At 36.2% G+C, this 72089-nt stretch overlaps 1 non-coding gene across 1 annotated transcript; it reads left to right on the top strand.

The window, feature by feature from the left end:
• Positions 1-45112: 45112 nt before the first annotated feature.
• LOC128592309 (U6 spliceosomal RNA) lies at positions 45113-45215 on the top strand. The gene has a single exon (XR_008381838.1). It is a non-coding gene; the product is annotated as a U6 spliceosomal RNA (small nuclear RNA).
• The last annotated feature ends 26874 nt before the right edge of the window (positions 45216-72089 follow it).

The raw sequence follows: 72089 nt of genomic DNA, 5'->3' as shown, positions 1-72089 counted from the left end.
AGAAAACTATGAAATCCTCAGAAAGGAAATAGCAGAGGATATTAACAAATGGAAGAACATACCATGCTCATGGATGGGAAGAATCAACATTGTTAAAATGTCTATACTTCCCAAAGTAATGTACCCATTGACCGCCATTCCTATCAAAGTACCAACATCGTATTTTCAAGAGTTGGAAAAAAATTATTCTGCGTTTTGTATGGAACTGGAATAAACCCCGTATAGCTAAGGCAGTTCTTAGTAATAAAAATAAAGCTGGGTGCCTCAGCATACTAGATTTTAGTCTGTACTACAAAGCCATAGTGCTCAAGACAGCATGGTACTGGCACAAAAACAGAGACATAGACACTTGGAATCGAATTGAAAACCAAGAAATGAAACTTACATCTTACAACCACCTAATCTTTGATAAACCAAACAAGAACATACCTTGGGGGAAAGACTCCCTATTCAATAAATGGTGTTGGGAGAACTGGATGTCTACATGTAAAAGACTGAAACTGGACCCACACCTTTCCCCACTTTCAAAAATTGATTCAAGATGGATAAAGGACTTAAATTTAAGGCATGAAACAATAAAAATCCTCCAAGAAAGCATAGGAAAAACACTGGAAGATATTGGCCTGGGGAAAGACTTCATGAAGAAGACTGCCATGGCAATTGCAACAACAACAAAAATAAACAAATGGGACTTCATTAAACTGAAAAGCTTCTGTACAGCTAAGGAGACAATAACTAAAGCAAAGAGACAACCTACACAATGGGAAAGGATATTTGCATATTTTCAATCAGACAAAAGCTTGATAACTAGGATCTATAGAGAACTCAAATTAATCCACATGAAGAAACCAACAATCCCATAGATCAATGGGCAAGAGACATGAATAGAACTTTCTCTAAAGATGACAGACGAATGGCTAACAAACACATGAAAAAATGTTCATCATCTCTATATATTAGAGAAATGCAAATCAAAACAACCCTGAGATATCATCTAACCCCAGTGAGAATGGCCCACATCACAAAATCTCAAAACTGCAGATGCTGGAGTGGATGTGGAGAGAAGGGAACCCTTTTACACTGCTGGTGGGACTGCAAACTAGTACAATCTTTCTGGAAGGAAGTATGGAGAAACCTCAAAGCACTCAAGTTAGACCTCCCATTTGATCCTGCAATCCCATTACTGGGCATCTACCCAGAAGGAAAAAAATCCTTTTGTCATAAGGACACTTGTACTAGACTGCTTATTGCAGCTCAATTTACAGTCGCCAAAATGTGGAAACAGCCTAAATGCCCACCAACCCAGGACTGGATTAACAAGCTGTGGTATATGTATACCATGGAATACTATTCAGCCATTGAAAAAAATGGAGACTTTACATCCTTCGTATTAACCTGGATGGAAGAGGAAGACATTATTCTTAGTAAAGCATCACAAGAATGGAGAAGCATGAACCCTATGTACTCAATTTTGATATGAGGACAGTTAGTGACAATTACGGTTATTGGGGGGAAGCAGAATGAGGGACGGATGGAGGGGGGTGGGGCCTTAATGTGTGTCACACTTTATGGGGGCAAGACATGATTGCAAGAGGGACTTCACCTAACAATTGCAATCAGTGTAACCTGGCTTATTGTACCCTCAATGAATCCCTAACAATAAAAAAAAAAAATGTGTAAGACATTGATCTGAGGTGCTAATGCCCATTTATTCTTAATTTGTTTTTAATGTTTTGAATACTAATTTAAATATAATTTTCTCTAGTTTTTTATGAATATAGTTGTAAATTAAAGCAAGAAAAACCACACAAAATCCCTGGAAGCAAATTGTGGTGATTGTAATGAGGAAATGTCTTAGGGACAGAGGAGAAGAAAAATTAAATTATGGAGAGAAGGTGAAAATGAGTATTAAAGTATTTTTTAAATTAGAATTTTATCATTTTGCTTTACTTTTGGGGTTATTGTGAGTATGGATAGAGACATATTAAAATATGCTATTACCCACTCAATAACAAAAACAAAAATAGCACACCTTTCTGCCCACCCTGTAGAATTCAAAATTCTGACCATTAGCATTACTCTATCTAATCTTAGAAAGAGTGTAATCTTGGGAAAGATTAACAACAGTTATTTTGTTCTCAAACTACTTTGTTGTCTATTAGGTGTCTCTAGGAGAAAGGATATTTGCTACTTAGGGTAAACATTTCTTTAGAATTTGTTCCCTGGAATATTTTAAGGCCAAGAAGTTTGATTAAAAGGAGGGAGGGACATGGAAGGTTGGATGGGATACCTAAAGCTGGGAATTGGCTGAGTTACTGACATTTGTTGGAGCCATGAAGATGAGGGATATAGGGAACAATTTTGTCGCAGTTCATTTATTCATTAATTTTTGCTCTTTTAGGAGATCTGACTATGCACAAACTCCTCCTAGAAAAAGTGCTGCATACCTCATTGCTGAATATCACTATGGTCACTGTGCAAATACTCCCCTTGGCCATCTAGTGACTATAGTGATAGTGATATTCAGAAATGAGATGTATAGCACTTTTTCTGGGGTGAGTTCACAAACTTAATTGTCAGATCTCACATGACAATAACTCTGATGGCTTTTCTAGAAAAAGAATGCCAGAGTTCCTTTGAAGGGTAAAATGAGGCACTGGCATTGGTGCATAGCTTCCCAAGTGGAGTACCTTGAAGGTGACCGTAGTGATATTCAGCAGTGAGGTATATAGCAGCACCAGGATGAGTTTGTGATCCTAATTGTCTGACCTTCTACATTTAATCTCTGTATCTTTGTTTGTAAGGTTTGCAAATCAACAAAGTATATGGTATTGATATGTGGGCAACAAATAAAAACATGGATTTCTTCAGTTTAAGAGGCTGCCTTTACAATTGAGAAGATAACATCTAGGAATAAAATGCTGGCAAGACATTGTCTTTTGGGAACATGGAGTGGTGCAGATAAACTACTGTAATGACTTCGGGAAGGAAGAAATCCTCTGGTGGATTAGGTAGAAGGGGAAGGAGTTCTGGGAAGGTCAGGACTGAATTTGCTTAAAATGTATTCCTGACAGTGTCAGGAATAAATGCTTCCATCTTATGAATGTACTGTTGCTCTTTTCTAAGATGCAGCTGTGTCACACCCCTTCTTCTTGACCAGATAACCTCTTTTGTCCTTAGAACAATTTTAACTAAAATCTCTTTTCAGATTTTATCTTTTCTGAGTGGAATTCAGTTTTAAAATAATTTGTAAGCCTCTTCATCTCTCCAATCACCGGTTGCCTTTTGTTAGACTTTCTCCCTATTGCTGTTTCTTGAAATATGGTCTCAACACAGGTGCCCAGTATTACATGGGTATGCACATGGGTATTTTTGTATAGGAGAGCATGAGGTTCCATTTCAAATAATCCATCCTGATTTTATCTTGAACTTTAATTTCCTTTTTTATAAAGAGAAGTATGGGTTTGATTTTGAGTTCTTTTTGTGTCTGAAAGTTTTATCTTAGAGTGTGCCATCTCTTAAATGTAGATTTAGCTCTTTTTTCTTCTAGATTTCAGAGTGTCTCCATGTCTTTTGAAATCTTAGAGATTTATCCTTGTAGAACCTACTCTTTATGCTTTCTGCTATCCAAAGAAACTCTGAAATCTTTAGCCAAAACAAGAAATGTAAAACTATATCTTCTAGTTACTTGTCTAGCAAGTTCCCTATCCATGACCAATCTGTCCTCCCCACCACCTTTCACTTCAAAATTAACATAAAAGTATCTTTGGTGTGGAACTGCATCAAAGGCATTTTAAAAATCAGCGTCCTACATAGTACATTGTATGTAAAGTTATGATAAAAATGAATATTACTTAAGCATGACAAGAGATAAGCATGACAAGAGAGATGTAGTTTGGAAGTTCTCAAGCTAAAGCGTCCTTTTCATTGAGAGGAGATCTTGGATAATGTCAAATAAGTCAATATTCTTTCCTGATACATCTATAAAACTTGACATATGAAGACATCTACATGCCATACTTATAATTGCAATGTAGAAAATTAAAGAGGAGTGCTGAAAAGGAAAAATATGAGCTAAGAAAGGTAGAAAGCTCTCAAACAGATAGAAAAGGGATACGTAAGTGAATAATTTATGCATATACTTTAAGTATAGGACTCAAGTTCCTAAAAGACAAAATTTACAGATATCCGGACTTCGTCTAATATCTTAATATTTACCTTCATTCTTATTTATCATTTGGCCAATTTTAGAGCCTGTAACTCTGTGTCAGTTTTTAAAAGGAATTATAATGACAATTGAAAATTCTTATTATATTGTGAATGTATTCCAAGTGAAAACACATGCATTTAGAGAAGAGTCTTTTTTTTTTTTTTTTTTTATTAATTGCGGTGCCACACTGGCGGCTACTCTTTTTTTTTTTTTTTTGGCCGGGGCTGGGTTTGAACCCACCACCTCTGGCATATGGGACCAGCGCCCTACTCCTTGAGCCACAGGCGCCACCCAGAGAAGAGTCTTTTTAACAAACATTGCTAGAACAACTGGAAATTCACATACAAAAAGATGAATTTTGACACAGACCTTATGCCAAGGTTTCAAAATAGATCACATACTTAAATGTAAAATGAAAAACTATAAAACTCCTAGAAGTCAGGCTAGGTGTGAGTGGCTCCTGCCTATAATCCCAGCATTTTGGGAGACTGAGGTGGGAGGATTGCTTAAGGCCAGGGATTCAAGATAAGCAGGGGCAACCTATATCAAAGGAAAAAAAGAAAAAATTGTTGGAAGATAACATAGGAGAAAGTCTAGATGACCTTGGCTTTGGTGATGACTTTTTAGATATGACATCAAAGACACGGTCCATGAAAGAGATAATTGATAGATTTTATTAAAATTAAACATTTCTTCTCTGTGAAGGACACTGTCAAAAGAATAAAAAGATAAACCACAGATTGGGAGAAAATATTCATATGAGACATGTCTGACAAAAGACTATTATCCAAATTATATAAAGAACTTTTATAATTCATCTAAAAGAAAACACCAATATTAAAAAATAAGCTAAAGATTTTAATAACTCACCAAAGAAGATGTACAAATGGCAAATTAGCAAGCATATGAAAAGATGCTGTATATCAGATGTCATCAAATTATACAAATTAAAGCAATAAAGACATACCACTTTACATCTATTTTTTCCTGAGTTTTATTAATTACCTTTATTCATAGGTTTTATATTTGGATATATGATACAATTTAGTGATTTTCATATAAAAGTTAGCTGAAAAGACAGGACAAAATATTTGTGATTGTGGGAAACAAATTTATTCTTCTTTTATATTTTTATTAAATCCTAGCTGTGCATAATAATGCATTTATGGGGTACAATGTCCTGGTTTTATATACAATTTGAAATACTTACAACAAACTTATAGCCTTCACCATACTTTCTTAATTACTGTGTTAAGACATTTATACTCTACACTTAGTAGATTTGACATGTACCCTTGTAAAATGCACTATAGGTATGGTTGCACAATTCCCTCCCTCCAGCCAACCTTCTTCCCTTCCCACCCCTCCCCCTCCTCTTTCCCCTTTATCTTGGGCTGTAGTTGGGTTGTAGCTTTTATATAGAAGTGTGGGTGATTATATATTAGTTTCATAGTAGAGCTGAGTACATTGGATATTTTTTCTTCCATTCTTGAGATACTTTACTAAGAAGGATATGTTCCAGCTCCATCCATTGTAAACATGAAAGAGGTAAAGTCTCCATCTTTTTTAGGGCTGTATAATATTCCACAGTGTACATTTACCACGATTTATTAATCCATTCATGGGTCAGTGGGCACTTGGGCTTCTTCCATGACTTAGCAATTATGAATTGGGCTGCAATAAACATTCTGGTACAAATATCTTTGTTGCAAAGTGATTTATGGTCTTCTGGATATACACCTAGTAGAGGAATTTCAGGATTGAATGGCAGGTCTATTTTTAGATCCCTATGTGATCTCCAAATTTCTTTCCAAACATCTATTAAAATGGCCAAAATTTAGAATAATGACAACACCAAATGCTGGCAAGTATGTGGAGCAGCAGGAACTTGCCTTCATTGCCAGTGAGATTGCACAATTATAATGCCACTTTGAAAGGTTTTGGATGTGTTTTACAAAACTACACATACTTTTATCATACAGCTCTGCAGTCACACTCATTAGTATTTACCCAAATGGATAGAAAACTTATGTCTACACAAAATCTTGCACACAGATGTTTATGGTAGCTTTACTTGCCAAAACTTGGAAGTGACTCTGATGTCCTTTAGTAGGTGAATGGATAAACTTGTACATCCAGACAATGGAATATTATTTGTTACTAAAAAGCATGGGCTAGCTTTTTAGCACCCAATAATATAAAAAGACATGAAGAAAACCGAAATGCATATTACTGAGTGAAAGAAGCCAATCTGAAAAGGCTACATATTGTATGATTCCAACTATATGACATTTTGGGAAAAGCAAAACTCTGGAGACCTTAAAAGGGATCAATGATTGAGCTGGGGATGGTAACTTGTGCTTGTAATCCCAGCAATTCAAGAGGTTGGGGTGGAAAGATTGCTTAAGGCCACAAGTTTGAGGTCGTGTGGGCAACTTAGACCCTCATCTCAATTAAAAACAAACAAAAAAAGAAAGAAAAGGAAGTATTAGCTGACTGTGGTGGTGCATGCCTATAGTCACAACTACTTGGGAGACTGAGGGAGGAAGATCTCTTGAGCCCAGGAGTTTGAGGCTGCAGTGAGCTAGAATTGCACCACTGCACGCCAGCCTGGGCAGCAGAGAGCGACCCCATCTCTAAAAAAAAAAGAAAAAAAGAAAGAAAAAAGAAAAAATAAGAAAAACTAGTTGCCAGAGGCTACCAGGGAGTAACAGATAAATAGGCAGAGCACAGAGGATTTATAGGGTGGTAAAAATACTCTATATGATACTATAATTGTGGATAACATGCCATTATATGTTTTGTCCAAAACCATGGAATACCCAATACTAAGAGTGAACCTTAGGTAAACTATGAACTTTGTGTGATGATGTGTCAATTTAAGTTGATCTACTGTGATAAACGACTCCTCTGGTGGGAAATGCTGATAATGGGGGAGGGTATGCATGTGGGGTAGTAGGGGTATATGGGCTATCTCTGCACCTTCCTTTCAATTTTGGTGTGGATTTAAAAATGCTCTAAAAATGGTCTTTAGTGGTAATTTTAAAGAAAGGAAAAATATAACCCAAACACTTGGCAACTTTTGTATAGCAGGGCCAGTACAAAGAATTAAATAGGAAGACTGAAGAATGGAGGGTAGGGTACTGAACTTGTACAGAAGGGCACTCAGTAGTTTTCTCTACTTGTTTGACCCTTTTCCATCTCACAGAATTGATGGTTCTGTCTTCACCACTTCTTTAAAAGTGCTCTTGCTATAGTGAAGAATGAACTTTCACTCTCTAAATCTAAAATGTATCTTATTCTCATTCTGTTTGCCCTTTCTGTAACCTGTGTTGATCCAGTGCAATATAGTTTAAGAGTAATATGGGCAATAGAATAATGTCAAAGTGGCAGTCACAAATTAGTATTTCTACCCACTTTTATAGAACCATAAAGCTTCTATAATTACATCAAAGTCACTCTCAGAGCATTGTTTTCTTTGTCCTCCATTGACCAGTTCTTGGCTACCTGTGGTTTTTGCCATTCCGTCACTTCCTGCTACAGCTTAGAAGCAGGCATTTATGTCACAGGTACTTGAGGAAAATATAACCACTCTTTTTGTTTGCCAAAGAGACCTCTGCTTCAGTCTACTGGTATTTCTCACCATCAAACGTCACTGACACCCTGGTACCTACTGGTGCTAATAACTGTTGTTAGTCACTTGTAGTTTTTGGTTCCTTTGTAAGTCACTAACATCAGTGTTTTTTTTTTTTTTTTTAGTGTAATTTTTTTTTAATTTTTATTAAATCATAGCTGTGTACATTAATGTAATCATGGGGCACCATGCACTGGTTTTATATACAATTTGAAATATTTTTGTCAAACTGGTTAACATAGCCTTCCTGGTATTTTCTTAGTTATTGTGTTATATTTAATAACTTAAATTTAATAACTTAATTTAATGTTTATAAATATACATTTATATTCTACATTTAGTAAATTTCACATGTACCCTTGTAAGATGCACCGTAGATGTGATCCCACCAATTACCCTCCCTCTACCCATCCTCCCCCCTCCCCTCCCTTTCCCCATATTCTTAGGTTATAATTGGGTTATACCTTGCATATAGTAGGGCTGAGTACATTGGATACTTTTTCTTTCATTCTTGAGATACTTTGCTAAGAAGAATATGTTCCAGCTCCATCCATGTAAACATGAAAGAGATAAAGTCTCCATCTTTCTTTCAGGCTGTATAATATTCCATGGTGTACATATACCACAATTTATAAATCCATTCGTGGGTCGATGGGCACTTGGGCTTCTTTCATGATTTAGCAATTATGAATTGGGCTGCAATAAACATTCTGGTACAAATATCTTTGTTATAATGTAATTTTTGGTCTTCTGGATATATACCTAGTAGAGGAATTGTAGGATTGAATGGCAGGTCTATTTTTAGATCTCTAAGTGTTCTCCAAACATCTTTCCAAAAGGAATGTATTAGTTTGCATTCCCACCAGCAGTGTAGAAGTGTTCCCTTTTCTCCACATCCATGCCAACGTCTCTGGTTTTGGGATTTTGTCATATGTCTGTAGGCCATGTGCCTGTCTCTTCAAGTCCCTTGCCCAGCCTGAGTGTAATTTTTTTTAATTAAATCATAACAGTATACATTAATGCATTTATGGGGTACAATGTGCTGATTTTATATATAATTTGGAATGCTTACATCAAACTGGTTAACATAGCACTCACCTCACTTATTGTGTTAAGACATTTATACTCAACACTTAATAGATTTGACATTTGCCCTTGCATATGAAAATTATGATGAAACTGAGCATGATATTTTTTGGGGCTGAATCTGGGAAAAATCCTGACTCATTTTTTTAATAACAGCTTTATTGAGATATAATCTACATATGATCCATTTCACTCATTTAAAATACATTGTATTCACAGAGTTGTGCAACCAACCCGTGATCAAGATTAGAACATTTCAGCATCTCCAAAAGAAACCCTATATCCATTAGCTATCACTTTCCATTTCCCCTCAACGCTGGCCCTAGGCAACCACTGATCTGCTTTTTTGTCTCTATAGATTTGCTTGTTTGAACATTTCATACAAATAGAATCACATAATATATGTTATTTTGTGACTTTTTTTCTCACTTAGAATTATGTTTTCAAGGGTCATCCATGTTGTACCTTGTATTAGTACTTCATTCCTTTTTGTTGCTGAATATTTTTCTTTATTTTATTTTATTTATTTATTTATTTTTTTTTGTAGAGACGGAGTTTCACTTTATTGCCCTCGGTAGAGTGCCATGGCATCACACAGCTCACAGCAACCTCCAACTCCTGGGCTTAAGCAATTCTCTTGCTTCAGCCTCCCGAGTAGCTGGGACTACAGGTGCCTGCCACAATGCCCGGCTATTTTTTTTTTTTTTGTTGTTGTTGTTGCAGTTTGGCTGGGGCCAGGTTCGAACCCGCCACCCTCGGTATATGGGGCCGGCGCCCTACCGACTGAGCCACAGGCGCCACCCCCTGAATATTTTTCATTATGTATTATTTATCCATTCATAATTTGATACATTTTTTTTTACTTTTTGGTTGTTATCAATAATGTTGCTATAAACATTTTTATACAAGTTTTGTGTGCATATAAATTTTTTAATTCCCTTGAGTATTTTCTTAAAAGTAGAATTGCTAGATTGTAAGGTAACTCTGTATTTAACATTTTAGGAATTACCAGATTGTTTTACAAAGTGGCTGCATAATTTTACATGCCCCGTAGTAAATTTCACTTTTTCCACATCCTAGTCTACACTTACTATTGTCTGTCAGTTTTATTACCCCTGTCTGAGTGAGTGTGAAGTAGTATCTCATTGAAGTTTGATTTGCATTTCCCTGATGGCTAGTGAAATTGAGCATCTTTTCATATGTTTCTTAGTCATTTTTATATTTTCTTTGGAGAAATGTGTATTCAGAATCTTTGTCCAATTCTCAGTTGGATTATGTCCTTTTACTATTAAGCAGTAAGAGTTTTTAATATATTCTAGATACAAGGTTCCTATCAGATATAAGGCTTGCAAATATTTTCTTGCATCTGTGTGTTGCCTCTTTCTTGATGGTGTCTTTTAAGTACAAAAGTTTTAAATATTCAATGACGTGCAATGTATCTACTTTTTCTTTTATTGCTTGTGGTTTTTGTGCTTTTGCAAATTGAACTGCAATAAACAGTCTAGTGCAAATGTCCATATGATAAAAGGATTTTTTTTCTTCTGGGTAGATGCCTAATAATGGGATTGCAGGAACAAATGGGAGGTCTAATTTGAGTTCTTTGAGGATTCTCCATACCTTCTTCCAAAAAGGTTGTATTAGTTTGCAGTCTAATCAGCAGTGCAAAAGTGTTCCCTTCTCTCCACATCCATGCCAGCACCTCTACCTTAATGCAGCCTTGAGTTAGCAACAAACCATTTGTGTTTTGTAAAGAAAACTTTGCATTTGAGATTTAGTAAGTTAATTCTTTATGCTTCCATCAAAGCTTTTGTTAATTTCAGTTGAGGCTTGGAAATGAATTTGTGTGTATGCATGTGTATATGAATGCATGTGCACTGATCTTTATGAAATACTTTCACCCTTTCATCTTTAAATTTTCCACAAGTTCTGATTCTTTAAGTTCTACTTTCTACTATACTTACAGCAGACTCTCTAAAGCAGGGGTCCTCAAACTGCGGCCCTCAGGCCACATGAGGTGGTGTGATTGTTTTTGTTCCCGTTTTGTTTTTTTACTTCAAAATAAAATATGTGCAATGTTCATAGGAATTTGTTCATAGTTTTTTTTTTTTTAAACTGTAGTCGACCCTCCAACGGTCTGAGGGACAGTGAATTGGCCCCCTGTTTAAAAAGTTTGAGGACGCCTGCAAAGGAATAGTGAGGATCCTTTTTAGAAAGATGGTGAAACTACTGAGAATATAGCATTTCTGTTTTAGAATTCAAAATCTTAATATTGAAAAAGTACTTTAAAACTCATACTGGTCAGCTATTCATCAACCAGTTGCTTGAACACTCTATATAACATCTCTGTCAAGTAATCATTTAGCTAATGTGGAATAGTTTTCATGATAGATGGTTTAGCATTTTCATGTGGCAGAAAGTTTCATCTTTAAACATATTTGAATTTTAAAATGTTTTTCTCTTATTGATGTAAATTTGTATCCCTGCAACTTAACATACTAAAAATTCTAAACCTTTTTTCCCATGAAATCTTTCAGAATTGAAAATATTTATCATGGCTTGTCCCTGTTCTGTTGATTCTTCTGATTCCAAACTAAATAGTCTTACTCCTTTTATGTGTTCTTCTTAACTTAGTTTCTAATGACCTTCCACCTGACCACTTAACCTATGACTGTATTCCTGTTTGTTAAAAATTTTCTTACATACCAAATAGTATTTAAGAACTGAACTGTGAGAGCCTGGCACCTCAGAGGCAGTCTGATAGGGCATGCTCCCATGATGTTCTTAAACTGTTTACCTTCAATTTAAAACAGGTCTCAAGGTGCCTGCTTGGAGTTTCATTAGTCTTAGCAAAATCTGCTTAATCTCTTCCTCAGATTCTATCTCTTTCAAGATGATCTGGGCTGTGAGTTTTAAATCTGGAAGAAGTAAAGAAGACTATGTCATTTATTTCTAATGCAATAAAGACTTAATTCCTTTTTTCTTCTAGTCTATGGAGAGTTTGTCAATCTTGAAAGGTGGTGAACAATTTAGTAGGTTAATTTACTTTCTAATCTTGTCATTTGATTCTTCATCAAGTAATTTGAAAATAATTGTTCTAAAGATATAAAGGAATCATAATATTAGTTATATTTTTTAAAAACATAAAGATTAGTTAGTAAAGGATTTCCTACTAAACATACATTTTATATATTTTAAAGTGGGCAGGTAACTTAAATAAGAATGCTGCATAAAGACAAAGGAAAGGTTTCACATCTGAATCTTGGCCTTTATGTTTAATTGTATAAATGATTGTGAAATGACTGGTTGGTCTCAGGCTGAAGTATTAAATATTGATTCTGAATTGCTTTGATGTAAGTTAGGGTGACCTGGCATTCTTTGGTTACTTTCATCTCCCCAGGTCAATTAGAAATTAATTGTTCAACTTAAATGAATTGTTTAAGTTAATGAGTTAAATTCCCTAAGTCAACTGTGGATATAACCCTCCACGGAGGCCAGATGGAGGCAAATTTTTCCTGCATATTTGTAAAGGGTTTATTTTAGTTTACTTTGTAAAGTTTGACAGTCCATGCATCTGATAAGAGGATGTCTTTGATGTGGTAGATATAATGCTAAGGTGGCTTTTTTAATGGTGAGTCAATTTTGAGAGATATTTTGAATTATGAAACCATCAAAATTGGTGGGAAGAGGCAAGGATTGATAATCATTACTTTAGGACAGATGTAACATTAAGTAGGGCTCCTTGGTGTTGCTACTCCATGGTTTGTTTGCTACAGTAACATGCTCTAGTTAGCATTGATTCTATGCATAGATCACACCACCAGGGCCTTTGTGATATGGGTGGAAAATTTTCCAGCACTGTAAAAAGTTGAACCGTTTTTACAAAACAGTGTTTTACAGTCTTATGCTGTCTATGCAAAGCAGAAAGTCATATTTAGTACTTATCAACCACTGATCTGGAATCCCCTTCTTAGAAGATACATAAAAAATGTGCCTATTCCCTTTTTAAAATACTATCAATATAGAACTAAAATCTTCCACAATGGAAACGATGATAGAAAAATTAGGTTTAAGTTGAAACTAAAACTTTAGTCAATAAACTCTTCCTGTTTCTCTGAGATGTGGCCATTTTGGATTTTCTAACCTAAAATAAAAGTAAATACATCTGCTACTGGTTTGTCCTAGATGGCTTTTTTTTCCTGTTCAAAAATGGCAACTTATTTTATAAATTATACATGAAAAATAAATTAAATTTAACATGTAAGGCATGAATCTAAGAAGTCCAGTTCTAGAAAAAAAATCAAAAGGTAAGGGGGAAAAAGGAAAAAAATGTAAAAGGCATAATATTTGAGGGTAATTAATTTTCAGGAATTCTTTTGTTGCTTTTTATACATGATTATCCTGCATAAAATATATTTTAATTGTAATAGGTATTCTGTCACTTTATTTTGTGAAGGTGAAACAGAGCAGCTGAAATTTTAGTTTGAGACACATAGAAATATAGAATCCGAGAGTTAAATTCTCTAGCTTTTCTTACATATGTCATTTCTGCCTTTTCTTAAACATTTCCAGAGGTGGAAATTTTCTACCATACACTGGGAGAATTGTAATTGAAAGGCATTTCTCACATTGAACTAAAAATGGCACCTTTATAACATTTACCTTTTACTCTAACTTTTGATCCTTTTAAATGATGGCTTTTTATATATTTGAAGATAACCAAATTTAAATTTTATTTTGTTTAATTTATGCATCTTTAAATTTTATTTTGCTTAAAAGGGACAAACTTATAAGCAAATTTCCTTCAGCTATAACAGTGTGATTTCTGTTTGCCATCTTCTGGTTATTGTTCTTCTTAAAATATTTTATTAATGTTGCTGCTGGACATTTGGGATACAATCATGAATAGTCAACAATTTTTCTGATGAACTAATTCTCAATCCAATTAAAATTAAAAAAATTCTAATTAATTTCGTGTAGCTCAGTGTCCATCTTAGTGAGGTCAGAAGCTGGAAAGAAATTAACTCTAGGGAGAATTCAGGCTATGGGCAAGGGAGAATTTTAACTAGAAATGAAGTGCACAGCCCATGCTTTTTGCTTCTTCGAAATTTGAAGTGGAGACAGCTTGCTGCAAAGATGGCACAGGAAGTTACCCACATGCAGTGTTTTTAGCCAACTACTAAGGACTGACTATTCTGTATCCAAATTTCTCTATATAAGTTTAGCTTCTGTGGTTGCAATAGAAATAGTCTCTGGCAAACAGTAAGAATTTATTGGACAAATGTGGACTTAGAATTGAAGGACACTAAAATATAGGGACCAGAGAAGTCCTATAGATCTAGGATAAAAATAATGAATATTCATTTTAGGTTGCTTCTCTCAATGTTGGGGTAGAAACCAAACATTGTCAGAGTTTGAGACACTCTGTATAAGAGTCCAAATCTAGGGAGCCAAAGCTATTTCTTTTGACAGACCCATCATATTTGCATTCAAAGATAAAGATAAAACCTTATCACAAAAATCTGAGTTTTAGGCAGGAAAAAGCAACACATAACCACTATTTTCCTCTAACTTACTTCTGGATATTTCTTACCTCTTAAATAGGAATGATATTTTCATATAGAGATGTATTTTATTTGAAGAGAAAAAAACATATAATAGTCACACATTTAGTCTAAGTTTTAAATTAGATCCTCTCCTATGAATATTATTATTAAGATGGAAGGAAAAACATACATGTGTTGACTGCCGTAGATGAGGTGATATAGCCTTTCTAAAAGGAAAGGGCTCTGCAGGTAAATTTAAGCATTCAAAAAACAAAACAAAGCAAGATAGCCCCCAACCAACTCCTCCCCCCTAAAACCCAGTTGTTCTAAAATTTTGCATTCAACAATTCCTCTCAAAGTGAGTCTTTACTGTGGTATTTGTATCAACTTACACATTGGACATATAAATTAATGAAGGAATTTTTGGTGTCACCCCCTTAATAGCAACTCTAGATTCTATTATACTTCTGCCTTCTAATTAATTTTGCTCAGGAATACAGATTCACTTTACCCTTAGATGGGAACTGTGGTTGATTTGGAACAGACAGATTACTAGCCAAATGGTGGACCTTGGACTTCTTGCTGGGGAATAATCATAGGAAGTAGATATAAGGGACTATGTAGATCATAGAGGTAGCCTGGAAAAATATTAGCAATGACTTCTTGTAGCAGACCATATAGCTCATGGCAAGGAGAATTGAGAGTTATGCTTGGAATACTCAGTAATTATAAGAAACACCTGGGTGGCGCCTGTGGCTCAGTGAGTAGGGCGCCGGCTCCATATACCGAGGGTGACGGGTTTAAACCCAGCCCCGGCCAAACTGCAACAGAAAAATAGCCGGGCGTTGTGGCGGGCGCCTGTGGTCCCAGCCGCTCGGGAGGCTGAGGCAAGAGAATCGCGGAAGCCCAAGAGTTAGAGGTTGCTGTGAGCCGTGTGAGGCCACGGCACTCTACCCGAGGGCGGTACAGTGAGACTCTGTCTCTACAAAAAAAAAAAAAAAAAAAAAAGAAACACCTGTAACATCTTGGTACTATAACACCTTGATGATAAGGGCATGGGGAAGGGTTTCGGTTCTCCTCAACATGAGAGCTCGTGAGACAACAACAGCAGTGATTGCAGTCTCTACACCTGTGGTGCAAGAAGACCCAGGATTACGTCTATAAGAAGCTGCAGGAGAAGGCAGTCAAGGGAGCGCGTATTCTTTTACCGACCCGCTCGCTCTGACTCTCTGGCTTCTCCTGCCCGCAGAACATCTGCATGGCATCTCTCTACCAAGACTGCTAAGATTCATTATCTTACTAAGCCTGTTATCTGTCCCTCGAAGATTATTTCTCTCTCTCTCCCTTCTGCTAAAGTGAATAGCCCTTAGGCATCTAAGAATAATTGTTCCCGAGCAAGATAGCACAGCGGTCCGCATCTGGAATAAAGCTAAGCCGGGCCGGAGACCTGGCCAGTCCCAGGCCCCGACAACTTCTGATTAAACTAATTGTTAGATATTTATGAACATGGTGTATAGAAGCTGGCATGCAGGAAGGTTCAAATTTATCCTAGTTTGAAAAGGGCTATTCTCCTGAAGATAGGAAGAAAAGCTATAGGTAGAGTGTAATGCAGTATTTCAAGTATACTGAAGCTGAAAAGTAATTTTATTTTAATATTTAGTTTTGAAGAATAAACTAAGTGAAATAATAAAGGTGATGAGTGAACCATAGAAAGTAATTATCATACACCTCTGAATTCCAGGTAAAATTTTATAGGAAAGCATGTCATTCTACTATGTGAATTTAAGGGAACTGGAAAGTGGCCACATAGGAAGCTTATAGCTAAATCTGGCAGAGACACAAAAGATAAATATTCTTTTAGTAATGATGGGAAGCTGGAAAAATAATACTGATTTTATACTTACCTAGTAGCAAGTAACTGGCAAGAAGCAAATCTGTTATGTTTTGTGTATACTGTTTCATTTCTTCAACTGCATTGGACACTAGTGGGCAATTTTGCTAGAGGATATTCTTTGTTCCTAGGCCAAGGAATCAGCTTCATTTTGAGGGACTATGTGTCATAGTTTCTCACTTTGTTATTTTGAAATAAAACGAAGAACCTTACTTAGAAAAATTTCTGATGTCTAGCTTCAACAACACTATAAGTTGCTATTGTTGCTTTCATACTTTGAAATGATATTGATCGCTGATGTTCATTTTGATGAGCAGAGCCAATATAATATCCCCAGTGTTTTCATAAGTGAATAATGATTGAATTGTGGGCATAATAATATTAGTATTAAATAATTTTACTATATTCTATTTCCTTGAATATTATGTCTTGTGAACAATATGTGGTAAATGGCTATTAATCAGAGTAACTAATTAAAAATTCTACGCTTCTTATCCATTTTTAGTACCTTAGCTTATTGGAAGTGCAAGAAACCTAGATGAGAAAGGACTTGAGTTCTTGGGCTTATTGGAGGTTCTACATAAATTGTATCTGATACAGATCTACGAGTACTTTCCTGTGACATTTAGTTCCTATATTATAATACAAGCTCTGCATTTTTGAGAAAATAAAATGCTTCTTTTTTATTCATGTAAGGAGAGGTACAATTCCAGTTATTGTAGCATCTTCTTCAAGGCAATGGTCAGCTGCCATCATCTGAAAGTCTTAAGGTAATTAGTGAAATAAACTATATAATTCTTGCTACTGAAGCTGGTCTCAAGGACGTAATTGACATTCATTGTTTACTCCTCTGCTATTAAGTTTAGATTTCCATTATCTTAGTACAAAACTTTAGCTGGTCTGGTTTATTTTTCTTGGTAATGTCACCTAGATCCTTATCTTTAAGGTATTTAAACTCTTAGTTACTTTTCCTTTCCTGAATTACAGTTACTGCAACTATCTCATGGCAGTTATCACAGGAAAGATATCTTAAAAGATGCTGCATATACCTTACGAAACTATATAATACTCATCAATTAATATAGATATAAAAAATCTGATTACACAACTATGTAGTATAGTGCAGCGTAGCAGCAATTTAGGCATGTAGTTGAATTACTGTTAAGTATGCCTTAATTTCAGATTTATTTGATATCATTGTTTCAGAAAAGTGGTCATCCCAAAATTCAGATATAATGAGAAAGAAGTATCCTAATAAAGGTTGAAAAAGCAAACCGAAAGAAACTCCAGTAGAAGCTTCAAAATATCAAAACTAAATACACTGATGGTTGAATTAAGACAATAAGGAAATAAGTAATGATTGTCAACATAATATGTACAATAAAAATTCATTAGAAGATATAGCTTTTGAGAAGCAAGACACTCTGAAACAGGGAACAACATAGCCATGGGAAGAGGAAAGCAAAAGTGAGGATTAACACAACAATATGGCAGCAGAGCTACACAAATGTCAGCATTGACTCCACTTTGATGAGTTTATTCACTTCAATAAGTCTTGCAATTCTTCACTTTGACTTGTTATAATAAACAATAAAATTATGCAACACTTTTTAATAAAATATGGTGTTTTTTTCAAAATTGTGATCCCAAAACATACAAGGTACAAAAGAGAAGCCTTTGAAATGGACATTTTTTTTTTTTTAATTAATTAATTTATTTTTTTGGCTGGGGCTGGGTTTGAACCCACCACCTCCGGCATATGGGACCGGCGCCCTACTCCTTGAGCCACAGGCGCCGTCCTGAAATGGACATTTTGAAAGGAAAAACAATGTCAAATGGTTTGACTCATTCCAAATTAACAATGCATATGTTGCTTTGTTTGTAAACTATCTTTAGAAAAATAAATATTACTTATGTCACATGATTTTCAGGCTGGAGAAACTCAATATAGTCATGAAACTACACTCACAGAATAAGACTACGTTTACTTGAATTACACATGAACTGAATGAACTGCATAAAAATATATTAAACACTATCTTAAGAGGTAGAGAAGAAACATTCATTATTTTAAGGAACTAAAATGAGTAGTTATAATTCTAAAAAATTTAACTGAAAAATGTCCTTCAGAGGATGTGACAAAAAGTGACATTCTTCAAAGAAAACAAAGGTTATGAATATCATCGAACTAATTGCTTAATGTGATTTTTTTTTCCCTGACAACTTGGAAAAATTTCAAAATAAAAATGATTTATAGTCAAAACATTTCTGAGGAATTAATTGATATAATGAGAGAAAATGTATACAAAGTGAAGTAAGCAAAATAAAGCAGACACCAAATACCACACCATTATTGCAGTTTCTATATTAAATTACAACACAAATCTCAAGAAACAATTGTTTCACCAATCAAAAACCAACTATCTTATTTGTTCCCTTAGTCAACAAAATGGAGCAACTTTTGGACAACTGTAAACAGTCATGACATTCCTGGTCATTCTATGACAAGACAGCTGTCAAGAATAGTGAGTAGGAAGAACTGAAGCACACTTATTTTTTTATTGTTTAGGATTCATTGAGGGCACAAAGAATTGGGTTACACTGATTGCATTTGTTAGGTACAGTCCCTATTATAATTGTGGCACACCCCCAAGAGGTGTCCATAAACTGTGGCATCCATCCCCTCCCATCTCCCTTCTCCTCAGTCCCTTGTTCCCACCTTGTAATAGATTATCTACTTCATTCATATTAGAACCGAGTACATTAGATTATTGCTTCTCCATTACTGTGATGCTTTACTAAGAATGTGTTCCAACTCCATCCAGGTTAATACAGAAGATATAAAGTCTCCATCTTTTTTAATGGCTGAGTAGTATTCCATGGTATACATAGCCTACAGCCTGTTAATCCATTCCAGGGTTGGTGGGCATTTAGGTTGTTTCCACATCTTGGCAATTGTAAATGGAGCTGTGATAAATAGTCTAGTACAAATTGTCCTTATAATAAAATGATTTTTTTTTCTTCTAGGTAGATGCTAAGTAATGGGATTGCAGGATCAAGTGGGAGGTCTAATTTGAGTTCTTTGTGGATTCTTCATACTTCCTTCCAAAAAGGTTGCATTAGTTTGCAGTCCAACCAGCAGTGTAAAAGTGTTATCTTCTCTCCAGATCTGTGCCAGCATCTGCAGCTTTGAGACTTTGTGATGTGGGTTCTTCTTACTGGGCTTAGGTGATATCTCAGGGTGTTCCCCCCCCTGGGTGATTTTGATTTGCATCTCTCTGATGATTAAGGATGATGAGCATTTTCTTTATATGTTGGCTAGCCATTTGTCTGTCTTCTTTAGAGAAGATTCTATTCATGTCTCTTGCCCAGTGATATATGGGATTGTTGGATTTATTTTCTTGATTGATGAAGCATATTTTAAAAATACCAATACAGTCCAAGAATTTGTGTTATTACAGTTCATTTCCTTAATTCTGATGGAGAGAAGTTGCCTCACAAGTCTTGAATTTTTTTGGCTATTCAGGTATCTTGCAACAGCTTTATGCTTTCTGGTTTGCCCACAGCTGCCTAGTTACAACTCATAAGCTGACTATATTTCTAGGATGACTGTCCCTAAGGTTGCTCAAGCTTTTTAAGCTGGGCATAATGTGATTTAAAATGTTAAAAAATATTTCAAAGACTCAGAACAGGAACAAAAGACAAAATCAATATAGAAAGTTATTGAAAAAGTTGGTAAAGCGAGCTGGGTTTAGTGTCTTAATGCCTGTAATCCTAGCACTCTGGGAGACTGAGATGGATCGCCTGAGTTGAGGAGTTCAAGAGCAGACTTAGAGCAAGAGTGAAACCCCGTCTCTAAAAATAGCCAGGCATTGTGGTGGGCATCTGTAGTCCCAGCTACTCAGAAGGCTGAAGCAAGAGAATCACTTGAGCCCAAGAGTATGAGGTTCCTGTGAGCTATGTGACACCACCATACTCTATTGGGGTTGAGAAAGTGAGAATCTGTCTCAAAAAACAAACAAACAAAAAGTTGGTAAAGGTCCAATTTTAACTGCATTTTGGAAAGAGACTATTTCAGTAAAACAAGTGAAAATTTATAGATGTCTGGTTAGGACCTCTGTGAAATGGACCTTCTTTAGTTATGTTTAAATTTATTCACTAAATTAATGAGACAAAATGAAGACAAAAAAGTGGAATATATGGAATATGAAAAAAAGATGATAAAGGCATTAAAACCAAAAGAAATTATTTTTAGATTAAAAAGTGAATTGTAACAAAAAGTCCCAGATACAGTAATTAAGATGCAGAAATAAATTTTGAATGAAAGTAATAATTGTACTCCTTTGAACATATTCAAATAAGATTTAAAGTTATTGCTGACTTGGCACAATATATTGTCATCAATGAAGACAATATAAAACTTAATATATGGTCTTACAACAGGCATCCCCAGTAAAAGGTTGTGAGATCAGTTAAATATTATTTTCAACATGATTCTGTATTCATAGGTTTGTGTGTGTATATATACATTTTTTTTTTCTTTTTTTTAATCATGCCACTCCATGGATCTCCACAAAATCTGTAACTCTACTGTCATCATAAAGTGAAGGCAGAGTCTAGATTTCTTTTTCAAAATATTTGGTATGAGGCAGTAGAGAGGGAACAGCTTGAGAAAGACCAGTTTTGTGGCAAGATTTCACAGAACAAGATTTGCCACAGTTTTGTGGCAAGACTTCTGTCTTATAGACAGACACAGTGAGAGGGCAAGAACATCCAAAATAGAGGAAAGTAAGTTCCCAGAATACATGTAAAAACAAAGATGAGGGATAAGAATTGGCTTAGCAAGGAGAAAAGGTACCCCCTCTCCAGGATTATAATATAGAGGAAAAAATAAATGAACAGAATATTGTCGGTGGTGGTCTCATTATTTATGTCACTGTGGCCCAGCCATAGGGGTTACTGGAATTGACCCCATATTTGAGTTGGTTCCCACCCCTTGCTCTAGTGATGGGTTCTGACTCCATCTAGCCCACCCATGGCATTTCCTGGTGATTATTTCAGCAGTAGTTCATCCAAAGTGATGTTTAGGATTTTCTATGATGTTATAAAAGTGATGAATGCTTACTCCCAAGAAGTGAGTATGCAGGTGTGCTGCTGGCTGCTGCCTTTGAATTGAAGAAAGGCAGCTTGAAGATGAGGCTTAAACAGAGAAAAAGGCACAGTAGAGATAGTCAAAAGAACTGGAACTTTTATCATGTGCCCAAAGCCTGATTACCTCTAGAATTTTCAGTGATATGAGTCAATAAATTTCTTTTATAATATGAACAAACATTGTCTTGGGTTTACTTTTACCTGCAGCTGATAGTGTTCTCCTGATACAGAGATATTTTGAGCTGTGGAGGAATCACGAGTGTAAATGATAACTTGTCTCTAACTCAATCTGTAAAACTGAAGGAAAGGAGATTGACAGAAATGTTGGAGACTACATGCAGGATGGCAGGGACAAGAGAAGTGAAAATGGATTGAAAGGGCTACTAAAGGGAATGTGTGAGGGAGTAAATATATATGACTTCTAACTTTATTTTTCTTCACAGCACTTACCATTACTCAGCATATATTATATACTTTTATTTTGTCTTTCTCATAAAGGGTAGGCTTTATGATGGCATGGTTTTTGCCTCATTTATTTATTCATCACATTTCTAGTGCTTAGAATTATGCTTGGATTCATGATAGAGGCTGAGTAAATATTTACACATATGAATGAAAAAATGAACTTCTCAACAAACTTAAGATCCCAGCTCACAATGGACAGTATGAGTATATGGTGGAAACCACTGGCCTAATTTCTCAACTCTTTCGGAGAATGCTCTTTAGCCTGAATACATGAAAGGAGAAAAAGAGTTTGTCTTTGATTGTGGAATGGCACCTTGCCCGCTGCCTAGAGTTCAGTAAATGGTAAACATAATGTTAATGCTGCATGAAGTGACAGAGTGGCTATAGCTGAAGAGAGGTGGTGAGGAAATCTAGTATGCCAGCCAGGACAGAGTTGGCAGAACTAACCACTTGGTCCATGCTGGGCGGGAAAGCAGTTGATTAAAGTGATTGAAAGTCAAAATTAAAACTACATCAAACTAATGTGATGCTGAAGGCTTGGTTTTGAAGTTCTTAGAGTTTTTGTCTAATTTTACTATAGAAAACATAAGTACCACTAGACAAATTACTTAAATCTAATTTCCTTTAGGTAAAAGAAGCAGTGACAGGACAAAATAAAATCATAAAGAAAAAAAAGGACAAAGACCCTTGAAAACTTAGTTGGGCATGTGTAAGCATAGCGGGTAATGCAGGGTCTGAAGAAATCTGCTATTAGGACTTCGTTGAAAGAAGAAGAAGGAACATAGAAAGTTCCAGTTTCAACCTACATTAAAAAAAAAAAACAAATAAAAAGGAGTGGAAAGATTTTATATAACTGGCTGTCATGTTTAAATTTAGTAAGTAAGCTAAAGAAGGTTCAAAATAATGGGCTACACTGTTGTAGCTGCTTATTTTTACTGGATCTGTTGGCACAGTTTCTCATTTCTTCACATATACTTTTCAAAGGCCCTAGAGTCCGAGGTTTCATTTAGCAGAGTAACAAGTTTCGAATAATAATCTGGTGTCTGTCTCAGCCTCTGGTTCTCCCGTTCCCTTTGTACCCTTTCCTTCTTGTTTTTCTCAGTACCCCCCCCCGACTCCTTTCCCTCCACCTCCACTTTTTTTTCCCTTTTCTCCTCTTGAGTTTCTCCCCAGATTGCAGAAGATGTCAATTAGCTATAAAAATCGTCTCACACATGAGACATGGTTGATGACAAAATCTGAATGTGTCACAGGGGATCCTGTTCTGCGGTGGTCACTGTGACCTTGCTATATAGCACATTGGTTTTGGGGGTTGAGATCAAGCTGAAGGGATTACATTAAATTAGTTTCTTGGAGCTGCTGGAAAGTAGGAGGTATTCGGTATCATTCCAGATGGTGTTGTAATAGAAAGAAGCCTTTGTGATTAGACAGACCTTATTCAAATTCTAGTTTTATTTTTTATTAGCCATATGATGTTGGATGAGTAGCTTCAACTTTACGAGTCTCAGTCTCCTCATCAGTAATGTGAGAATAATAATACATACCTCAAAGTATTTTGTAAAAAGTAAATGAATAAAGCCCATAAAATGGTTAGGACAGTACCTTACACGTGGTAAGCATTTAGTAAGTGGTAGCTACTATCATTGTTACCTTGGATTGATTCTAGTTTTACACATTCTCTCGCCTTGTGACAATGCTTTTCTGGAATCTGAAGCACACATAGCACGTGCTTCTAGGGCTTCTGGGCAGAGGGATATATTTTTCTGTTACAGAGGGTTTTGAGGCCTACTAAATCAGTGTCCTTGACATGAATTGCAGGGTACATTTGCTATTCAGATTACTACCATTCACAGATTAATTCTTTTCTGCTCAGCTCCTGACCTATTCATTCTTGCATTAATTCATTTTGTTAGTAGGAACTTACTGAGCACTTACTTGGTGTCAGGACTGGGTGCACAGTGATGAATAAGACTTAGTTCCTATTCATGTGAGATACAACCCCCCCCACAATTGGGGAATATGGAATTTATAGATGGCGTCATTAAGTGAATTACATTGTAGGTACATAGAAACTGTTTGATCAGTGCCATTGTTAATCACTTTCTGAAGCATTATTCTGGAACCTTCATTTGCATTTTAGTTTTTCTTTCATGCCCCTTTATCACATATCAGTTTTTCACATTCAGGTTAAAGTCTCTATAAACAGAGATGGTTTAATTCCTAATCTTGCATTTTATACAACCAATATCCTGTTTCAGAATATAGGACTGCATTTGTCACATATAAAGGCCAATACTATCATTGAAATATGGGAAAATGCAAGGTCTATGAGCTTCTTTATTCTATTTTAGAGCATAAGCTGTCTGCATAGTATTGAAAGGTCCTACTAGGAGGTTTACATGCATTTTATCAGTTCTATCCAGACTTCCTAAGAAACCAGGGCTCAAGTTAGAACATGCAGAATATAAGACATAAGTACCTTTTGAATTTATGTCAGCAGGACAGGAGTTTTTTTTTTCATATTTTTATTGGTGTACTCTTTAGATAAAACATGAGTAAGATTATCAATGAAGTGTTCTGTTTTAGACTTCTGCACCTAAGCTACTCTTTATTTTTTTCTGTTTTTTCAGTGGAAAAGTTCTTGTGATGTCTGCAGTCTTTTATGAAGATCAGTGTACTTCCTTTTTCTCTATATTTCAGATATTAGTATTACTGGGCCTGAGACGCAAAGCAAAGATTTTTAGAGATGTAAATGCTGTCTGGTTAATATTAAATTTGCAGAAGCACTTCAGAATCTTAAAATAATAGGCAACTTATTTGTTGTCATACTTAAAGTTTATTTTTGAAATGGAATTTGACTTTTGAGTGAAGTTATTTATTTATTTATTTATTTTTAAAATTCATAATAAATGAGAAGCGTACAGTTTGGCTTCTCACATGCGTACTTGTCTGAATCTTTTACTATCCTACATGCCTTACATTCTGTTTTAGGCTTACCTCTACTTTTCATTTCAGGTTCAATCCATGTATAAGTTGGAGGAACTTAGTAATATCTATAAAAATAACTCATTGGCTTAGGTCTGAGTAAATTTTGTCTTCTGTTTTTGGCACTCCAGGGTCCAAATGATTTAATTTTGTTTTTTAGAATCCACCCTAAAGTATTTAGTTCCTGCTGTGCAGTCTGTATTCTTCAGAGAATGTACTCCTGATTAGTACTGTAGTCTGCAGTATGTAAGTTCTGACCTTATGCCGACATGGGTTGATTTCTTATCTTGAACCCAGGTTTTCCGGTGACTTAGTCCCTGACATCTGCTTTGGCCATTACCAATGCCAACTGCTTTTCCTGTTTGCATTTCTGCTTTCTATCACCTTTTGTGTGAGCTCTTTTGCATGCCTTGGATAAGTAAGGTGAGTATTTGGCTTAGTGGTATTTATACCTCATTGAGTTGATGCTTGTCATATGGTCTTGAATTTGTCTTTTTCCCATATGAAATAAAAATATTCTCCCAAAGGTCATTCTCGTCACGTTGTTGCATCTCCAAAAAACTCCTATCAAACAAATCAATACATTTAATAAACAACATTTTCCGTAAGTCCTACCACAGATTCAAACCTGGAAATACTGTCAAGAGCTGCAGTATTTACTAAAATTCTTCACTGTGAAAACCTTCTTAAAATACTCTCTCGTTATATTTCTCCTCTCTCTGTTGTCTCTCCTATCTGCTCTTTCTCCACAGGCTCTTCTCCACCCACCCCACCACCAAGGTGGTGTCCTTCTATGATTTCATTGCCTTGAGAATTGTAGTCCTTCCTCTTAGTTCTGGAATGGTTCCCTCAGGAAAACAAGAATCTGCAACCTAGAACTTTTCTATCATGTTCTTTGGAAACTTTGTATGTCCTGCTCTAAAGAAAAGTCCAAATAAAATTGTAGACATTGTTATTCTTTCCCACTTTTTGGCAGAGAATGGTAGAGCACTTCAGATGCACCATTCAAGTAAATTCTTCCAGCATCATGTTATTGGTAACTTTTTCCTACTTAATAATTAAACATTTCTACTGTTGATTTGACTCTCTCTCCCTTGAGTCATCATCAAGATAAACATTTCCATAAATACCTAAATCAGATTACAATCAACAATCCAATGAACTGTCTCAAGGAATTAGAAAAGTAAGACCAAACTGAGCCCAAACCCAGCAGAAAAAACAGCAGCATCAGAGCAGAACTAAATGAAATGGATAACAAAATAATTATACAGAATATTAATGAAACAAAAAGTTGCTGTTCTGAAAAAATAAACAAAATTGACAGACCATTCACTAGATTAATGAGAAGAAGAAGAGAAAGGTCTCTAATAAGCTCAATTAGGAATTAAAAAGGAAAAATACAAAATACCATCTCTGAAAAGTGTAAAAATTTCTGTGGACACAATCTTGAAAATGTGGAGGAAATGGACAAATTCTTAGAAGCACACAATATCCCTATGCTGATTAGGAAGAGATAATTTCCTGAACAGATCAAGTACCAAAATTAAAGTAGCAATAAAAAATTTTCCAACAAAAAATGTCCCAGACAAGATGATCTCATACCCAAATTTTACCAGACCTACAAGAGAGAGCTGGTATCTGTCCTGCAGAAATTAATTATTCCATGACATCAAGAAGGAAGAAATCCTTCCAACACATTTAAAAAAGCCAATATTATCTTGACACCAAAGTTAGGAAAGGACTCAACAACAAAAAGAAAACTGTAGGCCAATATCCTTTGTGAATGTAGATGTAAAAATAATAAAATTCTAGTAAACCAAATTCAATTGCACATCAAAAACATAATTCACCACAACCAAGGGGCTTCATCCCAGAGATACAAGGATGGCTCAACACACACGAACCTATAAAAATAACACACCAGATGAACAGAAATAAAACAAGAAAAAAGACCATATGATCCTCTCAATAGCTGCAGAGAAAGCTTTTAACAAAATTCAGCACCCCTATATGAGAAGAGCTTTTAACAAAATAGTTCTTTTAAAAATAACTTTTAATAAAATGGAACATACCTCAAAATTATAAAAGCCTTATATGACACACCCACAGCCAACATATTACTGAATGGGGAAAAATTAAAAGCATTCCCACTTAGATCTGGAATAAGGTAAAGTTGCCCATTATCACCACTTCTATTTAGCGTGGTAGTAGAAATCTTAGCCAGAGAAATCAGACAAGAGAAGGAAATCAAATTATCCAAATGGGGACAGGAGAGGTCAAATTATGACTCTTTGCTGATGATCTGATGTTATATCTAGAAAACTCCTAAAGATTCTGCCAAGAGACTCCTGGAATTGACAAATAAATTCAGCAGAGTTTCAGGTTACAAAATCAGTGTACATAAACCAGTAGCATTCTTATATAACAACAACAGTCAAGCTGAGAATAAAATTATAAACTGAATACCTTTCAAAAGAGCAACAAAGAAAATAAAATACCTAGGAATATACTTAACCAAAGAGGTAAGAAATTTTGAAGAGAGAATTATGAGTCAGTGAGGAAGGGAATTACAGAGGATGTAAACAAATGGAAAAATATATCATGCTCCTGGATTGGCAGACTGAACGTTGTTAAAATGTCTATACTACACAAAGTGATTTACAGATTCAATGCAATCCCCATTAAAATAATAATGTCATTTTTTTGAAATAATTCTATGCTTTATATGGACCCTAAAAGGAGTCTGAATAGCCAAAGCAACCTTAAGCAAAAAGGAAAAATTGGGAAGCATCCCTTTAAGCTCTACTATAATACTATTGTAACCAAAACCAGCATGGTACTGGCACAAAAACTGAGACATTGACCAATAGATTAGAACAGAGAACCCAGATATAAAACCATCCTCATATTGCCATTTGATATTTGACAAAGCAAGCAAAAACGTACAATGGGGAAAAGAATCCCTATTCAATAGATGGTGCTAGGAAAATTGGATAGCCACCTGTAAATGACTAAAACAGGATTCATACCCCTTACTACTCACAAAAATTAACTCATGATAGATAACAGATCTAAACTGAAGATGTGAAACTGTACAAATTCTAGAAGAAGTTGGAAAAACTCTTACAGATATTTGGCTAGGCAAAGAGTTTATGAAAAAGATCCCATAAGCAACTGTAGCAACAATAAAAATAAATAAATGGGACTTGAACAAATTAAAAGGTTTCTGCATAGCCAAGGAAATAATCATTAGAGAAAATAGACAACCTATAGAATGGGAGAAAATATTTGCATGCTGTACATCTGATAAAGGGATGATAACCAGAATTTAGACAAAACTCAAGCAAATCAACAAGAAAAAAATTAGAGTCCCATTAAAAAGTAGGCAAAAGATAAGAACAGAAGCTTTTCAAAAGAAGATAGACTAATAGCCAATAAACACATGAAAAACAGCTCAACATCTCTACTCATCAGGGAAATGTAAATTCAAACTACAATGAAATATCATTTAACTCTATGACTTTTTACATGATCTATGTGTTTATGATTTAATAAAAAAATAAAATAAAATAACACTGTCAGAAAAAAAAAAAGTCCCCAAACAACAAACGCTAGTGTGGATGCAGAGAGATAGAAAGACTTACATACGTTGTTGGGACTGCAAACTAGTACAATCTCTATAGAAAGTAGTATGGAGATTCCTTATAAACTAAAAGTACCTACCATTTGATCCAGCAATACCACTACTGGACATTTACCAAAAGGAGAAAAAGACATTTTCTAAAAAAGGACATGTGCACTTGAATGTTTGTAGCTGTACAGTTCATAAGTGCAAAGATGTTGAAACAACTCAAGTGCTCATCAATACATGAGTGAATTAAATTGTGGTAAATGTATACCACAGAGTAATACTCAGGTATAAGACAAATGGTGAAACTGATACCTTTTGTAACAACCTGGATTGAACTAGAGACCATATTTCTAATTGAAATTTTGCAAGAATGGAAAAACAAACCATGTATATTCACTATTAAAGTGGAACTAATCAATCAACACAAGTACAAATGGAAAGAACACTCATAAAAAAAGTTAAGTAGGTGGGAATGGGTGATGAAGATGGGTAAATGTACACATTATAGGTACAATGCACACTGTCTGGGTGGTGGGTATACTTATAACTTTGACTCAAACAGTACAAAAACAAATAATGCACCCAAAATGTTTTTCTATAATATTCTGAAATAAAAATTTTAAAAATGATAAAATTTTCTCAGGTTTTATTTTTTCTTTAAATTTTGGAAGTTTTAATACTGGAACCCCGGGTCTCATCCCTTAACCACTCTTCCATTGGTTTTTATGATTTTAAGTTATTCTGTATTCCATTTTATCTTTTGAACTATTTTTTTCATTTTGGTTGTTTTTAACCCGCTCTCTCTCCCTATCTGTGATTATTGACAAAGAGCTAGTCTCCTGGGTAACTGTTCTTTTCTCAGTATGTAATTTCTTGCATAGGGAATTGATTGATTCTTCTGGGTTAAACCATGCTAATTGTGACTGAACACAAATAAGTTTAGGCTTGGCTATTCACCCAAGCTCCAGTTCTTTATATCCAGTTTCTTCTAGAATGCTTCTATTTGTGTAGTCTTGGATAATCTGTCTAAAATGAATCTAATTATTCTCCTCACCTAACCTTTATTTGTCCTAAATGATATCATTGCTTTCATCACTGCTGGGACTTAAAAACAGTTTCATATTTGATTTGCACCTTCTCTTTGTTTCTTTACGTACTGTATAATAATGTTTAAACATCCCTTTGAAATATCTGTACTTGTCTGTTTTTCAATTCTCCGTGCCACAATCCCAGTCTAGGCCTTGATGTCTTTGTATCTAGATTCCTTCATTTTTATTTTTGGTCTTTCCTGAGTCACTCTTTCATAAATCAAGCTGTTTATACATTCTGGTTATGTTAATCATTTATGAAGATGATTTTTTTGGTGTTACTCTATTGCTCAATGATTTTTTTAAAAAACAAATTTAATTATCTAACTTTAGAACACAAAGATCAGTGAGCTTGAATATGTAACAATAAATGGCCAAAAGTGATGGCTAAAGAAATACATTTACAGAGCTTCAGTGAGCTATGGACAATACCAAGCAGTATCACATATGCGTAGTTGTAGTACTGGAAGGAGAAGAGAGAAGAACATGAAAAACATTTTAAATAAAAATTTGGTATGAAACATAAGCTCACAGATCCAATAAAGTTACAAATCTCCAGCAGAAAAAACATAAAGAAAACCACATCAAGGTACATTATAATAAAATTGATAAAATTAATCATAAAGATCTTAAAAGCATACAGAGAAAAAAATAATAATTACTTTAAATGTGGTAGTCTTAACTCTACAATTAGAAGAAAGATTATCAAATTGGATAGAAAAGCAAAATCCAACTATATGCTGAACACAAGAAACTCACTTGAAATAAAAATATAGGAATATATGCTACTTACCATTTAAAGAAATGGATAAAGATAAACCATGCAAAATTTTAATATTTAGTACTTTAAAGATATTGCTCCATTGTATTCTAGCTTCTGTAGTTTTTGTTGAGGAGTCTCTGTCATATTTATCTTTGTCTCTATGTAATTTGCCCTGACAAATTTTTCTTATTTGTACAGAGATGAGGTCTTGCTATGTTGCCCAGGCTGGTCTTAAACTTCTGGCCTCAAACAATCTTCCTGCCTTAGGCTCCCCAGTTGCTGGGATTGCAGGCATTAGCCACTATGCTTTTCTTATGCTAAAATAGTTTAATATGCATTTGTAAAAAATGAACTCAATTCTTAAATCATAGAAAAATTTCTATGATTCTAGCTCTATCATTGAGCTAAATTTAAGTGCTAAAAAATATAAACTTTCTAGAAGATAATACTGGAGAAAGTCTTTGTATCCTACAGTTAGGCAAAGATTTTATTTCTGAGAAGGTACAAAATGTAAACATCACAAAAGGCTTTTTAAATTGGACTTCATTAAAATAAAAATTGCTTATTCACATAATAAATGAATACATAATCCATAGACATATAAAAAATATTCATAATGCACTAACCTAAAAAGGAACTTGATACATAAGATATAAATTCTTTTGTAGCTCAAGAAGATGAAAAACGTTGGTTAATAAATGGGCAAAATATTTGGTTGGACACACTACCCAAAAGATATATTGATGGCAATTAAGCTGTGGAAATACATTGAACATAATTACTTACATGGTATTAGAAATATCTAAGTTAAGTTCACAAGTAAATGTCATTACCTCTCTGCTAGAATGCTCAACTTAATATGCTACATTCATCTTATGAATATCTAATTAATCTCTTAGATATTTACTCCAGAGAAATGAAATTGTATGCTAATGCAGAAGCTCTTATGCAAACATTTATAGTAGTTTCATTTATAGTAACTCCAAAGTGTAAATAATTTAAATGCCAGTCAACTGGTGAATTGATATACAAATTTTGGTATATCCATACAGTGGAGTACTCAACAAAAAAATGAAACAAGCCAGTGGTATAAATAACAACATAAATATAAAAAATATTTTTACTATGTTAAGCCATGTAAAAAAGACTAGCCAATGTATACATTTATGTATATGACATTTTAGAAAGGCAAAGCTACAGTGACAGAATGGGTGGAGGAAGTGTTCTATATCTTGATTTTGGTGGTTATTACGTGACAGTATATGTTTGTCAAAACTCATGGAATTATACTCTTAAAACTGCTGAGTTTATTGTATGTAAGTTATACTTTAATAAAGTTTATTAAAAGTACTGAAAAGGGGCTGGGCGCAGTGGCTCACACCATAATCCTAGCACTTAGGGAGGCTGAGGTGGGTGGATTGCTTGAGCTCACAAGTTTGAGACCAGCCTAAGCCAGAACAACACCCTATCTCTAAAAATAAAGCTGGGTGTTGTGGTGGGTGCCTGTAGTCCCAGCTGCTTGGGAGGCTAAGACAAGAGGATCACTTGAGCACAAGAGTTTGCTGTGAGCTACAACACCATGGTACTCTACCAAGGATGACAAAGGGAGACTCTGTCTCAAAAACAAAAATTAATTAAAAAAAATAAAAATACTGAAAAGAAGGAACTTTTTTTTTTTTTGGCCAGGGCTGGGTTTGAACCCACAACCTCCGGCACATAGGGCCGGTGCCCTACTCTGTTGAGCCACAGGCACCACCCAAGAAGGAACTTTTGAGACACTGTGTTTAAAAACATGTTAAAGAAAAAAAAAAAACAAAAAACATGTTAAAGAATATTAAAATACTTGTTCGTGGAAAGGCTAGAATCTTGTTATCATGATCCAACAAGTATATTCGACTGTCTTAAAGCAATGATATGAAAACAATAAAAACAATATGATACTCTAATTAATTAGATGCTTTTATCTAGGGAGCACAATGCCTAAGCCAGAGAAAACTTGAAGAGAATGGTGATTAAAATGAAGAAATTCTATGAATCAACTCAAAAGAAAGGTAATTTTTTTCTAGTTAAAACGTTGAAAAAAATTCTTGTATCAACAATCAGAAACACATTTTTGAAAGATACATGTCAAACGCACTGAAATATTAGGAGAGATAAGGTTGACAAGGTTGACATCGAACCTCTATAATATATGAAACTGTGACATGAGTAGGGAATCTAGTTTTAGGAGGAAATTCTGGAGATAGATAGACAAGAAAATCTTAAGCTTTAGTTTACAAACCTTGGTCAGGAAGCTGTAGAGAAGGCTGTCATGGCCAAGGAAACTGTCATCCCTCTTTATTTCATACCATTATCCATATCCAACTTTCCAGCCACACTGCCTTGGGCTAAAACAATTGCTGGCAACTTCATTTTTCTTTGCTGAAATATATAATCACTTAGGTTATTTGTGTGGATATATTTTTCCCTTTCCATTGACGTTTTTAAATTTTAAATTATTAGTTTCTGTCCCTCTATGTGAACTGCTTAGCGGTTTATTGGTTTAATAAGGGCAAATGTGGCCACTGCCTCTGGAAGATGCCAGAATGGTACATGTAAACCATGATGAGGTTTTTGCTGAGGATAGATGTATGTTAAGTTTGGTCTTGAGTTCTTGAGGGATCATGATTAAAAGTAGTTCAGGGAGATATATTACTCTCTTTAAGTTGCCAATTTTGTGGTTTTCCTGTGGAGTTGGACCAGTTTTCATCAATAGCTGTGGTTAATTTTCAGGAGCTAGGAGTGGCCATTTTGGAAGTGATTCTTCCCTTTCTTTGAGGAATAAAATTTTGACTCTGGTTGTTGTGGTGTGTGTGTTTTCATTTCCTTTATTGAGCGTTGATTAAAAGTGATGGGCTAGGATTTGGTGTAAGCTAAGTAGGGGCCTAAAGGATGTTCACTGACACTTCCTACAACCAATGAGGAGTCTCACATTTGTGTTGAGAAGAAGCAGAGACAAGAATAAGATATTGATTGGTTATCATTCAGTCATTGTCTATAGATAGTATTTAACATAATTCTTGATATGGATTTTATAGTGGCCATGACACAATTTGCATATATAGAAAGAGTAAATTAATAGTTTTTTATTTATTTAAGGCACAATTCATACAGTAAAGTTTGCCCTTTTTAGTATATGGTTCTGTAAGGTGTTTTTTTTTTGTTTGTTTTTTCACTGTGTCACCCTGGGTAGAGTGCTATGGCATCACAGCTCACAGCAACCTCAAACTCTTGGGCTTAAGTGATTCTCTTGCCTCAGCCTCCCAAGTAGCTGGGACTACAGGTGCCCACCACAATACCCGGCTTTTTTTTTTTTTTTTTTTGGTTGTAGTTGTTGTTTAGCATGCCCAGCCTGGATTCCAACCCGCCAGCTCCAGTGTATGTGGCTGGCACCCTAGCTGCTGAGCTATAGGCACTGAGCTTGGTTCTTTAGGTTTTGACAAAGTCACGTAAGCATCACCATAATCAAGACACAAATGCAGTTTCATCACTCCCCTCCCTGCAATTCCCCTGTTTCTCTTTGTGGCTAACTCTTCCTCTGATTATCTGTTTCTTGTCCTTATAGTTTTGCCTTTTCCAGAGTGTCATATAAATTCAATCATATATGGATATTTAAGTTGATTTCTTATACATTTGAATTTTATTCCCATTGTTGCATATATCAAAATTTAACTTATGTTGGTGAGTAGTAGTCGATTGCTTTAAGTACCATCATTTATTTATTCAGTGGAAAAAGGATATTTGTTTTGTTTCCTGATTTAGTCTGTCATTATGAATAAAGATTTTTATAAATAAACATAATCTGAATGTTGTCTCTTTGCTTTGTTGAATATGTCCTTAATAGCTGTGCAGAAACTATTTAACTTGATAAGGTTCCACTTATTTATTTTTGTTACTGTGATTGCCTTTAGAGTCGTCTTCATAAATTCTTTCCCAAGGCCAATGTCTTCAAGAGTTTTTTCCATACTTTCTGCAAGAGTTTTTATAGTTTCATGTTTTACAGTTAAGTCTTTTATCCATTGTGAGTTAAATTTTATAAGTGGCAAGAGGTACGGATCCAGTTTCAGCTTTTACATGTGACTAACCAGTGTTCCCAGCACCATTTACTAAATTGACATTCTTTTCGCTGGTGTATGCTTTTGTTTAATCAAAGATCATATGGCAATACGAGACTGGTCTCATCCCTAGTTTCTCTGTTCTGTTCCATCGATCTATGTGTCTATTTTTATGCCACTACCCTGCCGTTTTGATCACTGTGGACTTACCCTATAACCTGTAGTCCTGTGACGTGATGCTTCCAGATTTGTTCTTATTTCATAGAATTACATTCACAGGTGTATACATTTTGGTGTGAATGTAGATTTTCATTTTATTTGCATAAGTACTTAGTAGCACTGAGGAGTAATATGGATAATGCATATTTAACTTTATAAGAAACTTCTGGACTGTTCTCTCAGTAACTATACTATTTTGCATTCTTATCAACAGTGTATGCGATTTCACATTATTCTGTATCCTTGAAAACACTTGATATTCTCCATATTTCATTAAAAACTTTAATTATTCTGGCCAATGGTTTATCTATTTTATTTATTTTTTCAAAAAACCAACTCCTTGTTTCATTAATTTTCTGAATGATTCTTTTGTTTTCAATTTCATTGATCTCTGACTTGATTTTGGATATTTCAATCTCACTCATGAATATAGATGCAAAAATTCTCAACAAAATCCTAGCCAATAGATTACAGCTTATCATCAAAAAAGTCATTCATCATGATCAAGTAGGCTTCATCCCAGGGATGCAAGGCTGGTTTAAACATACACAAGTCCATAAACGTTATCCACCATATTAACAGAGGCAAAAATAAAGATCACATGATCCTCTCAATAGATGCAGAAAAAGCATTTGATAAAATCCAGCATCCTTTTCTAATTAGAACACTGAAGAGTATAGGCATAGGTGGCACATTTCTAAAACTGATTGAAGCTATCTATGACAAACTCACAGCCAATATTTTACTGAATGGAGTAAAACTGAAAGCTTTTCCTCTTAGAACTGGAACCAGACAAGGTTGTCCTCTGTCACCTTTACTATTCAACATAGTGCTGGAAGTTCTAGCCAATACAATTTGGCAAGACAAGGAAATAAAGGGAATCCAAATGGGAGCAGAGGAGGTCAAACTCTCCCTCTTTGCTGACGACATGATCTTATACTTAGAGAACCCCAAAGACTCAACCACAAGACTCCTAGAAGTCATCAAAAAATATAGTAATGTTTCAGGATATAAAATCAATGTCCACAAGTCAGTAGCCTTTGTATACACCAATAACAGTCAAGATGAGAAGCTAATTAAGGACACAACTCCCTTCACCATAGTTTCAAAGAAAATGAAATACCTAGGAATATACCTAACGAAGGAGGTGAAGGACCTCTATAACGAAAACTATGAAATTCTCAGAAAGGAAATAGCAGAGGATATTAACAAATGGAAGAACATACCATGCTCATGGATGGGAAGAATCAACGTTGTTAAAATGTCTATACTTCCCAAAGTAATCTACCTGTTCAACGCCATTCCTATCAAAGTACCAACATCGTACTTTCAAGATTTGGAAAAAATGATTCTGCGTTTTGTATAGAACCGGAAAAAACCCCGTATAGCTGAGGCAGTTCTTAGTAATAAAAATAAAGCTGGGGGCATCAGCATACCAGATTTTAGTCTGTACTACAAAGCCATAGTGGTCAAGACAGCATGGTACTGGCACAAAAACAGAGACATAGACACTTGGAATCAAATTGAAAACCAAGAAATGAAACTAACATCTTACAACCACCTAATCTTTGATAAACCAAACAAGAACATACCTTGGGGGAAAGACTCCCTATTCAATAAATGGTGTTGGGAGAACTGGATGTCTACATGTAAATGACTGAAACTGGACGCACACCTTTCCCCACTCACAAAAATTGATTCAAGATGGATAAGGGACTTTAAGGCATGAAAAAAAAAACCCTCAAAGAAAGCATAGGAAAAACACTGGAAGATATTGGCCTGGGGAAAGACTTCATGAAGAAGACTGCCATGGCAATTGCAACAACAACAAAAATAAACAAATGGGACTTGATGAAACTGAAAAGCTTCTGTACAGCTAAGGAGACAATAACCAAAGCAAAGAGACAACCTACACAATGGGAAAGGATATTTGCATATTTTCAATCAGACAAAAGCTTGATAACTAGGATCTATAGAGAACTCAAATTAATCCACATGAAAAAAGCCAACAATCCCATAGATCAATGGGCAAGAGACATGAATAGAACTTTCTCTAAAGATGACAGACGAATGGCTAACAAACACATGAAAAAATGTTCATCATCTGTATATATTAGAGAAATGCAAATCAAAACAACCCTGAGATATCATCTAACCCCAGTGAGAATGGCCCACATCACAAAATCTCAAAACTGCAGATGCTGGCGTGGATGTGGAGAGAAGGGAACACTTTTACACTGCTGGTGGGACTGCAAACTAGTACAACCTTTCTGGAAGGAATTATGGAGAAACCTCAAAGCACTCAAGCTAGACCTCCCATTTGATCCTGCAATCCCATTACTGGGCATCTACCCAGAAGGAAAGAAATCCTTTTATCATAAGGACACTTGTACTAGACTGTTTATTGCAGCTCAATTTACAATCGCCAAAATGTGGAAACAGCCTAAATGCCCACCAACCCAGGACTGGATTAACAAACTGTGGTATATGTACACCATGGAATACTATTCAGCCATTAAAAAAAATGGGGACTTTACATCCTTTGTATTAACCTGGATGGACGTGGAAGACATTATTCTTAGTAAAGCATCACAAGAATGGAGAAGCATGAATCCTATGTACTCAATTTTGATATGAGGACAGTTAATGACAATTACGGTTATGGGGGGGAAGCAGAAAGAGGGACGGAGGGAGGGGGGTGGGGCCTTAGTGTGTGTCACACTTTATGGGGGCAAGACATGATTGCAAGAGGGACTTTACCTAACAATTGCAATCAGTGTAACCTGGCTTATTGTATCCTCAATGAATCCCCAACAAAAAACAACAACAACAACAACAAAAAAAAAAAACTTTAATTATTCTAAATGGGTGTAGTAGTATGTAATTGTATTTTGGATAAGGATAGGCTTCACTTGCATACGGTCTGGGAGAACACAGTCTTTATTTCCAGGATTAGTTTGACACCTGGCATGGCCCTTGGAGAAGATAGAGATGAAATCACTAAAGAGTGATTAATAATTTGGTATTTTAAACCTAATGCTCCCATAGAGGCACCTGTGGCTTTAAAGTATGTTCACAGATTCTTTGATATGAATCTCTTCCAGAGGTGGAGCTTAAATTTCCACCCTGTCTCCCTCTCCAGGAATGGATTGGCCTTAGTGATTCAGTTTTAATGAATAGCATATGATGAAAATGACGGTGTGTAATAGTCAAGACTAAAAGGTATGTGGCTTCTACCTTGCTTCTCTTTATGGAATCACTTCCTCTGGGGAAAAACAGCCAACTGCCATGTTGCAGACACTCAGTCAGCCCTATGGAAGGCCCCCTGTGAGTGGTCCTGTGGATCTCTGACACCCAGTCAAGCCTTCAGATTACTGTGTCCTCAAGCCAGCATTTTGAGTGCAACCTTACGAAAGACTTTGAGCCAGAACCACCCAGCTACACTGCTCCTGAATTACTGACCCACAGAGACTGTAAGATAATAAATGTTTGCTGTCAAAGACACTTAATATTGGGTAATTTCTTATGTAGCAAATGATAACTAATACAGATTTTGGTACTAGATGTAGAAAAGGCTTTGGAACCAAGCAGGGAGCAGGTGGAAGGAATTTGTTATTAATTATTCTGGCAGAATCTTGAGGTTCTCTCCCCAGTTACTGCTCTTGTGTTTTAACTTTGGTGTAAAGATTAGGCTCTACCCAATTTTAGTTTTTTTCTTTTAAATGTATTTTACAAAAGCTGACTCAAAATTATATACAGAAGACCATTTCTCTCAGGACTTTAAAAACGTCACACAGTTACTAAGTAAAATTGTAAATCCTGAAACAGCCTTATTCAATTTCTGAAAATATAACCTTTTTAGTAATTACTATAACAGTAGGAAGTTCTTGTCTCAATTTTTGTTTTAAATTTTAATCCCAGTATGAGGTTTTAAAGTAAAAAGTTTGGATGGAAATAACTGATTATCTGGTTCCAAAGGACATTTCTAAAAGAGATCTCTTGGGCATAATCCAATATGCAAGTTCTCACAATGTAGGAGATTTACCACTTAAGAACTGTAGTATCATTTGTGGATATTTTACATGTACATTCTTCAGGCTTCAAATTTAATTTCTTTGGCAATATGAGCTATTCTCTACAAGAAACATGTTCAATGTGGAGGCCTTATGCTATACTAATATATCATATGTGCCTTCTATCAATTCCATAGTGTTACATAAATTGTTGAGTTCTGCTTTTTGGCTTTTTCCTGGCCAAGGTGTGAAGAGGCCCAGGAGAGAGAGGAAAGTAAATCAGAATGTGTATACTGTCTTTTCCTCTCAATAACCATGTCTGACTTAATCCTTGGCAGAGCCTAACCACACTCTTTCCCATGGTTGGGTCTTATTTCTTTCTCTTTTGGGGGTTGTGATGCAAATATTTAAACATATTGAATCATTAATATTCAGAATTGATGGAGAAAGGGGAAAAGTACTTTGGAGCACCTACAAAATACCACTTATGTCACACAATGGCATAAATGTGCACCAGATATGTTGGCCCATTTTGGCCCAACTTGTGGTAGTAAGTATTGATCAATGTCTTATTCTACCCAATTTGGAAGAAATTGTTGAAGATCCTTCTCAGGAAACATATGAAATTGGTACTTGGATAGAAAATCTGGCTGGTTTCTTAAAAATCTTCTGGTGTACAATATTCAATACTATTTGAATATCAACTCTATACCCCTGGCAATCTATTGAGGTAGGTATCCAAGGCATATTTTTTAGACTAAATGTCTGTTTTAATGGGAAGTTGGTTATATTGTTATTTTATTGCTTTGGACTCACTGTCACTTATTGCCTTTTTCCAGTAATTGGCTCAGTAAGTGGTGAGAGTATCTGCAATAAATTAAGCCAATATGTGCTTGTGTAGAATAGCCTGTTTGTTGGTTGTGCCATTCTATATCTGTTTTGTTTTCCATGAAGTACGTTCCAGGATGGAATTAGGAGTGCAAAATGTTTATTTGGGTCTAACACCTGTGAAAGAAAAAGTAAAGAAGAGTTGTGCAGAATGCATCATCAGATTGGGATATAAACCTGTTAGAGTTTGTGCCAACACATGGGGAGCTCTACCACAAAAAGCTGTTTTCTGGGGTAGTTGCATAGAGACTTTTGTACTACTTCAGTCATTAGCTAGACGCCACTGTGAGAAGAGTACAATCTTGGTTCTAAAGCTGAGGGAGACCCTGACAGGCTGATTGCTGAAGGCTGTTAGCTGACAATATTGCTTGTCCCTGAGCACTAAGTCCTTCCTTGAGGAGGCACCTTATCTACTTCATGTCTTTAAAAGACTATTTTTTTTTTTACTTTTAGGATTGAACAGAGGAATCCTTGAGAGTCCCTGAAGGTTAGCATATGCCATGAACATCATTTTTATATGTATCTTTTTACTTAAAAAAATTTCAAATTATTTCAGAATATTATGGGGGTATAAATGCTTTAGTTACATGAATTGCTTCCGTACAGTTTGAGTCAAAGTCATTAAGAATGCCCATCACTTGGATGGTGTGCATTGTACCCATTGGGTGTGAATTTTTCCCTCCCCTCCTGCCTCCTCCCACCTGCTTGCTTTCTATTGAGTTTTACTATCAAATGTGCACATGAGTATTGATAAATTAGTTCCAGTTTAATAGTACATGTGGTGTTTTTCCATTCTTTAAAACATTTTTTTTATTAAATCATAAAGAGGTAGATCATGTATACATTAATGCAATTATGGGGTACAGTGTGCTGATTTCATATACAATTTGGAATGCTTACATCATACTGGTTAATATATCTCATGTCATTTACTTAATTATTGTGTGAAGACATTTATACTCTATACTTAATAGATCCAACATGTACCCTTGCAATAGGCACTTGGAACACTTCACTTAGAAGAATGGTCTCCAGTTTCATTCAGGTTGTTGTAAAAGGTATTAGTTCATCATTTTTGGGGGGTGGGGTGAGTAGTATTTCATGGTATGTGTGTACATATACCACATTTTCTTAATCCCCTCATTAAGTGGGCATTTAGGTTGATTCTGCATCTTTGAGATTATGAATTGTGCTGCAATAAATAATTTAGTGCACCTGTCTTTTTGGTAAAATGACTTTTTCCGCCCCTTTTGGTATATACCTTATAGTGGATTGCTGGATCAAATGGTGGGTATACTGTTGATTCTTTGAGTTGTCTACATTCTACATTCCATAGAGGTTGTACCAGTTTTCAGTCCCACCAACTATGTATAACTTCCTTTCTCTCTGCATCCATGCCAGTATCTGTTGTTTTGGGAAGTTCTGATAACAGCCATTTTCACTGGAGTTAGGTGGTACTTCATCATGGTTTTGATTTGCATTTCCCTGACAAATAGAAATAATGAGCATTTTTCATATTCCTATTGGCCATTTAGTCTATCTTCTTTTGAAAAACTTCCATTCATGTTTTTTGCTCACTTTTTATGGGGTTGTGTGATTTTTTTTCTTGCTAATTTGCTTGAGTTTTTTATAGATTATAGTTATCAGCCCTTTATGAGCTATATAGCAAGCAAGTATTTTCTTCCATTCTGTAGGATGTCTTTTTGCTCCATGATTGTTTACTTGGCTATGCAGAAGCGTGTTAATTATATGGGTTTTTTTTTGCAGTTTTTGGCTGGGGCTGGGTTTGAACCCACCACCTCCAGCATATGGGACTGGCGCCTTACTCCTTTGAGCCACAGGCACTGCCTAATTATATATATTTTTTAAGTTAATAGAAATGGATCCTTCTTCCATTAATTTTTGTGAGTGGCTTGAATCTGGGTTGTCTGAATAATGTTGGCAAACATCTGGCTAGAACATCCTAACAACCTGGGATAAAACTTCATCTACCATCCAAGTTTTCATGTTTGTATATTTATGAGAAAAAATTATGGAGAGAGAGTAGCTGGTCATATGATTCATAGGTATTTCCTCTTTGTAGGATCTTTGAATAATTATTAGTTTAACTGATAACCCTGGTAAGAGGCTACAAAGTCTTGAATCAGATGAAACAGACATAATGCTATTTAGGTCTAATGGAGTATTTCACTCTCAGTTCAAAGCTCAGTTCAAAACTGTAGATGTCACAGTTCTTTCTCACTTTATGGGCTTGCAAGGTACATTTTCACTTTAATTTACAAATATATGAATATACCAACAGGGGTATGTTAACATAAAAGATAATGTTATTGCCAGAAAAGGAGAGCAGTAGATGCTTTTAAAAATGAAAAGGAAAAATGTCTTATCATCTTATTTATTCTTAACATTTGAAGTGATACTTAAATAAAACATAAGTGATTGTTATACATAGGTGGAATGATTTTAGTTTAATATTATTACATTGCCCAAAATATCACTTCTTGTGTAAAGCTTATATTTAGCCATGAAGATTTCAAGACATTTAAGTAACAAGCAACTTTTTTACTCAGGACAACTCCTAGGGTCTATGTGTGTGTACCCTGTGGACCTATAGTAGTTATTCTGTCAGCGAGGAGGAGAAGAATGGAGAGTTGCGCTTTTAACAGGGCCACCCTTGTATTACTGTCATGTTTGTTACTGGAGTTGGTTTTTAAAGAGGTTTAGGAAACTGACCAGTATTTTAAATTAATCCATGGCATAGAATTTTTTAACTGACTCCTTAGAGAGGGGCATTGTTGTTTATTTTGCTTTTCTGAGCATTAAGATGAGAGAGGTAGGTGTCCCTAATCAATAGTTTTGTTTTGTCAGAGATAAATGACTGTTCTTAAAGGGAGCCAAAGCTTGTGTTTGGAGGAATGGGATTTGAGGCATGGCTTGTTACTGTGGACTACTATATTTACATGATAGCTTGGACCCTGCTCTCGACAAAAGCCATATTCTTTTTGGATGTTTAACTGTCAAATTATTTTAAAAGGTCTTTTAGTCCTTACTTTGGTCCCAAGGCAAAATAGCACTTTCAGTACACTTCTTTCTTCTTTTTTATAATATCTTAGTTTTCTGTATCTTTTTATTTTCAGTAAGTGTCTCAATTTTACTGGACTGCTGCACTTAATTACTTACCTGTACCTACTCAGAGGTTGGTATATAAAAAAGGTTTAGAGACCAAGTGTAGTTAAAATGAAATAATCTTTATGCCTTGTGAAAATACACAAGTGAGTCATTCTTTTATTGGAACTGAATACTGAAGTTAAAAATTCTTTCCCATAATCTTTTAAACATATGTTCAGCAGGGGAAAAAAGTCTATTTAGGCTGGAATCTTCTACTAAGTTAATAAAATGTTAATATTTTCTCATGTTATGAGGGTAGATATTTCTAAGGTCTTACGGTTAGTGGCTAGAACTCTAAATAGTACAATATTAATAATGGCACAAGGAGTATAGAAGAAGGAGATGTCCTCAGATTCCTTTTCATCTTTGCTATATCACATTTTTCACATTGGGTTGGGCTAAATAGTTCTAGTTGCATAGAGTCTCATCTCCAGAATGTCTGCTTTACTCATTACAGAGAAAAAGATTAAACAAGTTGGTGTGTGGTATGGTGAAATGGGGTGTGTGTGTGTGTGTAAATTAGATGATCTTACAGACTTTTGAGTAATAGTAGTTCAACTATATTTATTTTTTAGGAGTATGTGAGAATCCAGTAATGTCCCCAGAGATAAAATTATCTACCTTGTCAAGTTTTATAAGAAGTAAAAATTTAGAATTCGAAAAACATGTAACATTATGTTTTCTTATATTTCCTTTCTTTGATGGACAGCAAATTTTTTTTATTGTTTGCTATGATTTTTAATGCAGGATTTTTTATTTTTATTTTTATTTTAAATGCTGGTTTTGGAACATTTTTCCTCTTTTTGAATGAGTGCACTTTTGGCACTTATTGATAGCTAAGGACATTTATCTTTCATCTCAAATAGACAGGATTGACACCTTTGAGATCCCAGGCACACATATACCCCATAATCTACACAAGTAGCTTTTGGGCCACTCTGTCATCAGGGCACCTACTTTTAAGAGAAATGGATGAGGTAATGTCTGTAAAGAACTTTGACAAGGGTAAGCACCAAAAATAAAATATTTTTAGAAGAAGTTATTACTTTGGACAGGCATTACTGAAATGTGTAATGTAAAGCCAAGCAAGAAGAACAGAGAATTATTGTGCCAGTCAAAGGCAGCTCTGATCCTGGGGTGGGTGCAGGGACCTAAGAAATAAAAAGATTGAACAGTAGGCACAGAAAGAGACAGAACAAATGAGAATCAAGGACTGGTTTAGATGACGAAACAAAGACCAAAAATCTTGGGAAGGTAGAAAGTCACAGTGGATAACAAAGGAAATTAAGTTTGGGCTTCTCTATTTCTTTATCAAGGTATTCTTTATTTTAAAAGATTGTTTTTCCCTTTTCCTTTTGTTTTATCATGTTCTCCTTTTTGATTTCTTGCTCTATCTGCTTCTTAGATTATAAGCAAAGCTGTGGAATAATCCTTAAATATCATTTTTTATCATGTTACTTTCTTGATCAAGAATGTACAATGAGATGGGGGAGGCAGCCAGGACTCCCCAGTCCCGCAAAGGCTTCCACTCTGATTTTATATGAAACTCCTTGACATGGAAGAACCTGGAACACATGTATCTCTGGAGCACCGAAGGGTGGGACAAAACCCAAGCACTGTGGAAGCCCAGTGATGTGCTCATCCTTTCTAGCAGCCGAAGGTGGTGGATTAAAAAGCAGAAAGGAGTAAATTAGAAGGAGCTTTAGATTTAGTCCCACAACACAGGATTTTGTCTCCGAAACCATAGTTTGTCAGGCCAAGTCAGGGAGCAGTTAGAAATAGATGGAACATACCATGAAGGAGGGAAGAATACATTTGACAAAATAGTCAAAAGGGCCAGAATGTAAGATGTTCAGGAGAAAGAGAGAAGTGCCCAAATGGAACTGACATTAGATCTCATGGAGAACAGTAGATGTGATATCGAAAGAAATGTGATAGATAAGGTGCCCAGGAAAATAAGTAATGAATATAGGAACTATTCTCCCCACAAATACACACCCAAGCACAGAATATAGGGATTAAATAAAGATAATATAAGACTGTTTCCAAGGAGGAAAATTCTATGACTTTAACTTTGAAGGAAAAGTTTTCTTTACAGATATTTTCTGTGATTTCTTAGCCATTTCCACTGCACCAGGAATATCCTCATATATGGTGCTGAAACACTTTCAAAGTCATCATCTTTTTTCAACTCCCCGCCTGGTCTTTCCGCTTCTTCCCAGTTCCCCTTCCTATTTACTAATCATGAGGCATAGTGATCCTTTAAAAACACAAATCAGGGTGCTCACTAAAGTTGGAACATACTAAAATTGGAACGATACAAAGAAGATTAGCATGGCCCCTGCACAAGGATGACACACAAATTCGTGAAGCATTCCGTATTTTTTTTATTATATGCACAGTAAAAAAAAAAAAAATGCAAATTAGGTCCTGTGACTCTCTGCTTATAACCTCCCGGTGGTGGCTTCTCTTGGCTTGTGAAAACAACAAAAAAAGAAGAATGTACAATGAAAGTTTTTATCTATTATAGTAGTTTTTCAGCATTTTAAAAGATATCTTTCAAATGAAAGACTTTTTAGAAAAGCGATTGCAAAATGGTTGACATTATAGTTGTTCTAATGGGAATGTAATAAGGAAGCCTAGAATATTACCAGCTCAGACTCTTCCCTTTCGTGGCGTTTAGGAGATTCCTTATCTCTCTGATGGTTGGATAAAAATCTAAACCCCTCAGCTGACATTCCAACACCTTAATACCATGGCTATGCATCCCTGCCATACCTGCTCATCCTCACTGCTCATTATTATTTAGTGCGCCTCTGCCTTTCCATCCAGGCTCTGCATTTTTCTAACATCCATTCTATATTTTACATGCTCTTTTTGCCTCAGTTGAACTATGTACAACCCCTTTAGACTTGGCTAAAGAAGCTCAGCTGCTCTTGACTTATGCCATTGCATTTTGCTTTTCCTTTTACTTCCTGCTTTTTTAATATCACTCATACTCGCATTATTCCTGATCAACTGCAGCAACTAAAAACCTTCAACTTAAAAGTTCAACTACTACTCAGTGCCTGAAGCAATCTGGATCAGAATGCAACATCTCTTTTATGAGATATTTTATCTCTGATAGGTAGAACCTAAAATTAATCCCGATGTCTAAAACCTGGTATTTTATCTAAATAGTGTGAGCCTGTGGAGATCATATGTACCTGGTTGATATGACTATTCTTTTGTCTAAGGGCCACTCAATTCTTACTGTGGTCTTTGAATCTGCTTAACTTCTGATGTTTATTTTTTTCTGGGAACTAGATCTTGTTTCTGGAAATATACATTCTTGTTGAAAGCAGATTTTATTAGGGACAATTGTATTTATCTGAATCAGTTATAAGAGTTTTCTTTGTGAAATCTCTTTGCATAGACCACTTTGGACTTCTTCACAACATAGCAGCCTCAGGCCAAATTGGACTACCAACAGAGTGGCTCAGGTCTCCACTGTGATTACTTTAGCAAGCAAGGTGGAAGTTGCAATGCCTTTATAAACCTCACCTCAGAAGACATGAAGCATCACTTTCACCTCATTTGACTGGTTGCAGGTAACTTGTAAATCTTCTCAGATTTAAAGGTAGGGGAATTAGACTTCATATTTTGATGGGGAATGGCAAGGTTTTAGAAAAGTGTTTGGGACAGAAGACATTATGACAACTATTTTTGAAAAATATAATCTGCCACAGCCTACATTTATAGCTGTCAGCATTTATGAACATACCATAGATCAAAAAAAACTTACAGTATTTGAACTATGTTCATACATTGTAAATTCTAATAATTTAGATATTTATATGTGGTCAGTATTTTTACTGTCTTTATAAATAAGAGACTGTGTGTACTTAAAGTTCACCTGTGCAAGTCAATTGCACACTGATAAGGGGATTTTTTGTTAATACAGTGACTGGCAGTACTAATTATATTTAGCAGATGGGGGACTGTGAATGCCAAGTATTTTTTAATGAAGAGCAATTTAGCACAGAAAAGTGAAGGTTTCTTTTGCCCCTATTGATAAACATCAAGATAGGTGTACCAAGGAGATATTTTTTCTTTTGAGTTAATTTCCTCCCTCCTTCACTGCTCAGGGAAGAATAGTAGAACTTTTGTAAGTTGATCACCCAAGAGACTGTAACAAACTGGTAAACATACAGAGGTGATCAACATAAAAATCTAGACCTATTGTATTGATTTGTACATGTGGTGGATATCTGGTCTGTAAAAATTAGGTCAACTAATTTTCATAGCAGACATGAAAGGAGGTGGTCAATCTAGGGAGGTAGTCGGCTATTGAGGTTCTACTGTAATTTTATGGTGGAGGCTAAGCAATATTCAACTTCGTGAGAGGGAACGGAGTTTCTGATCTCATCTGTGTCATACTCTGACTGCAAGACCTTCAACCAATCACTAAAGTATTCGGGATCTTAGATTCCTAACTTAAAGTACCAGGGTTGAATGAGATTATGCAGGTGGACATAAAGTTTGTGTGCAATTTACTATGTTAAACTATTTTAAATTGCACACAAAATTTATGTCCACCCTGTATTTACTTCTTTATTCATTGTTTTCCCTATTATTCCACAGAGAACTTGAGATGGCATGCAGAATGTATAAAATTCACAAAACAAATATTTGAGGAAGTCTACAGAAAGAGAAAGTAGGAATTGAAAAATGAAAGAAAACTGGCTTGTAGAAAATGCACTTTAAGAAGTCTATACAAGGTCCAACAATTAAGTTTGCAAAGTTGTCACTGTGTGCTTAGGTTGGCAATGCTGTACAAACGATTCAGTAAAGATTCATGACCTTGGAATCAGTGTCTCACAAATGTGTTCATGTTGACATGTAACATGTGCGGTGATGTCTTGCTGAGTTGTGTTCCTTATTGTCGCCATGATACTGTGTATTGTCATAAGAATGTCAGAATTTGAATTAGAACAATCAACAAACATTTGTAAATTTCTTGTTAAACTTGGCAAGAGTGGAAGTGAAATAAGGGACATGTTAGTTCATGTTTACTGGGGATAATGGTATGACAAAAATGGCAGTGTGCAAATGGATTAAATGTTTTTCTAAGGTGAGAGAAGCATTACTGAGTAAGAAAGGTCAGGGCAGCTAATAACCAGAACTGATGAAAACATTGCAAAAATTCATCAAATTCTGTGTTAAAATCATTGGCTGACTGTGAGAAGCATAGTAGACCAAGTAAACATTGATAGAAAAACAGGAAAATCTTAACTGAAAATCTTGGCTAACAACTCATGGTTCTTGCATCATGACAATGCACCAGTTCACATAGCACTGTGAGGGAGCTTCTTGCCAGAAAACAAGATTGGGACACCCTATCTACTTACCTGATCTGACCTCCAGTGAGTTTTTTCTTTACCCAAAGATAAAGGAAAGATTGAAAGAAAGATACTTTGATGGAATTCAAGACATTGAGGGTAATATGATGACCGCCTTGAATGCCATTTCCAGAAAAAGAATTCTAAAATTGCTTTGAAAGGTGTATTAGGTCCTGGTGTCAGGGGAGTCTCGCATTGGTGACCACAGTGATATTCAGCAATGAGATATGTAGTACTTTTCCTAGGATGAGTTTGTGAGCTTAATTATTAGACCTTGTATAACTACTGCTATATAGCTTCCTGGTAATCTAAGTACAGAGAGAATTATGATCATTATAGGAGTTGCAATCACTATAATAATGAAAAGTAAGTTAGACGAAACAAACTATCTTGTCACTGAGACATGAGAGAATGTTATTCCTTAGGATATCATAATGATGTGTACAGGATGTTATTCTTGAAAGTATCAATTGTCTTTATCTTGTTTTGTGTTTCTGTGAAGGAATACCTGAGGCTGGGTAATTTATAAATAAAATGGTCCTGTGCACAGGAAACATGGCACTGGCATCTGCTTAGGTGAGAGCCTGAGACTGCTCCAAGTTATAGCAGAGGGAGCAGAGGCAGCTTATGCAGAGATCACAGGGCAAGAAAAGGAGAAAAGTGAGAAGGTCTTTTTAATAACCAGCTCTAGTGGAAACTAATATAGCAAAAACTGTTTTACCTCTCTTCCAGGGGAGAATTAATCTATTCATGAGAGACCTGCCCCCATGACCTAAATACCTCCCATTAGGCTCCATTTCCAGTACCTGGATCAAACTTCAAGATGAGATTTGGGGGAACAAACATCCAAACTATAGCAAAAATAGATTTTTAGTCAGTATTTTTTTATAATATCCCTTAGTACAAATTCATATCATAACTCTAAAGGGACCTAAACAATGAAGTCTAATTATACATCTCTGTTGATTTGACTTGTCTCAAGGGTAATATATATAGACTGTTTTCTTTAACAGTGTTCATCTGGGCCAGCATGGTGGCTCATGCCTATAATCCTTGCAGTGTGGGAGGCTGAGGCAGGTGGATCCCTTGAGCTCCAGAGTTTGAGGCCAGCCTGAGGAAGAGTGAGACCATGTCTCTACAAAAAAAAAAAAAAAAAAAAAAAAATTAGTTAAGTGTTGTGGCAGGACTACAACTACAAGTACAGGTTGTACCTGTAGTTCCAACTGCTCAGGAGGCTGAGATAGGAGGATTGTTTAAACCTAGGAGTTTGAGGTTTCTGGGAGCTGGGCTGACACCATGGCACTCTAGCCTGGGTAAAAGAATGAGACTCTGCCTCCAAAAAAAAAAAAAAAAAAAAAAAAATTCCACACCTGTGCCAGCATCTGCAACTCTAGTATTTTGTGATGTGGGCTGTACTCACTGGGGTTAAGTGATCCTAGGCTGGTTTTGATTTGCATTTCTCTGATGATTAGGGAAGACGAGCATTTTTTCATGTTTGTTAGGTCATTTGTCTGTTTTCCTCAGAAAACCTTCTATGTCTCTTGCCTGGTGACAGATGGGATTGTTCGTTCTTTTTTTTGTTGATTAATTTGAATTCTTTATCCATCCTGGTTCTCAAGCCTGTGTCAGATTCAAAACATGCAAATATCTTTTCCCATTCCGAAGGTTGTCTATTTGCTTTAATTGTTGTATCGTTAGCTGTGGAAAAGCTTTTCAGTTTAATTAAGTCCCTTTGTTTATTTTTTTGTTGTGGGGATTGCCACTGGACACAATTGCAAGAGAGACTCTACCTAACAAATTCAAAAATTGTGACCTGGTTATTTGTACCCTCACAATAACCTGAAATTAAAAAAAAGCCTTCATAAAAAAATTCTACAATTGCTAATAAGATTAGAAAATAAAATCCCAGCAGGCTTAAAACAAAATTGTCATGATGGAGGTCCTTCAGATGCTGTCAGTGAATATTTCTTGCAGATAGGTCTCACTGATCTCAAAGTCTTTGCCATCTCTGTGATTTCCATCTCTATAAAACATATGATTCCATATGTTTTTGGAAGAAAGAATACTTCTGGTTCATATTAGTCTGCAAGGGCTACCATAACAAAGTACCACAGACAGGGTGGCTTAAAGAATAGAAATTTATGGTTTGGTGTCCGTAGCTCTGTGGTTAGGGTGCTTAGCCACATACACTGGGGCTGATGGGTTCGAACCCTCCCTGGGCCTGCTAAAGAACAATGACAACTACAACAGAAAAATAGTCAAGCATTGTGGCGGGCACCTGTTGTCCCAGCTACTTGGGAGGCTGGGGCAAGAGAATCGCTTAAGCCCAAGAGTTTGAGGTTGCTGTAAGCTGTGACTCCACAGCACTCTACCGTGGGTGACATAGTGAGACTCTCTGTCTCAAAAAAAAAAAATAAAAAAAAAGAATAGAAATTTATTTTCTCATAGTTGTGGAAGCTGAAGTGCCGCGGACCGCCAGTCGAATGAGTCTCAGTCCGAGGGCTTTCAGGGCGAAACGGCTCAGGTTGATTGGAAGGTCGACGCAGGGTGAATTGACAGACTACTAGACACCACAAGTGATGATGAAAGCAGCTGTACTTTACTGATTTTTAGGCATGGTATTTATACATTTTTGACAATGTCTTACAAACTACAAAAGATATTTTTATGACTTGCTGATGCTTACAAAGTTCTTATCGAGTTTTGTAGATGGGAGTAGTCAACTGTCTTTTCTTAGACAATGTTTCTGCCCGTAAGGGGGAACAAAGGACTGCTGCTTATCAGCAGTTACTCTTTTACTTCTCTTTATCTATGTTTAAACCTTCTTTCTTTGTAAAACTGCTTTGTTCACATTTTGTATTTTTATATTTTTATATTTGATTATGATTTTTATGTTGTTAGTGAATTGATAGTGAATTATGTATATGTTTTAAGTGTATAGTGACAAAATTATAGAGAAAGCAATTTCATAGAAAACTTATTTTAAAGAAACAGTTTCAAAGGGACATAAGGTAGAGATAAGAGACCGGAGGGAGCGGGTATCTGGTAGGAACATCTTAACTTATCATCCCTGCATTCTCTTGATACATTGTTTCAATTAACTGACCTTTATGGTGGGAACGTGTTCCCTTGGAGACATTTAGTCTCCATTGTATAGATGAAGTCATGGATTAGTAAGTCATTATGTTTATTCTTAGTTTCTGAGGACATTCAAGCAACAATTAACCATTCAACTCAACAAACAAGTTTCAAACAGGTTTCAGGGTAAAGGTTATTCAGGCCTTTATGCCGCACCTCATGAATTCTTACGTTCACTAAAAGGCATGCTAGGCAACTTATGCGCTGCTGTCGCAGGCCAGGGGGACCGGGGGCAACGCTCCGGGGAGCACTCACCGCCTTACCACAGTTTTTACAACGCGGACAGAGCCATCCCGCCACGGCTTGATGCCGGGGGTGCGGCATTTCCCCCTTTTTTGTTAATGAAACGTAGCTCAAAGAGGTCTTGGCGAACAGCCTTTAAGGAGGAAAAGACACAACGAAGGAGACAAGGTAACAGTAAAACAACACAGAATATTAAGCATCCAATAATGACAATAAACACAATGTACTGAATCCAGGACACAGGATTTAAAGATTTAAGATTGTCAGAGAGGGATTGAGCCAGTGAATCAAGAGAAGTGCTAGGTAAATGAGCTTCGCTGATGGCAGTGATATCTTTTTGAAGAGTATGTAAATCATGTGTAATATCATTGTCCTTCCAGACACCCTGTAGATGAGCTTTAGTTTTGTCCCAGGAAGTGGACATATTATAAGGTAAAGGAGTTACACAAATAGCAGGAAAGGCAGAATGACATCTGGTTTGAAGTTTATGTTGTATAAACTTTATATCTTGTCCTAAGGCTAAAACTACTTCTTCTAGGATGTTAAGTTTTGCTTCAAGTTTATTATCTATGCTGGCTTGAGTCATTAAAGCTAGAGTTATGTTGCTGCTGAGAGAATTAACAAAGTGAGCTGTGTGAACTTCTTGAACCAAAGCAGTAGTGGCTACCGCAAATGTTGTGACTATAGAAATTAAAGCTAAAATACCGAGAATTAAAGCAGCTACAAACCTCTTAGGTCGAATTAACTGATTAACAGTATGTAAAACTTGTAAAGCAGAATTATCATACCAAGGATCATCTTGTAAATCAACAGGTAATAGTACATAAGAGGGTCTTTTAACAATTAAAACAGAATTAAACAAGCGTTCATTGAATAAATCAGTAGAAGTAAGACAATTTGTAACTTTACAAGCGGTACAAGAAATATGATAAGAGTTTTTAGATTGTGTAATAGTTAAATACTTATTTGGAGCTAAAAGTAGAGCATATGGATATCCAACACAAGTTCTTACTGACATTGCATTTGGTTTTGGCATATTAGGTTTCTTTTCTAAAATTAAGTTGGATGCAGCAACAAGTCTAAATAAATCATAGTGTATTTGAGTTTTATTTTTGTCTTGAGCTACCCATATGGGCTCAACTAGACCAGGTGTGAACCATCGTCGTATTGGTTGGGGAGTACCAGACCACTGATACTGATGAAATTTATCTAATTGGTTCGAGAAATATTTATTATGATCAAAACAAGAAGTAGGAGAATAATCCCAGATGACTGTGTTTGAATTTATAGGAGAATGCTTGTTGGCAGCATTTGGGAATCCACAGGAAAGCCAAGTAGGTGTTTTAGTTAATGATGATTCCCAGAATTGATTTTTATTTCTATATTTTTCTTTACAGTTAGGGAGAGGTAATGAGTTAACAGATAAACAGGTTTCATTATAATTAGGACTTCCAATAGTTTGTAACTCATATTCCCAAACATAACGTCTATTTGCATCATGAGGATCTGGAGCATCAGTTAAAAATACCCTGTAGCTAGTAGGTAAACAAAAAGGAGGTGTGTTGCCTCTTAAAGTAAAGCAAATAGGCAAGGAGTCGGCTTTGCCAGTGAAATTAATCAAAGCCGCAGCATGATGTCTGGATTCTGAGTCAGTTAAACCTCCTAAGCGGATAGAATCATTAGAAAGAATTTTTATGGGGTCTGGATCTAGCCAGCCCACAGGGTGTAGCAGTGGAGGATTAGGAACATAAGACCAATAAGCTGCAGTTTCTACCTTAGGAGTAGAGATTAGTGATAGAAACGCAAGAAAGTACATTGTAGGAGTTAGAGGGTTTCCTTGAGATATGAGAAGTTGTTTAGCTTGTTTCACCAGGGCACGGATCTGTGTCCACGTGGTCTTGGAGGGTTTCGGTGAAACTTCCACAGTCGTCCTCATTTGTGCAGATAGGATCTTCATCCGCCGCAGGCGTTGTCTTCTGCGCCGGGGTCTCCGGAGGAGCCGGTTTGATGAGCCGGTCTGGAATCCAGATGGGAGAGTCGGCATCCTGTGGAAATATGCAAGCATAGCCTCGTCCGGAGGTTAACAATACATCAGGGCCTTTCCATTGGCCCGATAATAAATCTTTCCAAAGAACTTTAGGAAGGGTGGCAGCCGATTGTGGCTGCCAATGGGAGAGAGCAGGGGTTAAATTGTTGGAGTTTACATTAAGGTGATTTAGGACGAATAAAGCATGGGTTAAAATATGATGAGGAGAGAAATATTTATGAGCTTTTTGTAGGCGTTCAATTTGTAATTTTAATATTTGATTAGTTCTTTCAACAATTGCTTGACCCTGAGGATTATACGGGATCCCCGTAGAATGAGAAATCTTCCACTGTATACAAAATTGTTCAAATGCTCGAGAGGTATAAGCTGGAGCATTGTCTGTTTTTAATTGATGAGGAACACCTAGCTGCTGAAAGCAGTAAAATAGGTGCTGTACAACATCTTTGTAGGCCTCGCCAGGTCTTGCAGAGGCACAGATAAAATGAGAAAAAGTATCAACAGTAACATGTACATATTGTAATTTTCCAAAACTAGACACATGTGTTACATCCATTTGCCATAATACATTGGGGCGTAAACCCCGAGGATTAACACCAAATTTTAAAGGATGATGAGTAATAGGACAGGCTTTACACTTTAAGACTATTTGTCTTGCCTGTTCTCTAGTAATTTGAAACATTTTTCTTAATGCGTTAGCATTTTGGTGATGTAAGGCGTGGCTTTCTTCAGCTTCAGCCACTGATGCCACCATAGTACGTGTTAACAAATCTGCAGTGGCATTTCCTTGGGCCAAAGGGCCAGGTAAATTAGTATGTCCTCTTATGTGACCAATATAAAATTGATTATTCCTTTGCTGAATTAAAGTTTGTAGTTTCTTTAATAAAGGTAGAATAGTTGAGGTTCCTGTTAAAAGAGCAGTTTCAAGAGCTGGAAAAAGAGAAGCAATATATTTTGAATCTGTGTACAAGTTAAACCTTTGTTTGAAATTATTAAAGGCCGAGATTAGAGCCCATAATTCTGTTTGTTGGGCAGAGGCTTGTGTGACCTCTTTAATAAGAGGAGACAGGCCTGGGCTAAAAACTACAGCTCGACCTGTAGAGGAGCCATCTGTGAACAAGGTTATTGCGTCAGACAGAGGCTGTTTGGAACACATAAGAGGAAATATAAGTGAAACTGTTTTTGTAAATTCAATTAAAGGATGTTTAGGATAATGGTATAAAATTTGACCTGCATAGCCTTGTAAGGCTAATACCCAATCATCATTATTTTGAAATAGTTGTTCCACTTGAGTTTTATTATAAGCAGTTACAATTACATGAGGATCTTTACCAAATAATTCCCGTGATCTTTTTCTTCCTTTATCAATTAATAAAGACACCAGGTATGGATAATCAGCAACAATCTTTGTCTGAACATGTGGTAAATGAATCCATTCTAAAATACCTTCCTGCCATAGGCAAGCTGTAGGAGTATACTCAGTAGAAAAAATGAGTAGAGACCATGGATTTTGATAATTAATTTGTTTAACCCTAGCTTGAGTTAAAGCCTGTTCAACAACTTGTAAAGCCTGCAAGGCTTCTGGAGTTAAATGTCTAGGGGAACGGGGATTAGAGTCTCCCTGTAAGATAGCAAACAAAGGACTAAGGGTTCCCGTAGTAATCTTCAGAAAAGGTCGAATCCAATTTATTTCTCCCAGTAATTTTTGATAATCATTAAGAGTTTGTAATTTATCTCTCCTTATTTGCACCTTTTGAGGTGCAATATAGTCAGAGTGAATCCATTGTCCCAGATAACTTAATGGTTTATCTCTCTGAATTTTCTCTGGGGCAATGACTAAGCCAAATTTAGTTAATTGTTCTATAGCCTTTTCTAGCATTAGCTGTACTTTTGGCAGCTCAGGATGAGCTAGCAAGATATCATCCATATAATGAATTATGTAAGCACTAGGAAATTGTTTTCTCAGTGCTGCTAATGCAGCCGCCACAAATTTTTGGCATAAGGTAGGGCTGTTTTTCATGCCCTGTGGTAAAGTTTTCCATTGATATCTTTTAAACGGTTCCTGTAAGTTTAGAGAAGGAACACTGAAAGCAAAACGAGGACAGTCATCAGGATGTAAATTAATAGTAAAAAAGCAGTCTTGTAAATCAATAATTATAAGTGGCCATTGTTCAGGTACTGCTACAGGAGATGGGAGCCCAGGTTGAAGGGAGCCCATGTCTTCCATAATGGCATTAACTGCTCTTAAATCTTGTAAAAGTCTCCATTTGCCAGATTTTTTCTTAATGACAAACACAGGAGTGTTCCATGGACTAGTGGATTCCTCTAAATGACCTTTATCTAATTGTTCTTGTACTAAAATTTGTAATGCCTGTAACTTTTCTGTTGTTAGGGGCCACTGACTAACCCACACAGGAACATCTGTTAACCATTTTATCTTACAGGCATAGTTTTCTGCAGTGGCCCCTATGAAAAACACTGATCGTTCAGCTGATCCCCTGTAACTAGTTTCATATCTAGAACATGTAAAAGATCTCGTCCCCACAAAGTATAGGGTAGAGAGGGTAACACATAAGGTTGAAAGTAAATTTTCTTATCCTTATATTCACATAATAAATGAGATGTACTCCGCATAACACCAGAAACAGAACCTAAACCAACTAATGAAGACCCAGTCCGATGTACTGGCCAGGATTTTGGCCAGTCAGAAGCTGCAATGCAGGTTACATCAGCTCCTGTGTCCATTAACCCTTTAATAGGCCTGCCCTCAACTTTCATTTTTAACATTGGTCTATCATATAAATCATGTATGAGAGCTACACAGTCCTGATCAGTAAATCCAAATTGACCCTCTCCCCTGGCATCATGTAAGTGATAGGTGGGAAGTGGTATATATGGCAACAACAATAACTGAGCAATTCTTTGTCCCTTATGAATTTGTGTAGTTTCTACTAAAGACTTTACCATGACTTTAATTGTATTCTCAGTGTCAGAATCAATAACTCCCGGAATAACTTCAAAATGTTTGGTATAATTGGAACTGCGACCTAAAATAACACCCACTGTGCCCGGTAACAATTTTCCTTTAATTCCAGTAGGAACTAGAGTAACACCATCATGTTTAGATATAATTATGTCTTTAGAGCTGGCAAGATCAAGGCCTGCACTGCCAGGAGTTCCACGCGGGAGGTCATGAATTGTCCATTCTGGCGGTATACAATTAGTGGTAGATGTAGGTTCTAAAAAAGGTTGTACTACAGTAGACTTAGGCTCTCCCTTGGGGTCGGGGCTGGGAGAATGCCCCTCATCTAGTTTTTTGACCTATTGCCATTATTAGCATTTGCACCCTTGTCAGACAAGGGGGTTCCATCTTTATGAAACTTAGATTTACATTCATTTCTCCAGTGCCTGCCCTTCTTACAACGAGGGCATGGTCCCGGGGGTAGCCCACGAGACTTACTATTATTGTTATTAGCACCGGTGGATTTCTTACAATCCTTCTGTATATGACCTGGCTTCCCACAATTATAACAAGTGGGTAAGTCATGTGGGGGGTCACACCCGAAACATGTATTACTGGGGTCTCTATCAAAAGCACTTTTAACATATGAACTGAATTTCTGACCCCGCATAGCTGCAGCAAACGCCATTCCTTGTACGATTGCTGGTGAGGCATCCATGCATGCTTTAATATAATCTTGTATTGTACCTGTTTTCCTGAGTGGACGTATTAAGTCCTGACACAGCGTATTTGCATTTTCCCAAGCCAACTGCTTGAGTAATAATGCTGTGCCCTCAGACGGTGGGAGCATTCTATTAATAGCTTCTTCTAGGCGAGAAATAAAGTCAGGATAGGATTCTTCCATACCCTGTTTTATGCCTGCTAAAGTTGTGCCCTTAGTACCTGGAGGAGGTATTCTGCGCCAAGCAGAAACTGCATTGTGGTTAATCATTTCTAAAAATTGCCGTGGTAGTTTAATTTGATTTTCAGAGGTGGCAAATTCATCTGTTCCTAAAAGCATAGATAACGTGGGCTGTGCCTTTCTACCTACATGTTGATTAACGCTTTCTCTGCATCTATCTTCATATTCTGTTCTCCATAAAATATAGTCACCTGGGGAAAGCGTGGCCTTGGCCGTTTGTTGCCAATCATACGGAGTAAGCCACTGACTACTGATTGATTCTACAATTTGTAAAGTATAAGGGGCAGAAGCTCCCGATGTACGGACAGCTTGTTGCAATTCTTTAAGTGTCTTTAACGACAGAGGTTCCCAGGTGGGTGGTGCCCTTTCCTCGGTAGGAAAACGTACCGGGAAAGCGAAAGTAAAATCTCCCTGCTGACGGGCTTCTCGCACCGCCGCCTGAAAGCCTATGGGCGGCGGGGGGAGACAAGGAGGCACACGGGGAAGTGGAGCCCGCAAAGTTGGCCTGGGTGTAGTCACAGGCACACGGACTGCCGGATAAGCTCGGCGAGGGTGAATGAAATCATGCATGTTATCTTTTTCATCTGGTTTAGTAAATTCATCCACCACATCCCACTCGTCACTATCCGATGAATTATCAACCGGTGGGAGCGGCGGTAGAATATTTTTGAGTGTTGGAGCTGAGGGAATGACGCCCTCAGCATTAGATATTGGCTCGGGGTCTTTAAGAGCCTCTGGGGGGACTTCATCGTAAATGGGTGCCACCTTAGTTTCAGGGCTTCCAGCCTCCGAATCAGTTTCTCTTATGAATGCTTCTAAAAAGGTATTGTCAGCTAAAAGTTCTCTAACCTGTAACCACAAAGGAAAAGCTTGTGGGGGCAAAACCTGCTCCCCATGTTCCTGCATGTAATTCCGCATTTCGCGTCCCACTCTCTTCCAGTCGGAGAGAGAGAGAGAGCCTTCCTCCAGAAACCAAGGACTAACCAACTTTATGAAATGCATAAGCTCCTCCAACCGTTTGAGAGACACATGAAAACCATTTTTTTCTAACAAACGCTGTACCATGACACTGAGCATGTGTTCCTCTTTTGCTAATGTATGCCCCATGTTGTCCTGCGGATTACTCACACTTAACCGGTCAGCCTTTACCGGCGGGACTCGAGCTCCCTGGTGAGAGTCGCCTTCAATCTGAAAAGAGAGGAAAGAAAGAAAAAGAAAGATCACCTGTCCTTCAGGTCCCTGTTCGAGGGCGCCAGCTGCCGCGGACCGCCAGTCGAATGAGTCTCAGTCCGAGGGCTTTCAGGGCGAAACGGCTCAGGTTGATTGGAAGGTCGACGCAGGGTGAATTGACAGACTACTAGACACCACAAGTGATGATGAAAGCAGCTGTACTTTACTGATTTTTAGGCATGGTATTTATACATTTTTGACAATGTCTTACAAACTACAAAAGATATTTTTATGACTTGCTGATGCTTACAAAGTTCTTATCGAGTTTTGTAGATGGGAGTAGTCAACTGTCTTTTCTTAGACAATGTTTCTGCCCGTAAGGGGGAACAAAGGACTGCTGCTTATCAGCAGTTACTCTTTTACTTCTCTTTATCTATGTTTAAACCTTCTTTCTTTGTAAAACTGCTTTGTTCACATTTTGTATTTTTATATTTTTATATTTGATTATGATTTTTATGTTGTTAGTGAATTGATAGTGAATTATGTATATGTTTTAAGTGTATAGTGACAAAATTATAGAGAAAGCAATTTCATAGAAAACTTATTTTAAAGAAACAGTTTCAAAGGGACATAAGGTAGAGATAAGAGACCGGAGGGAGCGGGTATCTGGTAGGAACATCTTAACTTATCATCCCTGCATTCTCTTGATACATTGTTTCAATTAACTGACCTTTATGGTGGGAACGTGTTCCCTTGGAGGCATTTAGTCTCCATTGTATAGATGAAGTCATGGATTAGTAAGTCATTATGTTTATTCTTAGTTTCTGAGGACATTCAAGCAACAATTAACCATTCAACTCAACAAACAAGTTTCAAACAGGTTTCAGGGTAAAGGTTATTCAGGCCTTTATGCCGCACCTCATGAATTCTTACGTTCACTAAAAGGCATGCTAGGCAACTTATGCGCTGCTGTCGCAGGCCAGGGGGACCGGGGGCAACGCTCCGGGGAGCACTCACCGCCTTACCACAGTTTTTACAACGCGGACAGAGCCATCCCGCCACGGCTTGATGCCGGGGGTGCGGCACTGAAGTCCAAGAGCAAGGTGCCATTGGGATTGTTTTCTGATGAGGCCTCTCTTTCTGGTTTGCAGATGGCTGCCTTCTTGCTGTATCCTTACGTGGCCTTCTGTGTGTATGTGAGAAGAAAGACTTCTGTTCTCTCTTCTTATAAGGACAACAGTCTTATATAAAATTAGGGCCACAGCCTTGGGACCTCATTTAATCTTAATTACATCCTTAGAGGACTATCTTCAAATATGGTCACCTTGGAGATAAAGGATTAAGGCTTCAACATACGAATTTTGACACGACTCAATTCAGTGCATAATATGGTCTTTAAATATCAATTGGTTGACTTATTGAAGGCAAGAATACATTTAACTTAGATTTCATTTTATTTCTTTTATTTTGTTAGACTGTCCAGTTGGAAGCTAGCAGAATTGTTTTTTTCCCCATGTGCTCTATTTTGTGTGCACACATGAAAGAATTCCAGAGATTTGATATCTGCCTTGAAAATAATAAATGCAAATTATTGTGATCTGATATACTTTACCTATCTGAATGTCAGTTTAGATAATTTCATCAACTATAGGTGAGAGATACCCTTTTGGCCTGTCTTGAAAGAGGTTTTTGTCATTATGACTTTTGGGATATATGAGAGTTTATGTCTTGGGAAGCATGTGTCTGTGCGTTCCTATGCTTAGATACTAATGCTAAAAATATAAATACAGTGAAATAAATGCATGTCAATAATTTTTTGAGGGGTGATTTATACCTTTTACAATATTGTTTGGCAAAGGGTAGAATCTAGTCGATGGTGTCAAGCTTATTTATTAATAGAAACTGTTAATAGAAACTATAGGGTAGCTAACATGCTTTCTGATTTATCCCAGTGGCAGTCCCATATCTATTGTCCAGCAACAGCTGTATCAAATGAAAATGAAGTGACAAGGAGAGAGGGGAAGACTTGGAAAGGGTGGAGCTTGAGGTGGGAGTAGCAGTAAAAAGAGAGAGAAAGCAGAGTTACATAAAAAAAATTGACTTAGGGTGGTATTTTGCTGAATCTTTTTATACTTATGTTAGGGTACATTTTATTGGCTCATAAAATTCAGCCACATGAATAGATTCAAAACTAAAGCAGTGAGCTTCGGTCTATTTGTTATCATTACAACAGTGTGAAAACCATTTCCATCACAGGTGTTTCAAAGACCCATAGAGGTTACATGACTTAAACATTAACATATTATTCTAATGACATGAAGCTGCTACCCTTTGACCCAGAAGCTTTTGACTCTAATGATTTCCAGGTTATCCCTTAGCCAAAATATGTTTCTCCTTCAATTTTCACACTGGTGCACTTTCTTTAATATAAAGTACTGATTTAATAAATAAATTATATCCAGATGAAAGCCTGTCATCTGATCCCTCATACCAGCCCAGCACCTGGAAATGCTAAAGCACTTTCCAACAATGTGCTGTCTGTATCAGGGACAGAGACCCAAGAATATGGCTGGGGTGGTGTTTGATAAGAGGAAGAATGAAAAAAATGAAGTGAGTCTAGGAGAGATTGCCTTAGACGAAAGTTTTTGGGGTCAGTACTTGCTTTTTTATTCTCCATGAAGTGGGTGAGGTTGTTGGGATGAAGAGACAAAAGCAAACTTCATCACTGATTGGAAAACTTTGTGTCATACATGGAAAAAAACCCACCAGAGTGAAGTCTTCTTCATCACAAAGTGCACCATACACAAAAGAATTACTTCACAGGTTCAAGAGACATCTGGGAGTGATTGGTTGTTATATAATTTAGCTTCCTGCACATTAGATGGCTGTAGTCAGTCAGGTTTCTATTTTGTTAGCCACAGAGCCAGTAATTTCTTAAAGCTGTTACTATTTCTAAGGAGGTCTATGTCTTTATTTTCCAGATAGGATGGGCTAACGCTTATCTAACAAGCTGCTAATCACTCAGGTCCAACAATCTTGCAGTCAGTGATTTCTAAGAAAGATTGATGACAATCAACTGAACATTGTTTAATACTCTGAAAGGAAGTTATATTTATATATAATGTTTATCAGGCACATTCTTTGTGTCCAGTGAGACAGCCAAATTCTTTTTTTCTCTTCTCCTTCTCTCCATTCTTTTCCTTTTTTCCTTTTCCTACTTTTATCTGTACTCCCCACCACCTTTTATCATATGGCGAGAATGAGAGGTAAGAGAAGAAGAGAAAGATAATTCATAGTTGGTGAAGAGAGTTATAGAGAGAAATACAAATGGTCCTTTGGTAGTAATGTCTTTGAAGTGTGTTAGGTTTTCTGTATGCATGTGAGTGCACACGCACACACACACCTGTGATATTGCTATAGGAATACTCATCATCAGGGAGGGAGAGGAAAAGTAAGGGGATTATTATTTACTTAACTTCTGTGTACTGGGTTCTATTAGACTACCTTATTTAAACTTCATAACAACCCTAGGAAATACTAATGAGAAAACCAAGTTTGAGAAAAATTAAATATTTCTTATATGTGGTATCAATATCTATTAGTTATCAGCATTTGGATAGTACCTAAGCTGTCTGAAAAAATACATGTTATTTTCACTATGCCAGAGTTCTTCTCAGCATGTATATTAAAACATGTATAAATGTAAACACAGTGATACCAGACGTTCAGTGTTCACTAACCATTTATTCAGAAAATATGGATTACCCACATTCTTCAGGAGATATTTTGGTCTTTGGAAACACTATGATGACGATGGCAGTCAAAGTTGTTGCATTAATTGTGTATTTTTTTTTTTCCAAACTGTATGAAAAGTTAGAATTTTTTTAGCTCTGTAAATGTATGTTTAATAAAATGTAACTACAGATAACACAGCAGGCCACAATTTCAGTTAATTACTCACTGAGCCATGTATTGCTAGCAATGAAATTAATGTTTTGGTGATAGTGTTGATAAAATTATTTTTTAATTTACTTGTTTTTTTACTGGTTATTTAATCATATTTGTGCTCCAGTTTGTTCCATAAATGGTTTGAGAAAGATCACAGTATTTTGTTCTGATAAACTGAGATATCGACTGTCAGAGAATGATTCCACTTGGATTCCAGCTTCTAGGAAATTCAGGGCTAATGTTTGCATTCAGTTATAGTAACTTTTCTTGGTTAAAAGAAAATAATAAAACTTTCCTCTTCTCCTTTAGCTAGCTTTTTTCTTACAGTAGATGCTCCAGGACAGCAGTCCAGCAGGAGATGCTCAGTATTTAACAGGTAGCGGGCAGGGGCTAAGATTTGCAAAAAAGAGACCCATCCCCTCACTCCAACCCCATTCCATTGCCCTTGCTCTATCTTTCCTGAAACAAGTAATGCAGATGCCTCAAAACTGTTCTTAACTGTTTTTTTTTTTCAGTGTGTGTATGTGCATGCATTCCTTTCGCTTATGAAAGCTACTATGATATTACGATATGAAATTATGTGAAATTAATTCAGTATTTTCTGCAATAAGGGGCTTTAGTGTGCTGAATGGGAACTGCAGGTTAGATTCCTTAGAAGTGGGAATTTCTATGTGATTTTAAAATTTTTATTAATTAACTGATCATTTTTTGCCTTATTTGAGAAGCAACTTAAAAAGATTCAAAGAACATGGCAAAATAAAATTAAAACAAGCAAGAAATACGAGGTAATGCAAAAAGAAGGCAAGGAAAGTAGTAGCTACACAGTGATGCTAGGAAACAAATTATAGGCCACAAACCTGTAAGCAGTTTACAGCAAGGACAAGGGAAATATGGTAAGGTTCAGGGTCCACGGCATAAAAACAAACACAACTAGTTGTTGAGGAAAAAGTATAACTTTTGATACTAAGAGTGGAGAGAGGCCCTCATGTGTAGTGCCACATGAAAAACAGCACACTTGACTGGAAATAAGTAGTAGTTCTTTTGTTATGGGTTGATAGCTTCAGTACATTTAATTCAAAAACAATTCAATAAACACAATTCTAATGGGGCATATGGATAGGCTGGATATAGAGGTAGATGGTATTAGAAATGTGGACCATATAATGCTGTCCAGTTAAAAAGTTTTCTGATTTTTCTGTCTTAATCCAGATAAAGATTACATCAGAGGCATGTGTAGTCTGAATACTCTCATGATATCCTTTATGAAAATTATTTCTTTCAGCCAAGGATTTAAAAAGCATTGATCCACAGTGAATTCAAGATTAATTTCAGTGTCAAATATTTGGAATGCAAATGTTCTGGATTAGCTCAACCTTATGCTTTAAGAATCAGTCAAACTTGGGAGAGTTGACATCCTCCAGTAGGTCATTGTGTTGAATTCCAAAATGTCCTCATTATAATGTCCTTATTCCTGTGACAATATTCTTATCAAGTTGCTTATGAACTTTCACATCTACATTTGTGTTTTTATTGTGTTAGCCCTTTTCTCTTCCCTTAAAGTGATCCATGGTTACTTTAACGATGTCAGTCATGAATCTGGAATAGGATGGTATTTTTTAATGTCAAGATTATCATCAGTATGTATATTTTCTCTTAATAAATCAATGCATGTATCTGTAGAAGAGAACGAATGATTTATCTGTTTCATGCAAAGTTAGTATTTAGATAACTATCTTTCCATATTTTTTCCTATGAATAAGTTTAAAAGTATTACATATTATTTTGTAGCTTGTACTTTTCATGTAGTTTATCCAACCCTTTCCCCGATAAAAGATTGGTATTTGTAACACTCTTTTAAGGTTGTCGATTCTTCTATTGAATTGAGGTACTATAGGTGTTGTGGTATTAGGGGCAAAAAAGGAGAAAAGAAAGAAAGAGGAAGGAGGAACAAGGTGGGTTATTGCAGAGCTATGCCAGTAAATGCCCACACACTTCTCTGCCTTTAAAGATATCAGAAACTCAGTGTGTTACAAAAGTCTTTGTGTGATAATAAAATTCAGTACAAAATGTAAACATTTTCTTCCCCAGTCTCTTTCCTCTCTCATGTTTTTTGCTTTACTAGTAGAAATATTTTAAATAAAAAATGGAAAGTGAACACAGGAGAAGTGACAGGAAATTTAGCTAATCGGGGGATCTTATGTAGTCTGCAATAAAATCCTATACTCTAGATCTAATAAAATCTAAATAGTAAGATCTGGATTTAAGAATCGCAGGAAATTTCCATAAAATTCCTAAAGCAGCTTTATTTAAGGCAATTAAATTAATTAGTATTTGCAAAAAGTCATTGTTTTGGAGGATGCATATTGAATATTTTTAATAATGCAACTAAATTTACAAAGTCAGTTGAAGGAATTTTACTGAAATGTGAAATCCATAGGCTTGGAGAGGCTGCCTGGCTAGCCACATTTCTTCTGTGACATCTGTAGTCTATAATAGACTTAGAAAAACAAAGTAACTATTAGATCTGAAATATTACCTAATTTCAAAACTCAGTTTTCTCTAGGCTTCCGGGGACCCTTGAAGGTCTAGGATGGAACAACATGTTCTAGATTATGGACAGAAAGCTCAGCGTGGAAACTTTAAAGGGGATCTCCTGGAAAGCAAAGGGCCTGCAGCCATAACTCACCCACCAAATGCTTCCTTTCTTTAGTGTCACCCGGTGAGCTTAGGGAGTTGTTTTATTGCTAAAGGCACATTTTATACTTCTATGCATTGTCTTCAGTTACTGGATTTATTTCTATCATTAAAGAATGACATTGCTTTACATTTGGTTTCTTTTCCGTCCATGGGGATGGAAAATTCTTTAATGTTTCTGAATTATATGGCTATAATCAGATCCACATCCAGATTCTGTCTGTAAGGTTTATTTAAGAACAGAGTTTGTTTTTCTTCGTGTTGTCTAACACCATGTTTATTTCAAGTGTTGAGATTTATAGTCCGAGATTTGTTTGGTGATCTGGTTTAGGTCTCCCTGAACAAGTAAAACCTTTCTTGAGAATGTATTTTTTTTCCTTAGACACCATGCTGGATATTTTGTGAAAGAGTAGTATTTTTCTCCCCTTCTTTAGAGAATGAAATTTATGTAGACTTCTAGTCTACAACATGCAAAGAGTTTTGGAGATGTGAATGAGTGGTTGCTGTAGTATGATTCAGTAGGAAGATCTTGGCTGGAATAAATACCTGGTCCTTGTCTGGACTGTCTTATTAAATAATTGTGTGTTTCCATATCTCCTATTTAGTACTGGATTGCATCTGATTTTCTATATATCAACTGTTACATTTAAAAAACCCATTAATACAGGCATTTAAAAACATACATAATAGGAAATTATAAAAAATGAACTTAGATATATATCTCCCTGGTTCCATAATTACCAACGTGGTCAATCCCATCTCATCTATGTACATGAACACCAGCATCCCCATCCTTTTACCCCAGAAACATTTTGTAGCAAATCTCAGGTGTCACATCTGTAAATATTTTCATTGTATGTAACAGGAAAGGTTTTTTTTAAATAAAAATACAATCAAATCATTAAACTTAAAAAATAAGAAATATTATTTAATATGGTAAAATTGCCTGTCAGTATTCACATTTTCTCAATTTGTTCTTGTATTTTTTAAGCTTTGTTTGTTTGAATGAGGATTCACATAAGGCATATGTTAATCAAGTTTTAAGTCTTGTTTAGTCTATAGGATCCCCTTTTTTTCCTCATTGAAAAATTTTTGGTAAAGCAAATGATAGTTTGTCCCTAAATCCTGCAGTTTGGACTTGGATGATTTTATTTCCATGCTGTTATTTAAAACATCATTTCTCTTTTTAAATATACTAAATCAATCCACTGTTTTGCTTTCCTCAGTTTCAGTTATGTGAGGTCAATTGTGAAGAGAAAACAGGTGAGTAAGTACAATACAATATTGAAAGAGAGAGAGAGGGAGAGGGTTTGGCACTACTGTAGTTTCAGGCATTTACTGGGTATCTTGGTACGTATTCCTTGTGGATAAGAGGCAACTAGTGTTAACTCTAAATCCAGATCTAGAATTTTTAGTGAGGTAAGATTATTTCTCATATGATGTTATGTTCCTCCTAGAAAGTATATGATGTCTTGGCATTTCTTCCTCTGAGTTATCAACCATTAATGTTCCTTGTCTAGGTCCATTAGTTCATTATGAGTTTTAAAATGATGGTATACTAATTCTATTATTACTTTTCTTTATTAGTGCATAGTTTCAAAAAAACCTTCCCTTGTCAGCTATCATTTACCCGAGGTAGAGGCACATACACAAAAAGTTTGATTCTTTCCATTCATGTACCAGTTTTCAAAATCCCAGTAGTTCCCTATATTCTTGAAAAGATGACAATTTTCAGGGGGTTATAGGAGTGGAATATGGAAACATCACTGTGAATACATGGGTCGAAATATAATTGATGTATTTAAGTATATTATTCCATATGTTTGGTTGAGCTTATGCCAGCCTGGTTCCTGGGACATTTTGACACATACCAAATACTCTGATAGCTTCCTTGTTTCTAGAATGACAAGATGCTCCACACTTGTCTTGTGCATTTCCTGTGCCAGATCTGAAATCAGTCATTTATTCAAAGAGCACTGATTCCTTTTAGTGAGATATGATGTTTAAAATTCATAGCCTAGGTGAAAGGAGTACTCATTATTACTGAGTTGGCCATTATTTCTGGGCTTTTTAGTAGACAGAACTATAAAATAAGTACTTTTTTTTTTTTGCAACAGAGTCTCACTCTGTCACCCTGGGTAGAGTGCTGTGGCATCATAGCTCACAGTAACCCCAAACTCTTGGGCTCAAGTGATCATCTTGCGTCAGCCTCCCTTGTAGCTGGGACTATAGGTGCCCTCCACAATAGCTGGCTATTTTTAGAGATTGAGTCTTGCTCTTGCTTAGGCTGGTCTCGAACTCATGAGCTCAAGCAATCCACCTGCTTTGGCCTCCCAGAGTGCTAGGATCACAGGTGTGATCCTCCACGTCTGGCCTAGGTACATATTTTTAAAAGATAAAATAGACCATGAATTTTTACTAATACTTAAAATCAGGACTAAAGAGTTTCTACTTATTTGTTTTATATTTTATCTCCTTTCAACCTTGTTAAAAATCTTGGTTCTTAACAACAGTAAGATTATTTACATTACATTATTTCACAGTATATGCACAATAATCTCAGAATAATGATACTGACCTACAATATGGCTATGTAAAAGGACTTAAAATGTGTCATGAAATTACTGTATTTTAGAGTTACACATAATAGAGACTCTGTGTGATTATGCCATTAGACGCATATGTTATGTTCATTTTACTTGTAATTTTTAGAAATTTTATACAAATTTTACTTATCGTATAATTATACCAAAAGGTACATGATTTCAAAGGCAAATCTACAAAACAATCTATTTATGCAGAAATCTCTTCTATCTTGTTCATTCTTGTCCTCTGTAGGTAATTATTTAAACATTTTATATATTATCGTTTCATGTTTGAAACATGTTAAGCCAATACAAATAATATACATATGTATACACAGACTCATATACATATAGAAATAGTATATTTAATTTCAAAATATTAAGTGGGTACAAAGGTTTTTGTTATATGGATAGGTTTTATAATACTTAAGTCAAGGCTATTAGCGTGCCTATCACCCAAATAGTGTTCATTGTATCTGATATGTAGTTTTTACCTCTCCCTTTCTCTCTGTCTCCCTTCTTGATTTCCAATAACCCTTACATCTCCCTGTGACCATATTTGCCCATCTATTAGTTCTAACTTATTGGAGAGTACGTATGATTATTTTTCTTTACTAAGATACTTGAATTAAGATAATGGTTTTTAATTCCATCCAAATTGCTGTTTAAGACATTACTTCATTCTTTTTTATGGCTGAGTAGTACTCCATGGCATATATGTACCACATTTTGTTAACCTATCAAATTGATGGGTACTTAGGTTGATTCCTCATCAGCACAATTATGAATTGTGCTGCAATAAACATTCAAGTGAAGATTCCTTTTGGATAAAATGACTTCTTTTCTATTGGGTAGATACCAAGTAGTAGCATTGCCAGTCAAATGGTTAAGTTTATATTTATTTCTTTGAGAAATCTTCATGTTTTCCATAGAGGTTGCATTAATTTGCAGTCCCACCAACAGTATATACTGCTGAGTGATGGTATTGATACGTGGAATGCTTTTCTGTTCATTATGTTGGGTGTTATCTTAATGCTTTGTTTTCCCTTTTGTTTTATATGAGTTTAGCTTTTGGGTGATTGAACCCTAGTGGGTATCTATTGTATTGATCCATGTCTAATGTGGTTTTGAGTTCTTTTAGTTCAGTGGTTACAGATTCTGTTAATATTTGTCTGGAAAAGTCTTTATTTCTCTGTTATTTATGAAACTAGTTTTGAAGTATACAAGATCCTTTCTGGCTTTGGTTATTTAAAAGGCCTCAAGATGGGACCCCATTCCCTCTGGCTTGTAAAGGTTTCCACTGAGAAGTCTGCAATTAGCCTGATGGATTTTTCTTCATAGTTGTTGCTTTTGCCTTCCAGCTTTGTAGAATTTTCTCCTTCATTTTGACTTTGTCCATGTTTATTAATATGTCTCTTGGAGATCTCTTATTTTCTATGCATATTGTAGGTGTTCAGTGACCATCTTGTATCTGGATATCTGAATCTCCTACAATACTAAGGATGTTTTTTTCAATTATTCCCTAAAATATATCTGCCATTTTTTTTTTAAATCTTTCTTCTTCTTCCTATAATTCATATATTCACTTTTAGTTCCATACTTTTCTGAGTGATTATTAAGTCTTTTAAATTCTCTTTTCTGCATCTTTGAATGTCTGATTTAGCCTCAAGAACCTTGCCTTCAAGTTCTGAGATTTTTTTCTTTTGCCTGATTTAGCTTGTTGTAGAAGCTTTCTGCTGTAGTTCGAAATTCCTTTAAAGACTCTTTCCTTGACTTAGCAATTATGAATAGGGCTGCAATAAATATTCTGATACAAATATCTTTGTTATGGTGTGATTTTTGGTCTTCTGGGTATATGCCCAGTAGGGGGATTACAGGATTGAATGGCAGATCTATTTTTAGATCTCTAAGTGTTCTCCATATCTCTTTCCAAAAGGAATGTATTAATTTGCATTCCCACTAGCAGTGCAAAAGTGTTCCATTTTCTCCACATCTACGCCAACATCTCTGGTCTTGGGATTTTGTGATACAGGCTAGTCTCACTGGAGTTAGATGATATCTCAAAGTAGTTTTGATTTGCATTTCTCTGATGATTAATGATGATGAGCATTTTTTCATATGTCTGAAGGCCATGCGCCTGTCTTCTTCAGAGAAGTTTCTCTTCAAGTCCCTTGGCCAGCCTGCAATGGGATCCCTTGTTCTTTTCTTGCTAATGCGTTTGAGTTCTCTGTGGATTCTGGTAATTAAACCTTTGTCAGAGACATAACCTGCAAATATCTTCTCCCATTCTGAGGGCTGTTTGCTTGCTTTACTTACTGTGTTCTTGGCTGTGCAGAAGCTTTTTAGTTTGATCAAGTCCCAATAGTGTATTTTTGAAGCAGCTTCAATTAAAAAAAGCCCAAGTGCCCATTGATCCACGAATGGATCAATAAATTGTGGTATATGTACACCATGGAATATTATGCAGCCTTAAAGAAAGATGGAGACTTTACCTCTTTCATGTTTACATGGATGGAGCTGGAACATATTCTTCTTAGTAAAGTGTCTTAAGAATGGAAAAAAAAATACCCAATGTACTCACCCTTATTATGAAACTAATGTAGGACCTTCACATGAAAGCTATATCCCAGTTATAACCTAAGAATAGGGAGAAAGGGGAAAGGGAGGGGAGGGAGGGGGGAGGGAGGGGGAAGGAGGGGGATTAATGTGATTACACCTGCGGTGCATCTTACAAGGGTATATGTGAATCCTAGTAAATGTGGAATGTAAAGGTCTTAGCAAAATAACTAAGAAAATGCTACAAAAGCTATGTTAACTAATGTGATGAAAATGTGTCAAACGATCTGTGAACCAAGTGTATGGTGCCCCACGATCATACTAATGTACACAGCTATGGTTTAATAAAAATAAATAAAAAAAAATAAAGACTCTTTCCTTTTTTTACATTTTGTTATATTCTTTCTTATGTCATCTAGCTCTTTAGTGAATTTTTAACTGTTTTCATTGATGTCCTGACATAATTTTTGACTTCTTTTTGTTGGCTTTCAACTTTCTCTTTAATTGCAGTCATCTTATTTTCCATCCATATTCTGAATTTCATTTCTGACATTTTGACAGTCTCATTTAGTCAGGGTCCACTAGTGTAGCTCCATTGTGATCTCTTAGTAGTATCAACCTGTTTTGTTATTTCATATTGCCAGAGTTCTCTTGTTGGTTTCTTCTCATTCTGAATCCTATTCTCTCAGCTTAGGGCTGATAGATTTGCAAGGTACCTGTTCTTTGCTGGAAACTCTTCTACTTAGTGAGAAGAAATGGAGGTCCCTAGATGGCATTTTGGTGTCTTACTCCTGAATGTTGATCTGGCAGGGGAAGGACAGGCACACAGAGAGCCTGTAATGCAGCTAGCTATTTTGTTTTGTCTCTTTCCCTTGTGATTGTAACAGCTTAAGCTGGTGGTGGATGATTTTTCATGTGGGGTGTTGGGTTGTTTCCAAGATTGTTGTTGGAAGCTCTAGTTGGGGTGTAGTTAGAGTCTCTTTATTGGGGCTGACATTGTGGGGCCCAGGGTCCTCCTAAAGAAGTGACAGTTGCAGCTGGGTAATGCTATTTAGGTGGTGGTCATCAGTGTCTAGGATGTGAATGTTTGCTTGAACCCGGTCTGGGTGTAATGTAGGTTCAAGACTGGGGTTGCTAGCGAAATGTTGGACCTTTTGCTGGTTCTTTGGTCCCAAGGGCAGTGCTAGGTCTTAGGGATGTGGAGCCACAGTCTCAGAATCTGGGGTGAAGCCACCAGGGCAATGCCTAATTGCTCTGGCTCAATAGGGGCCTCAAAGCTAAAACTGCGTCCTGGATAAAGGGCAAGAATTGTGTGGACAGGGCAGAGGTGTGAGATAACTACTTGGAAACTGCAGGTGGTGGAGTGTCTCTGGCAACATAGGGACTGCAGAGGTAAAGCCACACACATGCTATCTGGCAGTGTTAACACTATGGATTCTGAGGTGTCAGGCTTCTATGGTGGTGTCTGTGGCACCCACCTGCTCACACTTCATGTTTGGGGGGAGGGCACTTGACACCCAGTCACAAGCATGGCATAGGGGAACATCCACACTACTTTCTCTTTCCCTCATCTGGCAG

The sequence above is a fragment of the Nycticebus coucang genome, chromosome 1, assembly GCF_027406575.1.
Source record: "Nycticebus coucang isolate mNycCou1 chromosome 1, mNycCou1.pri, whole genome shotgun sequence".
Classification (NCBI taxonomy): Eukaryota; Metazoa; Chordata; class Mammalia; order Primates; family Lorisidae; genus Nycticebus; species Nycticebus coucang.
The sequence above is the reverse complement of the archived record's forward strand: the minus strand, read 5'-3'. Positions and strand labels throughout refer to the sequence as shown.